General features: G+C 47.6%; 1 protein-coding gene across 1 annotated transcript; it reads left to right on the top strand.

The window, feature by feature from the left end:
* Positions 1-16,801: 16,801 nt before the first annotated feature.
* On the top strand, positions 16,802-49,824 carry IGLON5 (IgLON family member 5; the record flags this gene model as incomplete). The annotated part of the gene is made up of 8 exons (XM_054999376.1): positions 16,802-16,811; positions 16,944-17,022; positions 25,817-26,049; positions 31,433-31,552; positions 33,409-33,540; positions 37,513-37,633; positions 45,585-45,739; positions 48,285-49,824. Coding segments are annotated over 8 exons (951 nt in total), but the record flags the coding sequence as incomplete, so codon positions are not given.
* Positions 49,825-71,890: the final 22,066 nt, after the last annotated feature.

The following is a 71,890-nucleotide window of genomic DNA, read 5'->3' as shown; positions in this document are numbered from 1 at the left end:
CCCCCCACCCCATTCCGCCATCCAATTTTGAAATGCAGGAGCATTAATAATGACAAGATTCTTGCAGTGCTAAGGACAACTGAGATCACATGCCTGGAGTACTTAGAACTCTTCACTGAAATCTAAAGTCGTGTTCTCATTTAAATACCATTTTCCCACCATCGCAGCATCTTTTTTTAAAACTTCACCTGTTGAATGTCAGCCTACTGTGCCATTATGAAAGAAAATGGGGGAATGAGGGTATAGTAGTGCTCTCATGTAAGTGGATTATAGGTATAAGGTGGTGCATTCATGCTGGGTTGAGGAGGATAAGGGGTTTGCCCTCCTACTCCACAATGTCCTTAGTTCAACTGATACTGTTGTGCTTGTAACTGAACTGAGCACATGGAAATCAAGATAGGCTGTTTCCACATGGCTTACCTTATTCTGCAAAATAGTGAAATCTCGCACGAAATCTCGTGAGGAGGCGCTGTTATCACGCGAGAAGACGCGTTTTCGTGCGAGATTTCGCTATTTTGCAGAAGGTAAGCTGTGTGGAAACAGCCATAGTTAGGGCTGCCAATGTCCAGGTAGTGGCTGGAGTTCTCCCAGAATTACAACAAATCTCCAGGTGACAGAGATCAGTTTCCCTGGAAAAAATGGCTGCCTTGGAAGGTGGACTCTACGGTATTAAAGTTGTTTTTAATGTTTTTTGTATTTAATGTTATTTGTATAGTGTTTTAATGTTTTTGTATACTGTTTTATCTGTTTTTAACTGTATTTGTGTAAATTGAAATGTTGTACTCCGCCCTGAGCCCACCTGGCGGGGAGGGCAGACTAAAAATCTAATATAATAAATAATAAATATTATACCCAGCTGAGTTCCCTCCCCTCCCCAAAGCCCGCCTTTCTCAGCCTCCATCACCCTAATCTCCAGGAATTTCCCAACTCAGAGCTGGCAACCCTATCAAAGGATGGTGCACCACAGCTTCCGCTTTTACCACAGAGCTTCATTGAAGTCCTAGAATGGCCTGTTTCTCAGGGTGGTGCAGCTGCATTCCACTGCATGCGCTTGCAACTTTTACTGAAGAGTGGCAGAAGCCATAGCCCGGGATCTCTAAAAGGAATAGACAGGCTATGTGGGTTATCCTCTGGCAACCCTAGTTTCAAAAAACTGGGTTGCTGGCACTTCACATACTGGGGGGGGGGAATGGGGGGGGCAAAAGGTTTTGCACTTCTGGTGCAAAACCAGAAGGAACACCATTGTGTCAGGGTGATGCTCTAGGATTCTCCCAAACTTCTGGTTTTGTGCTTGCTGGCATCACACCGGTGTGGCTGTTCCTACCCTCTGCTTCCTCTGGGCAACCACAGCTGGCAACCCTATGGTCCATAATCCTATGCCCTTAACAGCTGGCAACCCTATGGTCCATACTCCCATGCCCTTAACAGCAGGTGTAATCTGCTGACATTCACAAATGATAATGCTTAGCTCCATACAGTGAAAACATTTCACATACTTTTTTTTTGCAGGTTAAAGGCTTAAGAGTAAAGTGGGGGTTTTGTTGGGCAGACCACAGAACAGGTGGCCACAGAATAGGTGTTATTTCTCCCCACCCATTTGAATAAAACTGGGCCTGACTCCAAGACTACCTACTTTCCATTCTATAGTTGCCTGATTTTTTTTTCCTGAGCAGTGGAAGAATGCACAAGTTTTCCAATTAAACAGAATTCTTCATCAAACAGTAAAGACAAGCTGCTTTTCTCCACTAGATAGAGGGCAACATCACCTATTAAATCTGAGCAGAAGGTTAAGATGGATAAAAAATCCTCAGGGTATGATATTCTCTTCCTTGCCCTCACCTTGGAGACCGGCATCTCAGTTAATTTTGCCTTCCTTCATCTTCCTGGTATGAACGTTCCCATTTTCAGATGGCAAGTTCCGGTATCTTTCGTAGTAATGTGATACAGACAGCTGTCGCCCTGTTGGTCCCAGAGATTAAAAGAGACAAAATGGGTTTAGGTGATAGCTTTATTACGACATTAGGGAGGGCAGAAATGTTCGAGTGACAATGCTGACTTCTTTTGTCTGTCAGGCAAAAATTCAAAGCGTCGGTTTCAACTGCAGCAGTATGGATCCAGTCCCCAGTTCGGGGCATGTGTGTGTCACAATTTTCCCCATTTTCTCAGGCCTCTTTTGTCGGCTGGATCAAAAGCTTATATTCCAAAACGAGAGCAGAAAGCCCTTGAAATTTCCTGTGGAGTTCAGAACTTTTCCGCACTTGATGGTGTCTATCTGGGTGCTTGTGAGGCCTTGAAGGATTCTTGCACTCTGAATCGGAACACACCTGCCACCCCTCGTATATGGGGGATGGAGCACCTTTTTTGTGAGGAAAGGCTGAAGAGACTGGGGGGAAAGACAGGAGGTGCATAATAGAGGGGGGGGGGACATGAGGACTGGGTTTGGGGAGGGGAAGCGTAGATACGAATGCAGGGTAGAATGCCATACAGCCCACACACCAAAGTAGCCATTTTCTCCAGTGGAGCTATAGCGATCAGTTTCTCCAGAGAAAATGGCTGCATTGGAAAGGTAGACTCTGTGGCATTATATCCCTGCTGAGGTCCCTCCCCTCTCCAAACCCTGCCTTTCCCAAGCTCCACCCCCAAAATCAGGAATTTTCAACCCAGAGCTGGCAACCCTAAGTCTTGTCTTTGTGAGACAAGATAGAAATGTTTACTTTCTATGTCCCACCTCTGTTATGGGCAAAGCAAGGCTTCTAGGAGTTTCTATACTACTTCTCTAGCACCTCCTTAAATACAAACCAGCCTCACTCCCCAAGAAGCATATCCATTAAAAATATTATAAAGGTGACTACATTTCTGGGCCAGTACAACATCCATTGCCTTCTCTTTCCTGCCAAGCCTGAATAGATTTTTTTTTTTAAAGCGAGTGTATGAGTGCGCAGGGTGTATATGCACAGTGTTGCATAATTTAGTGGCTAACAGTGAGAGCGCTGAGCTGAGAAATCCTGGCTTGAATTCTCGCCTTCGCAATGAACTCAGCAGGTGGCCTGAGGCAAGCGGCTATCTCTCAAGCTCAGCCGTCTGCCTGAAATATGAAGATATACTATCCTACCTTACAGGGCCGTTGTAAGCATAATGAGGTAATCTGTAGAGAGGATTCGAAAACATAGAACAGCTCCCGGTTAAGTTTTTTTTGTCTCTGCATAACATTTAAGACCCTTTTTACGCTCGATATTGTACCTCCCCACCACTTCTCTTTGCACAGGGAAAGAGCAACAGCACACTTAAAGTTCTTTGAAGGAGAAAAAACCCGGAGCTGCCATTTTCAGTAGTATCCCTGTGTCCAGTGCCATACCTAGTTCTGCCCCACACTTAGAACATTTATAAGCACTATATCTAGAGCCAGTTTTGTGTAGTGGTTAGAGCGCAAGACTCTAATCTGGAGAACCAGGTTTGAGTCCCTACTCCTCCACTTGAAGCCAGCTGGGTGACCTGGGGCCAGTCACAGCTTTTAGGACCTCTCTGTGGGCCAAGCTACACATGACGAATGACACTTGAACGGCAAGTGTATTTCTCCCTGTTCGCTTGCCCTCCACTCAATCCACTTGCCGTTCAAGTGTCATTCGTCATGTGTAGCTTGGCCCTCAGCCCCACCCACCTCTCACAGGTTTTTTTCTTGTGGGGATAATAATGACATACTTTGTAAACTGCTCTGAGAGGGCATTAAGTTGTCCTGAAGGGCGGTATATAAATCAAATGTTGTTGTTGCTATTTTAATTCTGACCTACCTCCAAGGAGTTCAGAGCGATGTACATGGTTCTCTGCTCCTTGATTTTATCTCCCTGTGTGGTAGGCTAAAACAGCATCATTGGCCCGGGGTCAAGCAATTAATGTCACGGCTGAGTCAAGATTTGAACCTTCGTCTCCCATGAGCTCTGTGGCGCAGAGTGGTAAGCTGCAGTACTGCAGTCCAAGCTCTGCTCATGACTTGAGTTCGATCCTGGCAGAAACTGGGTTCAGGTAGCTGGCTCAAGGTTGATTTAGCCTTCCATCCTTCCAACGTCAGTAAAATGAGTACCCAGTTTCCTGGGGGTAAAGTGTAGATGACTGGGGAAGACAATGGCAAACCACCCTGAAAAAAGTCGGTCAAGAAATGGGTCAGTAATGACTCGGTGCTTGCACAGGGGACTACCTTTACCTTTTACCTCCCAGGTTCCTTTAGCCCTATTCACATATTACAGTGAATGGAGAAACAACCTGCCCGTACCTGCATTCCTCTGTACCCTTCTTTGTAAGAAAGAGCCAACACATTATCACTTTGTGAATTAAACCTGGGACCAATACCTGGATAAATGTGAGGTTTTATTCACCTGTTCAGCTGCACGTGTGTTGATTGGAATGTTACATGAGAATTTCTCAACTAACGTATAAAGAACAATTAAGTGTACATTGTACAGAGACTGAAACAGAAACAGAACATTTATATTTTTGTCTGTGGTGAACATCTGTGACCTGCGCTGGGTCACATGTAAGAGAGGGCAGAACAAAGGGACCGAAAATAAAAGCAGCCGAGCTGTGTGTTGGAATGCAGAGATGCCAAAGAAAGCAGAAAGACTCCAACACGGAGCAGATTGGACAGAGGCTGAGGAGGGCTAAGTGGGGGAGAGAAGCGAGACTGGTGCTATGAGCCATGCATTCATCCCCGTCTCCCCAGGTTTGACCTTCCCAACTCCTTCAGGTAGAAAGAATGATATTGACGGGCAGCCATGTATGCCGGTGGGACGTGAAGGCAGCTAGCCAGCGAGACAAAGAGAAGAGGGAAGGGCCATGGATATCCATATGGATGGGCCTGAGCAATACAAGAGGAGCGTGCTGAGCCCAGAGCACTGAAGCAGGATAGGACTGGTTACATTTGACACTGAGATGCATTTGCATCATTTTTTTTTAGTCCAAAATCCATTGATAATGGGGAACCAAGACAAAATAGATTCACACCGGATAGGGGTATGATGGAGAGCCAGTTTGGTGTAGCGATTAAGAGTGCCGGGACTCTAATCTGGAGAACTGGGTTTGATTCCCCACTCCTCCGCTTGAAGCCAGCTGGGTGACCTTGGGTCAATCACAGCTTCCCGGAGTTCTCTCAGCCCCACCCACCTCACAGGGTGATTGTTGTGGGGAAATAATAACATATTTTGTAAACCCCTCTGAGGGGGATGTTAAGTTGCTCTGAAGGGCGGTATATAAAACAAATGTTGTTGTTGTTATTAATGTTTAATTTCATAAATATTAGTCCAGGACAGAGCTGCTGAGAAGGAGGGAATAGGGCTACTAGGTTCTGGGGCAGGCAAGCCTCATAAGCTGCTTTCATTAGGTTTTTTGGGTTTAGGTGGTAGGAAAGAGGGCCTAGAGGGGGTATTTTCTAGGGATGTATAATGCTACTTGATAGCCCTGGACCAACTGATGGGGGCAGAGGGGGGAAATGTGGGGTAGAATCGGGGCTTTTTTTTCAGCAGGAATGTGGTGGAACGGAGTTCCGGTACCGCTTGAAAATGGTCACATGGCTGGTGCCCCCCCCCCCCCCGATCTCCAGACAGAGGGGAGTTTAGATTGCCCTCCGTGCAGTGGCACAGAGGGCAATCTAAACTCTCCTCTGTATGGAGATCAGGGGGCGGGGCCACCGGCCATGTGACCATTTTCGCCAAGGGCGATTTAAACTTTTAAAAACTCCCCCCTTGCTCCAGCTGACCCAAAGTGACATCATTGTGTTCCACCACTGACAAGTTCCACCACTGAGTTCCACCACCTCTTTTCCCAGAACCACCCCCCCCCCCCCCGGGTAGAATATTCAATGAGGAAGCGAGACAAGAGCATTCAGCCTGCTCATTGACATGGAAATTTTGTACTAACCATTGTTGGAGGACTAATTTTGTAAGCTAGTGCAGACGGAGTCCTCCTAGTGAGACCATCTAGGCTTACTACTTCCATACCCACTGGTCGTTACTGAGGCTCATTCTCAGCCTGCAATGAACGAACACTGTGTTGTCCTCCTGCTCTGTCTCACAACCTCCCTCTTGTCTTTAAAGAAGGCAGAGTTTGGAAGCTCCGCAGAACCCCGTTGGTAGTTAAGAGTGACCACCATGTGTGAATTCACAATAAGGGTTCCGTGCCGTGTAAATCAGATAGGTGCCACGCAGACCAGCGCAAGAAATGTGCCCATTACGGAATGGGGGTATGAAGGTATTGCAGAGAACTGGATCGGAGGAGATGAGTGGATATTTTTGCAGGCACGGAGTCCGATAAGTGGTCCGCACGCCCCAAAGCCGCTCATTTTCTGCTCTGCATCGGGCCAAACTGGAGGGATGCCGGCAGAGCCTGGGGTCCCCTGGTGGAAAGATTAATGAGGCAGACAGGAAAAACCCAGATAGATGGTGTGCATTTTTTGAAGCCAGCCCAAAGGGAAATGCCTCCATCCAGGGATAGCTGGGGTTCTATGAAACAGACCAAGACCACGTGGAAACAATCGATGAGTGGGTAACACAATTGCTGTTTATTAGTGTCTTTGCAGACAAGGAAGATATGCTTAAGTATTGAATTCGGAGGAAACTTTAACAGAAATGCAAGGGGTAGAAAATGGGTAGAAGATGGATTGCTGACTCGGACTTGTGAAACATCCAGTGAGTGTATGAAAGCAGCTACCAGGCACCAGCGTATGCTCATTCTACAAGTAAATGGTGCTGTGAGCATGAAGGGGGTCTATCAGCATCTGTACCTCTATTGCCTGATGAGGATTTAGTGTCAGATACATATGGGCACTGGACCTCAAGACCTTTGCCCCAGTCCCTGATATTAGCATAGTGGTTAAGTGGTTGCAGGGCCGGATCGAGGAGGGGCAGGGGGGGTAGTCTGCCCCCGGCACCACCAGGGAGTGGGCGCCGGGAGCAGCTGCCAGCTGCCAGAGGGCGCAGGCAGCAGCGCGGGCAGCCTCGCAGCCCCCCACACTACCTTTCGCCTGCCCCGCAGGACAGGGGAGGCCGGCTTGCCACGCACCCCATCTTGCAGGGCAAAAGGCAGCGCGGGGGGCTGTGGGGCTGCCTGCGCCATTCGCCTGCCCTGCAGGACAGGGGGCAGCCAGCCGCCCCCTATCCTGCGGGGCAGGCGAATGGTGCGGGTGGCCGCACTGCCTTTTGCCTGCCCTGCAGGGCAGGGGGTGCGCAGCAAGCCGGCCACCCCCTGTCCTGTGGGGCAGGTGAAAGCAGCGCGGGTGGCTGTGCTACCTTTTGCCTGCCCTGCAAGGCAGGGGGTGCCCGGCAAGCCGTCCGCCCCCTGTCCTGCGGGGCAGGCGAAAGCAGCGCGGGGGGATGTGAGGCCACCCACGCCATTCACCTGCGGGTAGGCAAATAGCGCAGGCGGCTTCCCAGCCCCGCACGCTGCCTCTGTTCTGCCCCGTGTGATGCCGTCACCGAAGTGACGTCATCACGCAGCGCGGGGAGCGCACGCGCGCAATGTGGCCGGCAAGGGTTGCCCCGGGTGTGGGCAACCCTAGATCCAGCGCTGAGTGGTTGGGATGTGAATCAGCACTCTGCTGGCTCGATCTCACTGCCATGAGCCCAGCAGGTGGCCTTGGATAAGCCACGACTCTCGGCCTCCGCTGTATTGTCGGGATAATAACATGGACTTACGTTCACTGCTCTGAGTGGGGCACTAATCTGCCTAGAAGACCATATATAAGCACACTGTTGGGTCCGATTTATAGTTTATGGCTTGATTTGCTTAAGGGCCAACCACTGCTGCAGCATAGTGGTTAAGGGGTTGGGCTGTAAATGAGCACTCTGCTGGTTTGTATCCCACCCATCCACCCCGCTGTAAATGGTGACAGCTGGGGCTCATGATGCTCAGCAGGTGTCCTTGAGCAAGCCACTCCTCTCAGCCCTAGCTCCCCAGATGTATTGTAGGGATGATAATAATACTAACTTTATTCACCACTCTGTGGGGCACTAATCTGTCAAGAAGAGTGTTATATAAGCAGTTGTTGCTGTTATTGTTATTATTAGTAGTAGTATGCTAGGTTTCCACTGACCCTCAGGGTTTGGAGGCTTTTTACAACTTTTCCCTTCTCTTGTAATACCAGAGTGGGGACGGGGACGTTACCAAATGAAACTTATTTGCAGTAGAATTGGGACAGACCATCCAAAGGACCTTTTTAGACCGTTGTCTCCTAAAGAAATGAGATAGGTATAGGCAGGGCTCATTTTGAGGGGGAACGCGCAGGAATGCAGTTCTGGTAGTTCTCCAAAAAGGTCATATGTCAGGTGGCCCCACCCACCTGATTTTTGGCCATTTGGGGCCCATTTCAGCCTGGATTGGAGCCAAAATGGCCCACTTTGGGCCCAAAATGGCCAGGATCAGGCCTCTGATGGGTGGTGGATCACTCAACTACTCAGCAGTGGCCCAGTCCTGACCATTTTGGGCCCCTTTTCAGCCATTTTCAGCCCCTTTTTGCCATTTTGGACCCAATTTCGGCTCTGAACGGCCAGGATTGGGTCCAAAACAGTCACAATAGGTGATGTCAGGGGGTGGGGCATATGCAAATCAGTTATGCTAATGACACACTTCTGGTGATGTCAAGGGGTGTGGCATATGCAAATAAGTTGTGCTAATGAGTTATGCTACTGAGTTCCTGCAGCTCTTTTTCTATGAAATGACCCCTGGGTACAGGAGACTTTGAATTACCCCTTTAATGGCAAAAGATACACAGGAATCTTTCTCCAAATAGCCTGGAAGCACAAAGGAGGCCAAAATAAGAACATTGGCTAGAGTATGATGTCATCAAAGTATTCCCAGGCTCTGACTACCGTATTAGTGAGCTTTAGGGATCTACCTATCTAAGAGGAAGAAGAACTGATGGCTTTAGCTAGCAGCTGTCGAGCTGTCTGAGAGCCACAATGTCAGTTGTTGAATATTGACAGTCCCCGCTCGTTGTTGGAACAAGAACATGAAGTAAACATGGTGTCACATCCAAGCAGGAACTGCCAATCAGATACCTGTCCATTGCAAACTGTCCTAGAGCGAGACCATCTGTCTGGTATAGGGCCAGGAATGGACAATGTGTGGGACAGAGGAGGAACCAGGGAAAGACTACGGCTGCCCTTGGACACAATTGCACAGGCGCAGTGGCACAAGCTTGGGTGCAAACAGGAGAGGCGAGGAAGAATTAGAGGCTTGCACGGCATGGCAGGGCTTGTGTAGGCTGTGATTGATCTCTGTCCATGTCTGTCTCTTCCTTTGTCACCTTCGCCATGGTCCTGCATGCAAAGTAACCGTCTGCCTCCCCGGCTCATGTCCGGCTCCATCCGTCAGCCAGACAGAATCTTAATCAACCGCTTCGCCAGTAAGAACTATACGGGCTTCATCACACACTCACAAACACTCATATCTGTGAGCAGATTTAAGAATCCACAGTCATTGGATCTGTGTCCTCCCACCTTGCGCACAGAGGAAACACATCCTTTCATTCTAAATCTGGAGGAAAAAGAATTACTCCTTTCAGTTTTCTCAGTTATGAATATGCATTAGAGTTGCACTGAACATTGTCTGATTTTTATGGTCACAACTAGCAGTTATGATGGAGCGGAAATTTCTCTTGGAAAAAACTGCTTAAATGGAATGACTGTTTTGCCTTTCCTCATGTTTTTGGGTGGACTTTCCCATGTTGGTTGGTGTGTCTTCCTTTTTTAGGACTGATCATGGAAGCAGTTTCCAACCTATCAGGGATCATGTAATAAAAGACATGGTGTCATGATATTGTGGAGCCAATCAGATTTGGCTGGGGGGTGATGATGTCATGGAAGGAAAGCGAGGGCTATTTAAAAGAATAAATGAATATTTACATAAAGATGGAGCCAAAAGGGGAGGTGTTTTTCAGCCCTGCTGAAAATATTCATAAAAAAACAAAGTGGTTTGGGATCCATCCTAAAGAGGGCTGGAATCCCATTGCAAATATGACCACTATTGTGTGAAATGATAGGTGTCAGTGGGAGCAGAAAACAAAATACAGTATACATTCAAACACGAGCAATTTCAGAATTCAATTCCCCCGCCCCCCCAGAATTGGAAAATTGTTTACATTGCATTAAAGATGGTCCTTGAAGGGTATTTTTTACATGTAAAAAGTTTTAACTCAAACATGCGGCAATATACTTTTTATGCTTCAGATTGCTACGGGCACCCCCAGCTGCTATCTGGTCAGAAAAAGGGGAATACAGGTATGATAAAGGTGTCTGCGTCCCAGCCCTTCAGCAGTTACATTGGAAAAATGGCGTGACAGAAAAAAGTAAAACAAAGCCACTGTGCCTGTCCCCAATGAAATGAGCAGATCTTCGCAGTTGTGTTAATTTTTTAAAAAATTAAGAACAATCACAGATGGCTGGCATAACATCTTTTGGCTCTATCAATATAATGAGCAACTGCCAACCTTCAGTCGTTCTCTAACATTTAGCCTCATCCACTGACCCCTTCAGTTTCCCCCTCCCTTTCATTTCTGCTTAGGGTTGCCCATTTCCTGGTGTAGCCTGGAGATCTCCTGGAATTAACTGATCTCCAGAGTCCAGACTAAAGAGATCAGTTCCCCTGGAGAAAAATGGCAGCTTTGGGGGGACAGTGGCAGCCCCTGAGTTCCCTTCCCTGCTGAGTCCCCTTCTCTACCTAAGTCCTGCCCCTCTCCAGGCTCCACCCGACAAATACCCAGAAATTTTCCAACCCTGAAGTGGCAAAGTGCTTTCTGCTACAACATCTGCTCTGTACATTGGACAAACCAGCCAACCTCTGTGCAAAAGAATAAATGGACACAAATCTGACATTAAAAAGGGCAATATCCAGAAACACTTCAATCTATCAGGACATTCCATCAAGGACTTAAAGGTCACCATAGTTCAACAGAAACCTTTCAAAAACAAAATCCAACGGGAAGCTGCTGAATTGGAATTCATATGTAAATTTGACTCAGTCAGACTTGGATTGAATAGAGACTATGAATGGTTATCTCATTATCAGAAGTAACTGATTTCATTATCAGAAGCAAATTGATCCCATTATCAGAAGCTACTGATTGCATCTACTCCCCCCTCCCCTCCCCACCTATATATATCTTACCAGTTTCTTCATACCCTCCATGCATCTGATGAAGAGAGCTGTGGTTCTCGCAAGCTTATGCTACAGTAAAGTTGGTTAGTCTTAAAGGTGCTACTGGACTCTTTTCTATTTTGCTGCTACAGACTAAAATGGCGAACTCCTCTGGATCTACGCTACAGCTTCATCATTCATTCCTATGCTCAGGGGGAAGGGGGGAATGAATTCTAACACTCTCGGATGCTACTGCAAGGCCAAACCTGCCCTCTACCCTTAACTTGGCTGGGTAGACTGTCAGCACCAAATAGGGTTGTCAGCTTCGGGTCGTGAAATTCCTGACGATTTGGAGGCGGAGCCTGGGGTGTTCAGGGTCAGTGACCATGCCATGGAGTCCACCCTCCAAAGCAGGCATTTTTCTCCAAGGGAAGTAATCTCTGTCATCTGGAGTTCAGCTCCAGTTCCTGGGGAGTTCCAGGGCCCACCTGGAGGTTGGCAGCCCTAACCCTAAAGATCCCACAGCACCATGGCCGTTTCCACTGTCAGACTGTGGCTTGCTAAAAGTTGTAATCCAGACTACCTCTTGCAATGAGACATGAGTCCATTGGTTTCAAAAGATTTACTGAATATAAACAACCATTATAGTCCACAATCCAAGATACTAGGATCTTGGCTGATACAGAAGTATTGTCACGAATGACAGGCAAAAGCAAAGGTACAGAATAGCAATCCCCTGTAGGCCCCATACTCCCCCACAGTTCTCAAAACAAACGGCCCGAGGGTGAGAAAGTGAAAGCTTCCCAAGGCTGGAAAAGTTGTAGACATAACATTCTTCTTCTCTCTGTGATGTTCCAGTGAACTGCTTGCCACCTGCAACAGAAGCACTTAAAATACTGACAAGATTTAAATGGAGTCTCTTTGGTTTGAAGACATATAAAACATAGTCAGAACCTGACATCCACACGGCTCCCCACTGCTCGTAACAATGCGGAATATCGCAAAAAAACCACGGAAGATAGCGTTTTCTCGTGCAAGATTTGCACGATGTCACGTCGCACAAATCTCGCGCAAGAAAATGCGATCTTCCGCTTTTTTCCTGCGATATTCCGCGTTGTTACGAGCAGCGGGAAGCTGTGTGGAAACAGCCCACGTGTCGGTGCGCAGAAAGCATGCTGTGTATCTCTGCTACATTTTAACGTTTCCTCTCGAGTGTGCGGCTACCTGTCCATCCCAACAGTGGACATTTTACTAATTCCTAGTCCCCGATCTTTGAGTTGAAAAGTCAGCTGCCAACATATAAAACAAGTTACTTACCAGCCCATGATAACTGGCAAATTAGGAGAACACCCTTTTGAAGGTTGGCAAACACCCCTAGGCCAAGAGCCTTTGCTCGAGAATAAAACGCAAATTTGCTTTGTTTCCAGGGCAAATAGATTATTAACCGGGAACAGAAGTGCAGGATCTTGTGTGCACGCAACGGAGAAAGTGGGTTCCATCCGTCTCCGTCCGAGCCCCTCTGCCCTCTTCCCTGGCTCGATTCACATCAACAGCTAGGCCTGCAGCCAGCAACACGGCCCGATGAGGAAGGAGTTCGCTTGAAGCTTCACAATTCCATAAATAAATAAATCCATAATAAAGACGGTGCCCACTGGGTCCCTGCTTTATATTTGCTGACTAAACTCTGACCGGTAGGTCAGTTCCTGGAGCTGATTCCTGTCAGTCACATAACTAGTCCCTTAGCTAAGACGGAGCAGGGATGGTATATTTGCCCTGCAGTAGAAAATGTACAGGTAATTGAATGGAGCCTGTAAACTTTTTCTCATAGGGCTAATGGGCACTCCGAGGGTGATTTAGATCCATAAAATGACATATGAGGCGTTAACCCCATTGCTTCCTGCGCGGGGGGAGCAGAAGAGGTTGTTTCTACTGGTTCACAGGTTTATCAGCCTCCCTCTTTTTCATTATACTGCTCTGTGGTGGCCTGATGTGTCATTCACACATGCAATTCATCACTCGATGCAGCAACGAGCCAGCGGTAGGGTTGCGAACTCTGGATTGGGACATTCCTGGAGGTTTGGGTGTAGAGTGCTATTTGGGGAGAGAAGGAAACTTAATGGGGTATAATGTGGCCACAAAGTTCCCCCGCCAAAGCTGCCATTTTCTCCCGGAGAACTGATCTCTGTTGTCTGCAGGTCAGTCGTAATTCCAGGAGATCTCCACCTCGCATCTGCGGGACGGCTACCCTAGCAGGCGGGTGCAAAGCAGATGGTGCCAACGGCAAATCTTGTGACAAGTCTATGCGACTGTGTCGAAAAACAACCCCGAGTGCTTAAAATCTTGAGAATAGCTTCAAATCCAGAGTTTATTATCAAGAACGAGTTCTGTGTATGGACTAATGTGACTTTTATCTCCTCAAACAAATTTAGCTAGGCAGCTAACTAATAGGATCCCAGCAGGCAGCATTAACTTGGTAGCATCAGACGTAATCCAGTCAACAATCAGGCCTCCCCGCCTCTCTCCGTGTTCCTATGTTTGTTTCTGCTGAAAATACCCCTCTGAATCTTCCCCTGGTCTCTGGAGGCATAATGGCATTAATTCACTGTAGGGGTCAGCTAGTGGATTTTTGACAAGGAAACATCGCTGAGAAAGATCAAATGAGACAACCTCCCTTGATGATCCCTCAGGGGACTCTTGATTCTGTGCCTGCGAACACCAGTGCACATGCACGGAGGAGGAGCAACTTCTACCTTGAGTCATTTTCCCTTGGGAATTTTTCTGTAGCGGCCGTAAAATACTGTTGGTAGACGGGATATTCAGTTGGCAGCCCAGATGAGCAACCAAGACTCCTGGGTTCTGTTTCCATCTAGAATCTAAGTGGGTCAGAACAAAATGGAAGTGGCTGGGAGGTTGAGGGATGCCAAGAAGCCAGGACAGCCAAATGGAACCTCCATGTTCAGAGGCAGTCTACCTTGGAATGCCAGTTGCTGGCGGCAAAAGATAGGAGAAGGGCCGTTGCCTTCATGCCTTGCTTTGAACTTCTTTCCACGCAACAATAAAATTCCATTCATGGGGAGGGATGTGTGTGTCACCCTTTTCTGGGCTCGACTTTATACCCCTGCTGTGTCTCCTTTCAGGGATTTGTCCATTGCTTGCATTCCTCACCCTGGATCTTTACAAAAACGGAGGCGGGGAGGGGAGAAGATCCGCCTGGGACAGATGGACCTTGAAAGAAATGTTAAGGGGAGCATCAATTCATGCACTTTCCTTGGTTTGACCCATCAGAACTTTTTCTGAGTTCAAGTTCCTACATTCTGGTTTCTCTCTTCGCCCTTTCTCTCTCATGTAGGGCAGTTGTTTAGTGGATCCTGAGAGCCTAAACTGGCAGGTGAATTATGGAACAGTTTGGGGGCATTGCCTCCTCCCTGATTCTGTTCTACACTATTTGGGGGGGCAGCGGAGATCATCAAGGCTGCTGTTCCTTTAACAGAGCAGAGCTCGCTAACACAGCTCCTGGTTCTGCTGCCAAAGCAATCACATGGTGCACTTCAATGTACTTCAGTGCTGTTCACTGGGCTCTACCTTGAAGGAAGGTAGCAATGTTAAATGAGTCATTAATCACCCCAAAGGAGATGGAAATGAGTCAAAAGGAATGACTGTCGAAAGAAAGAAAGAAAGAAAGAAAGAAAGAAAGAAAGAAAGAAAGAAAGAAAGAAAGAAAGAAAGAAAGAAAGAAAGAAAGAAAATCAAATTTCTGGCATAAAACTATTCCTAGACTGTACCTCTTCAATCTATAGGGCATCCCATGATCAATGGCTCTCCGTAATAATAAAAAAAAAACCTCCTTGCACATATAAAGCTGGCCCGTTAAGTGGAGCCATGCTTATTTTTTATATATAGGAATATTTCCTCTTGGAGAAATATTGAAACATGCCACTCTTTTCCTGCAGTCAAAGGCGATATTTTCTTTCTTTCTTTAGACCGTTAAACCCAACATTTCTACCCAATGGGAATTGAAAGCAGCATACAACATGTTTTCGCCTTCTGCATTTGGGAAACAGTGAACATTTCGATATGGAATCCCTTGTAGATTGAAGTGGTACAGACTAGGAATAGTTTTGCTCTGTGATCTTTCTTTCTTTCTTTCTTTCTTTCTTTCTTTCTTTCTTTCTTTCTTTCTTTCTTTCTTTCTTTCTTTCTTTCTTTCTTTCTTTCTTTCTTTCTTTCTTTCTTTCTTTCTTTCTTTCTTGCACAGACTCATCCAGGGACAGTTTTATTGTATGACCCACTAACCACAAAGGTATTGCAAAATGAAAAGGAGGAAAAGTGGGCCAATCGGGGCACTTTTAATTAGCAGAAGCCCACTGTGGCCTGCATGTACTTGGTTGGAAGGTCCCACTGCGGCGAATCATTAAAGAAAGCTTTGTCCAAAGAATAAGTGCTGATTCCAAAAGCGATAGTATGGTGTGACTGTGTTTCCTTTAAACAAAAATGTTCTCGCTGTGTCTATATATTTTGAAATAGTTACGTATATAGACAATTGGACAATCTGTTTTTGTTGACCAGCATCTGTCAGTGTGACAGTGCGTAACTCACAGGTTACGCAGAATTTTGACTCAGAGCCAAGCTACAAGTGACGCCTTACACAGGTTGGACACTTGTCAGCTTCCCTCAAGTTTTGATGGGAAATGTAGGCATCCTGGTTTTACAGCTTGGCTCTCCATTACAGCTGCAAGACCAGGATGCCTACATTTCCCATCAAAACTTGAGGGAAGCTGACAAGTGTCCAACCTGTGTCAGGCGTCACTTGTAGCTTGGCTCACAGTTGGGTTGCCAGCATCCAGATGGGATCTAGAAATCTGCCAGAATTAAAACTCATCTTGAGATTATAGAGATCAGTTTATGATTGCCAAGATGTGCCTGGCAACCAGTAGAGAGCTTTGGCGATGGGGACGTGGTGGAGGCACTACGTCACTTCCTAGGAAAACCCAGAAGAGACATAAGGCAGCTCTAGGAATCACCACAAACTCTATGGTGTTACCACAGAGTTTGTGTTGATTCCTAGAGCTACCCTGCTGGGTTTTCCCCAGAAGTGATGAGGTGGCACACACAATGTTGATTTTTCAAAATAATTTTTCTGTGCCACTCAGAATGGTGGTGGGCAGTGACAGCTGCAGGAAGGAGGCCTCCCACTATGGCAGCCCTGAAGAAAATTGGTGCTTTGGAGGGTGGGCTCTATGAAATTATACCCTGCTGAGGTCCCTCCCCTTCCCTAACCCTGCACTTCCCAGTCTCCACCCCCCAAATCTCCAGTAATTGCCCTATATGGAATTGGCAACCCTAGAAAGCTTGCATGATTCTTCATCGGCTAAGGTTTATATGCTTTAATAAAAGTATTATTTCTAACTGGGAGCCAAGCTAGAAGTGACGAATTACACTTGAATGGCAAGTGAACAGACTCACATGTATTCCTCCCTGTTTACTTGCACTCCACGCAGTTGTGTGGAGCGCAAGTGAACAAGGAGGAATACATGTAAGTCTGTTCACTTGCCATTCAAGTGTAATTTGTCACTTCTAGCTTGGCCCTAAGTTAATGAAATAGTAAAGAGTCCAGTAGCACTTTGAAGACTTAAGGTCAGGAGAGCTGTGGTTCTCGAAAGCTTATGCTACAATAAAGTTGGTTAGTCTTAAAGGTGCTACTGGACTTACTGTTTTGCAACTACAGACTAATGCAGCTGCTTCCTCTGGATCTAAGTTAACAAACTAATTAAACTAACCATTCTACCATCATACCCTAACGACATCTTCTGTCTTTCACTGCACAGGGCTGCTGGTGCGGAGTGCGGATTTTAATCAACCAGCTGACAACTATACAGTTTGTCAGGGGGACAATGCAACGCTAAGGTGAGTTGTCGGCCTCTGACAGGGGGAAGAGAATGTGTTTGGGGGGGGGGGGGTGTTCTTCCTGCCAGACGCAGAATGAACCCTCCTTGTTAGCAAAGTGCAGCTGAGTTTCTTAGACTTTACGCAGTCGTGATTCTCTTTCTTTCTAAGGAACATCCACCCGTTAACAAGACAGCTGCTTGGCTATACCTTTTAGGAGCAGAGCCAGATCTGGCCCTTTCATAGTTGTGAATAAGAGGGAATTTCACCAATCGCCACTTTTCCCGGCACAAGAAGAGGAGCTGCACCTGTCATATCAGTTTGCACCCTCTCCTGCCCTAGCTAAGGCCCTTGATGAATTCTGCCAAACCCGCTGCCCCGTTTTGCTATGCCCCCTGGCATGCTTTGGTGCATTCTCTTGCTTTATCTTTTCAACACAAAAGCTCTATCCTCCTCGGTATTTGGTCACCCAAGATTATGATCCTCAACTTCGCCATTCTTCCTTCACCCAGCCTGGACTTCCTTACTACTAATCCACCCTGCATATCTCCTATTCACGCCTTCCCACTTGCACCATTTTTCCTGTGTCTGCTTTCCTCTCCCTTCCTCGTCCCACAGTGACAAGAAACTCTCAAACCCTCTTATCTGGGGGTGACCTCTGTGCAGCACATAAAGGAGAAACTTGGGAGCTTCCCTCTTCCCTTTTGAGGCCTAGGAAGAAGATGAAATTACGGGAGTGGGAAGCAGTTGTAAGCCCCACAGGGTGCTGTGCATGACAGGCAGGCTGCAGATAGCCCCAGGACCCATGAGATCCGATCAAGTGCTACCACAGAATGACCACCTTCTTGCCCAAGGTGCCCTCTAGCGGTCTGCCAAAGCACTCTGGCTGGGGCACCAACCGAGACCTTTCCCCGACCCCGTCCTCCTGTTGTCCGTTCCTCCCTTAACCCAGCACAATTTCATGCTGTTGGCATGTGGCTCAATAATTCAGCCCCCCCTCACATACACCTATTAAAGTTTCATCACGACATCTTGGCTGTATTTAAATAAAAGATGGGCCCCTGGCAAAATGCACTATTACCTTCTCATAACGTGTTAATAGCAACCAGAGAAGACTTACGGAATGGCTAATAACTCTGTCAGGCACAGCATAAATTCCCAGGCTTTGATTTTAATACTTTTTTTTTTTGCATTTGTTTCAAAATCAGACACTTTCCAGTATCGAAGGGAATATTGTTCGTAAAGGTCTCGGACCTTGCATGTCGCCTGTGCCCTCGCCATCTCATCCTCCATATGACTGGAATTCTAAATGGCCTTATGAATTAGTCGTCGGGGAGGGGGGAAAGAGAGGCTGAATGTGGACTGAGCCCATGGCACTTCAGAAAAGGGGTTTAAATCTACCCCCCCCCATGCCATTTGCTGCTTGAACGTGCCTCCCCAGACTATTTTAAATTCTGGCATGGAAGAAAAGCAAAGCAAGCACAATATAGCACCCGCCCAAAATTAGAGACGAGTGGATTTCTGCCGTTCTGCTCCTTGATTGTTCCTTTATTGTTCCTGTTTGTGCTGAGTCCCGTTCTTTCTGAATTTCAGTTTAAGAAGGAGAATTTCTAAAATTAACTCAAGAATAACGTTATGTACCATTTGCCATCATTTTTAACCCGTTCGGTTCATATGTATCTCCTCCCCTCCATGCACACACTTTTTGTTACTCATATGCATGAGTATGAGATGCGGAAAAAACCCATAATGTGATTATACATGCAGTTACATCGGGATTTTTTTGTGTGCGGTGCTTTACTGATGCATAGGTGGGCCCCTGCACATTGCTGAAACACTGCAGACAAACATCTTAATGTGATTATCCATACCATTACATCAAGATTCTTTTGTGTGCGGTGTTTTACTGATGCATATGTGGGCCCCTGCACATTTGCTAAAACACTGCAGACAAACATCTTAATGTGATTATCCATACCATTACATCAAGATTCTTTTGTGTGCGGTGCTTTACTGATGCATAGGTGGGCCCCTGCACATTGCTGAAACACTGCAGACAAACATCTTAATGTGATTATCCATACCATTACATCAAGATTCTTTTGTGTGCGGTGCTTTATTCATGTGTATTTATTATTGATTGATTGATTCGATTTATAGCCCGCCCTCCCCATGAGCGGGCTTAGGGCAGGTTATAGCAGCATAATATTACAAAAATAAACATTTAGATAACATTAAAACAGTGGTCATCAGTATGTATGTACAATCAAACATTAAAATAGTATCAAGATGGCAGCTCCTTCCACTCTTTCCCAGTCAGAATGTAAACAGGTGGGAGGAGAGAGGGTACAAGCTAATATCACCACTGTAACTGCATATGAAGGAGCAAATGGTTGTATATAGCCTCCCTTGATGGGAGAAGGAGGCGTTTCTAAGAAGCCATAGATTGGCCTCAGCCATACGCCTGGTGGAATAGCTCTGTCTTGCAGGCTCACCGAAAGGATATAAGATCTTGGCGGGCCGAAATATCCTCAGACAGAGAGTTCCACCAGGTTGGGGCCAGGACTGAAAAGGCCCTGGCCCTGGTCGAGGCCAGCTAAACCTCCCTGGGGCAAGGAACCACCAGTAGATGTTTTCCTGCTGATCTAAGCACTCTCCAGGGTATATATGGGAAGAGGCAGTCCCTCAGGTATGTTGGTCCCAGTCCGTTTAGGGCTTTGAAGGTCAAGACCAAAACCTTGAACCTGATCCAGAACTCCACGGGGAGCCAATGCAGCTGCTGCTGGATCGGAGTAATATGTGCCCTATATGCAGGGGTCATTTAGTAGAAAAAGAGCTGGAGGAACTCATTAGCATAACTCATTAGCATATGCCATGCCCCTTGCCATCACCGGAAGTGTGTCATTGGCATAACTGATTTGCGTATGCCACACTCCCTGACATCACCTATCCTGGCTGTTTTGGACCCAATCCTGGCCATTCAGGGATCAAATTGGGCCCAAAATGGCAAAAAGGGGCCCAAAATGGTCAGGATCAGGCTGCTGCTGAGTGGGAGAATGATCCACCACCTGTCAGAGGCCAGGTCCGGGCCGTTTTGGCCCCAATCTAGGCTGAAACGGGCGCAAAATGGCCAAGAGTCAGGTAGGCGGGGCCACCTGATGTGTGACCTCTTTGGGTCAACTGTCTGCCGGAACTGCGTTCCTGCGCGTTCCCCCTTGAAATGAGCCCTGCCTATATAGTCTATATTTAAATACTCAAACTTAGTACATCTGGTGTTTGCTCCTGAGTGAGGATTCAAAGCTGGATCCATCTGTTCCCTGTCCAGCCCTTTATCTGCTGCACCACTGTGGCATTCGAGCAAAAACAAGACATTACATGAGGACATGTGCCAGCTGCTCCCCACTTGACTGTCCAGCAGAGAGCCGTTTCCATCTATAAGATTCTGGCCTTCTGAGTGTTCCCTTAACATGCATTAAAAAGCAAGCAGGCATCTGGGGGGAGTGAAGCCAGCCAGGCAGCCCCAGGAGCCCTTCCGCCACCCTCCCCATGCCTGCCTCTGCATCCCTCCCCTCTCTGTGCACACACAGCTGGAGGTTGTGAGTCAGCATGACAAGACTGTGTGGCTGTCCTCTCCCCCCACCCCCAACACCCCACTCAATGCAGCCTGCAGTGCATCGCGTTCTCACCAGCTTGAATCAGCACAGACTCTGACCTCCTTTCTCAGACCTCTTCCTCCTACATTCTCTGCAGAATAGAAAATGGGGAAAGGGAGGGGGAAAGGCCCTCCCATGCTCTGTGGGAATGCTGTGAGAAACATACTTTGCCAGGGAGCAGAAAGGCTCTGTTCTCCCCTGGAATGGAACATCCGTCCATTCTGGACCCACTCCTTGGTTTATAGAAGAATGACCTTGCGGGATTAAACTGTGGAACACGGTCTGTTTCCAGCAATGGCCAGTCCAATGCTTATGGAAGGCTTGCACAAAGGTCAGGAAAGCAATACCTGTTCCCTAGCATTGGCATTTCGAGGTATATTGCCTCTGTACATGGAGGTTCTACATTTTAAAAAAAATATTGTCTACCTTTCTCACTGAAAGTCTCTCTCTACACAAGATGCCTTGGTGTGTGTTTGTCAAGTGTAGGAAGAAGCAATGTTGGCTAGGAAGTGTAGTTTAAAAAGATAGAGCTGGCAGAAATCGCTCCTTAGAGGGTTTGTCAATTTCAGCTTTGCCTCCCCAAAGGCTCTGTCACTTTCACCTCTCCAGTCTAAAACTGTGTGAGATCGCAACTAGAGGGCAGCGAGGAATGGAAATGGGCTGGAGCTGCTTTCCAGAGCCAGACTTGGACCTGGAGAGGATATAATGGGCTGAAGTTTCCCTTCTGGCACTTTGCAGCCCCTTCACAAAGCTCCAATGAATAGCAAAGCCTTGTCCCTGCCGCTGGCTCTGTCTTTTTAAACTACCCTTCCTGGCTACCATTGCATCTTCTGACACGTGTTCTTCATGTGTCAGATGTCCCCTGTAGAGAGACTCTGAGACCCAAGGTGGATTACACAGAGGAAGTGAGTACAATATAATGAGCAGCGAGAATATTCACTGAGCAAAATACAATATGATCAACAGTTAGGACGTTCAATGAAAAGATACAATAGGGGGTGGTAGCAGAAAATTGGGAAACAAGCATAAACACAGAGATGGGACTTTTATGAAACAGAGCACAACTAATTAACACGACATGTGGAAACGGCCCAGTAGGAGCATATCTCCCTCAGTAGATACAACTCGATGTCACAGCCTACAGTCTCTATCCCTTATTCGGCTATCACTTTGAGCTATTTCTTATGACACAATCCTATAATCTGAGGAGAAAATCCTCCTGAATAATTTTTCATAGTTTACAGAAAGCCAGGAGAGTGAGAGCTTTCCTGACCTCAGGCAGGCCATTTCTTAAGGTTGGGGCTACCTCGGAAGAAGCATGAGTTTGGGCAGCTGTTGATTTTGCCCAACTGCAGTGCAGTATCTGCAGAAGAACCTGTCCAAATGATCAAATCTGCCATGGTGGAACCTGGGGGAAAGTAGGATTTCCAGACTCCAGGTGGTGGCTGGCGATCTCCCAGAACTACAACTCATTTCCAGGCCACAGAGATCAGTTCACCTGGAGAAAATAGCTAATTTCGAGGGTGAAGACTATGGAATTATACCATGCTGAGGTCCTTTCCCTCTCCAAACCCTGCCTTCTCCAGGGCCGTTTCCAGACGGCCCCCCGCCTCGCGAAACGTCGCGCGTCGTCGCGCGTCGTTGCGCAGAAAACGCGAAATATCGCGTTTTCTCGCGCGAGTTTTGCGCGACGTCGCGCAAAACTCGCGCGAGAAAACGCGATATTTCGCGTTTTCTGCGCAACGACGCGCGACGACGCGCGACGTTTCGCGAGGCGGGGGGCCGTCTGGAAACGGCCCAGGTTTCACCCCCCATATCTCCAGGAATTTCCCAACTTGAAGCTGGCAACCCTAGGGAAAAGGCCGTCACACAGATATGAGGGGTTGTGGCCAGGAAGGGCTTTGAACGCGATAGTCATGATCTTGAATTGAGCCCGGTAACTGATGGGAAGCCAACGGAGTGACTGCAAAATTGGAGTGGAATGCATGCTCCGTCTAGCTCCTGAAAGTAAACGAGCTGCAGCGTTCTGCATCAGTACCAAGAAACCTATCCTCCGCCACTTTGTTTAATCTGCTTTTCAAAGTCACCCAAGCTAGTGACTTCTCACCACTTCTTGTGGCCATGAGTTCCACCAGTTGTGTGAAAATATGCTTCCTTTGGTCAGTCCTGCAGCTTCTGTCAGTGTCACCAAGTGATCCTGAGTTCTGGTATTGTTTGTAGTTGATTGTCGATTTTTTTAAAATCTTGCCCTTCTGCCAAGAAACCCAGAATGGCTGCCTATGACATTAAAAGCGCCTGGGAGCTTCTCCCTCCTAGATTCTCTCCAAACCCAATCCCCGGCCTTTTCCACATGGCTTACCTTCTTCCAGAAAACAGCGTCTTCGCACACAAAATCATGCTAGGAAGATGCTGTTATCATGCGAAATTGTGTGAGAAGATGCTGTCTTCTGTGATAACAGCATCTTCTCGCGCTATTTCGCGTGCGAAGACGCTGTTTTCCGGAAGAAGGTAAGCCATGTGGAAACAGCCCCCTTGTCAGCATCATCCACGACCCCAATTTTCTCTCCAAGAAGGAGGAAGAGGAGAGCAGAAGAAGCCCCAACTACCTTGAATCCTGCTTCCTTTCTCCACTTATAAAAATATAATCAACTTTATTGAGACATAAGCTTTCAAGAATCACAGCTCTCTTTGTCAGATGCATCCGATGAAAAGAGCTGTGGTTCTCGAAAGCTTATGCCTCAATAAAGTTGGTTAGTCTTAAAGGTGCTACTGGACTTTTTACTATTTTGCAACTACAGACTAACATGACTAACTCCTCTGGATCTAAAAATATAATCAGCATCTCCAGGTTGAAGCTTAGCTATTCTGTCAAGACTAAAAGATTGCTCTTGCATCTTGTGTACAAGAAAAGAATAGCTGGTGGGTTCAGCCTTCTTCATTATTTTGACACTGTCCCAAGTCAAGCCTTACCTTCTATGATGTATGCATTATATAGTTGCAGGAGTCTTTTGTAGAAAGCGGGAATTTTAAAGGAAGGGGAGGGTTGGATAGCTCAATCCTTTTCTATGCAGCTCTTTTCTCAAATTTACTCCCTCCTAGCTAGGGTTGCCAACCTCCAAATGGAGCCTGGAGATCTCCCAGAATTACAACTGATCTCCAGACAACAGAGATCAGTTCCCCTGGAGAAAATGGCTGCTTTGGAGGGTGGACTGTATGGCATTATACCCCGCTGAGGCATCTCCCTCCTCAAACCCTGCCCTCCACAGGCCACATTCCCCAAATCTCCAGGAATTTCCCAAGACAGAGCTGCCAGCCATATTCTTAGCTGGTTTCACAACTGTGGTGGTGGTGGGGAACATCTGGAATGGGGCAACTTTTTCCTAGCTGTGGGAAGCAAAGCCGATAGGGGAGGCCATTTTGTTCAAGAAAATGGCTGGCAGGGTCAGGGGCCAACCCCTTTCCCCCTCAGTGCTCCAAGTTCCATCCTTTTGCTTTTTGTTTTAAAAAAAACAGGAAAAATAATCACCTCACCACACATAAGAAATACTTTGGGTCTCAAAGAGATGGGAGTCCTTCTGGGGCCTCTAGTGACCCTATCTGTGGGGCACACTGCTGGCCGAGTTTGCTCCGCACCACAATGTCAAGAAGCAAGAATGCCGCCTTCCCAAAACACCAGGGTCAGTCCTGGTTTCAAAGAGAGAGAGAGAGAGCCCGGAGTCCTTTCGGCTGTTCTCCGGTTATCTTCGGAACACTTGTCCAATCTGTGCCTGACAGCTGTCAGGGACCAAGAAACGGGATTACTTAGCGCCCACTCGCCTTCCAGGCGAAAGAAAAGTCTGCACCGATAATTAAATCTCCCGGCTGGAAGCCAGAGGGGTGCGGAGAGGGAGCCCAAAGAAATGAGAGAAGGAAGAGCGACCCAGGGCTCAGGAATGCAGGCAGTCGGGATAGGGAGCAAGGCAGGCCCAGTTCGAGGCCCAAGGTTGTCTTCAAAGGCATCTGAGTAGCAATTAAATCGACAGCCGAGTTCAGGAGTCTGGTTCTTCTCCCCGCCCTCCTCGAAACTCTCGTTATTTTCACAAATCCGCAGTTTGGAAGGTGTTCAAGTTTTTAGGCTCGATAAAAAGAGCTGTAATAACATGGGCTTTTGGACTTCAAAGAGCTTGGGAAAGAGCGGCAGCCAAAGGCCTCGGAGAGGCTGTGAGGAGAACCCAGAGTTCTCTCTTTCATTTTCAACACACGCGCACACAACGATAATAAACAGTATTCCCTCCTCTTTACCCAGAGGTAGAAATGGGTCCAGATTTTTCGCTGGCTGAGGTAAATGTGCTCAGGTCTCATTACAGATAGCTACATTCTGGAGGCTTTAGACTCAGTAGGTCTTGAGAGTAGGGTTGCCAATCTCCAGGTGGGGTCTGGAGATCTCCATATCCAGGACCCTTTTCACACTGCTTACCTGGTCCCGGGACGTTGCGAAATATCACGCAAAAAACGCAGATGATAGCATCTTCTTGTGAGAGTTTTGTGCAATGTCGCGCAAAACTCTCGCGAGAAGACGCTACCTTCCGCGCTTTTTGCGTGATATTTCACAACGTCCTGGGACCAGGTAAGCAGTGTGAAAATGGCCCTGATGACAGAAATCAGTTCCTCTGGAGAGAATGGCTATTTTGGAGGATGAACTCTATGGTATTATACCCCGCTGAGGACTCTCCCTTCTCCAAACTCCACTCCTAAAATCTCCAGGAATTTCCCAACCCAGAGTTGGCAACCTTTAAGAGTGAGCATTGTCATTCGGGTTGGAAAATTCCTGGAGATTTGGGAATGGAGCCTGGAGAGGGCGGGGTTTGGGGAGAGAAGGGGCCTCAGTGAGGTATCGTGTCATGGAGTCTGCTCTCCAAAGGAGCTGTTTTCTCCAGGGGAGGCTCATACCCCAGACTGACTGGGTCTAAAGCCTCGAGAGAACGAGCCACAGTGAAAAACCTGGATCCATTTTTGTCTCTGGGTAAGGAGGAAGGGATATCGCTGATCGCTGTGTGCATGTGTTGAAAACGAAAGAGAGAAACAGAGAGAACTTCTGAGTTTTCCTGGACTTGGCAGCCCTTTTTCAGCTGGCACGTCAACAGCCGGCCCTTCACTCTGACTTACTCTTTCCTTCTCTGCAGTTGCTACATAGACCAACAAGTGACACGCGTGGCCTGGTTGAACCGTTCCAACATCCTTTACGCCGGCAACGACAAGTGGTCCATCGACTCGCGGGTGCAGCTGCTGACCAACAGCGCCTCCGAATTCAGCATCGTCATTACCAACGTGGACATGTACGACGAAGGCCTCTACACCTGCTCCTTCCAGACGCAGGACAAGCCCCACACCTCTCAGGTGTATCTCATCGTTCACGGTACGGGTGCGGGAAGGGTCACACGAGCACTCGAACCTGCCTGCAGCTGAGGCAGACCAAGGCCAGTACTGCCTACTGGCATCAGCTCTCCGTGGTCTCAGGTTAAGTTCTTTCTCTTCCTCTCTTACTGGATCCTTTTAACGGGAGGTGCTGGGGACCAAACCAGGAGAAGGTTTGCAGGGCCTTTTTAATGCTGGGAAAATGGCCTGGGGGAAGAGGTGTTGCCCTTCTTCCTGCTGTCCCAGTCCAATTTGGGGATACACGCTTAGTTGAGGATTTTAAAAAGTGCTTAGAATATCAGGATCACATGCAGTCTGGCCCACAGAGAACTTGAACTGCTGCCATATATTTTGCCGCCACACCAGTGCCCTTAACAGCAGCCTCTTCTAGTGAAATTTAAACAGGAAAAGTGTTTCCCTTCGCTTTAGGCCTGGAAAAACTTCACTTGCTCAGACTCTGCATGCCAGAGTGCTGTTTGACTCAAGAGCAGGGCCTATTTTTTTTAAAAAAATACTAACTAACTAACTAACTAACTAACTAACTAACTAACTAACTAACTAACTAACTAACTAACTAACATGGATCTGGGAGACCCAGGCTCTTCCATGGGCCTCTTTCTCTCAGGGTGGTTGTAAGGAAGATATGGAAGAGGGTAGAACAATGTTGAAAGTTCTTTTGGGTCCCCACTGGAGAGGAAAGTGGGGTATAAATTTCTAAATAATTGCCCAAACCTGTAAATCCTAAAGACTGGAGACAGCAATCCTGGGCCGATTCCAGACGGCCCTCTGCATTCCGAAACGTTGCGCGTCGTTGCGCGTCGTTGCGCGTCATTGCGTGGAAAATGCGAAATATTGTGTTTTCTCGCGCGAGTTTTGCGCGAACTTGCGCAAAACTCGTGCGAGAAAACGCGATATTTCGCGTTTTCCGCGCAACGACGGGTGACGACGCGCAACGTTTCGGAATGCAGAGGGCCGTCTGGAATCGCCCCAGGGTTGTTTGGATGTAAAGGAAGGGGTGATTGGTTTGTAAGAGGTGCTGGTTGGAATAGTTGAACAGAACCTCCATATTCAGAGGCAATATACCTCAATGAAAATGAACAACAGGTTGATAGTTTATTGAACTATAATATAATGGAATAGCTCAGCAGGTCACACATGAAGCTGCTATATACTGAATCAGACCACCGGTCTACCAAGGTCAGTATTGTCTACTCAGACTGGCAGCTGTTCTCCACGGTCTCGGGTAGAGGTCTTCCATGTCACCTCCTGCCTAGTCCTTTTAACAGGAGATGCCGGGGAATGAAAGTCTCTCTACACAGTACTTTTGACATGTGTTCTTCACGTGTCGGGAGACGCAATGTTCGTTGGGAAGCGTAGTTTTAAATGACAGAGCCGGCAGAGATCACTACGGAGGGGGCAGATTCTCTCATAGCCCTCATCTACCTCTGGCATCTCCCCTTCCAGGGTCTTTGCCCTGCCGAGGCTTGGATAATTCAAAGTTTTAAGCAGCGAGGGCGGCAAGGTAAAAGCTCCAGAAGGGGAGACAGTCCAGCATGCCAGAGGCGGCGGAGGGCTGTGAGAGAATCTGTTCCCTCCAGAGCGACCACTGCTGGCTCTGTCTTTCAAAACTACACTTCCCGGCTAACGTTGCATCTCCCAACACTTGACAGACACATGGCATCTGAGCTGAGGACCTTCCTCATACAATAAGCCAAACCCTTCCCCTGTGTTCTGTGCTTGTGAACTTCTTTGAGGCCTCTGGATAAATACTGTGGGGCAGGATGCTGGACTAGACGGTCCCCGTAGTTTGATCAAAACAGGCTTTCCTTCCGAGAAAACAGGTGAACCTTCCATTCCCACTGCAGAGGAGTACCTTTTGGCAGATCCCTCTTTCTTTGCTAAGGCATGACCAGTTGCACTTCCTCAAACGGTAACGGTGCAGGAACCCGGGTCTGTCTTTGCATGGGGTCGTTCTAAATGGCTGTATGTAAACATGCCCCCTGCAAGGGCTGCACTTTGGCCCCAGCCAAGGAATCTCTCACCAGCTGTCAAAGCAGACAGAGACTCCCCTCCTTCCTTCTGGCTCTTTCGCTGATTCTCAGCCGCCTCCAGGATTTCTGCAGCATTGGCAAAAGCCAGAACTGCAACGCTATCCACCCCATAATTACCCCTCCTCCCTTTTCCCAGGGTTGCTGGAGCTGAGAAAACTGGTACAATAGGAGCTGATTGGACCCGGTCCGGAACGAGCCGCCTGGGCGTCAGGAAACAGCTGTTCCCGGCTGCTCCATCATTCGCCGTCGCCTACGTCACCCCAACCTATCGGGGCAGACAATGAGGATCGTTAGGCCCAGTCAGGAAAAAAGCAATTTCTTTTTTGGGGCTCTTCCGCTGGGGCAGAGAAAACAGCCATTGGGAATTAACCCAGAAGGCACCCAGTGCAGTGATGTGCTGAGGTGGCACTCAGCACCTGCTTCTGGGGTGTGGCAGCTGTTTATAAAATGTTTATCAAAATGCCTATCATTATCTTTATATGTACTGTAGGGACCCTCCTCCAGGAGGGGGAGTGGTACATCTCTGTTGACCTTTCCTGATATTATTCACTGTGGAAACCCTGGGTGTTTCCAGACCACCCATTTTCTCCAGAACTCATTTGCTCACTCAAGTGTTCAAGAGAATCCAGACCCACTTGCTGCTAGAACTTTGCTTCTCTCTGTTTCACCTTCTGTTCTCCTGTCTTTTTTAAGACCTGCATTGTGGCGGTTGTTTTGCTCTGCAATCCGAGTGCAGTACCAGCCCGTTCAGTGTGGACTAGCAAAGGGCTTTTGACTCCCTTGCTAGAGACAAAGTGGTCTTTGATGCAGTTTGTGGCAGGGCTGGAGAATTTCTGTCTTTCTGCATTTCATGCTCTTATTTCCTCCATGCACTGCCAGTATTACCTGCCTGTACCCATAGAGTGCTTTGAAAAAAAGGTAAAATCACTCAGAGCAGCTGTTCAGAGGAGGAAGCAGCGGGACTGAGATTCCACTTGCAAAATCTGGACCCAAAGATTTCCCATCTGATTCTCAGCATAGACCCTCAATCCTACTTCAAATGTTTTCTTCCAAGATACAGGCAAAGGATTCTTCAAGCCCCTTCCCCACTAGTGCGAGCGGCAACTCACTGCACATAAAATCCAGGAGCCAAGTTTTTGAACTGAGCAAGAACTGAATGAACAAACATTGGCAAAGGGCTCGTTTACCCCAGCAAAAAAGTCTCAGAAGGAATTCTCCCTTTTTGCACCTCAGTCACTCACATTGGGGGGGGGGGGGGTCAAGGCGCAAAGGAATGAGCACTGAAGTACATAAAGGTGGAGTTCTCCCAAAACCTCTGTTGCTGCTCACATTGGGGCTCAGGAGCCCTTGGCTAGCAATTGCATGTGGGCTTGCATGGCTAGAACCATCCTCACTGGCCAACCAGCCATTGCACAGTTCAAAATGTGACTCCTCCGTTTGGATGAAATGAGTTGCCAGTTCTATTGCTCTCCCACTGAAACATGGAGTACCAACGAGAAAACGTTTTGTATCACTAACACTACAGTCTTAGGTACAGCAAGATTTGAGTCCAGTAGCACCCTGAAGACCAAAAAACTTTTTCTGGCTTTTGGGAATCAAATCTCCCTTCATCAGATACAAATAGGAATGGAGATCCTTGAACTCACTTTGATCTGACAAAGGGAGCTTTGACTCTCAAAAGCTTGTACTCTGAAAATCTTGTTGATCTTCAAGGTGCTACTGAATTTGAGACTAACTGTTCTACTGCAGACCAGAAAATACCCACCAGAAACTACCTTAGGTACAATTGGCTCCCTTGAAGTCAATTGACTTAAAAGGGTCTCGTTCTATATTGGAGTCCGGGGAAGATGGAGTTTAGGAAGGGTAGAGACTTCAGCAGGATATGACATCATAGAGTCATAGAGTCATCATAGGATTATACTGAAAATGTGATTCTTTTTTCCCAGAGGCACCATAAAGGGATAAGGTGGGGAAGTCATCTGTAAATTTATGATTATTGGCAGATTTTTTTAAAAAAAGTTTGTTCAGTATCCTAGCTGACAATATAGAGCACTTTTTTAAAAAAACCCTGTGTTTTTGGATTCCGTTTGTACTGGGGAAAATTTGGCTGGTGTTCACACACAGAGACATACACAGACACACACACACACCAACAGTGCCCTCGGCCTGAACCTATGCGAAGGAACATGAGGCAGGAATATATCACCCCAGCACAAAGCAAATGTAATGGCAATGAAGGGGAGAGACAAGCGTGGTTAAAGCAGTCAGGAAATGTGTGAATGAAATGAAAAGAAAGGCGTTGGCATGAGAGCCAGACATGGAGATAGAATCTGGGATAACGGCTGCGAGTGGGAACACAGCTTGGGACAAGAACACCCCTGAACTCGAGAGCTGCGGGATCCATCAGAGGCACGAAATAATTTAGGGAAGCTTAGTGTTAAGATGAGAAAGGCCAGAGCTTGAGGCTTGCATGGAATTCTCTGTTGTTCCACGTCACTACTCTAGAGTTGCCAGCTTCCAGGTGTTGGCTGGAAATCTCCCGAAATTACACCTGAGTTTAGGGAAGGGAGCTCCGTCCTTAGGGTTACCAGTACTGGGTTAGGAAATTCCTGGAGATATGCGGGGGTGGAGTCTGGGGAAGATGGAGTTTGGGAAGGGTAGAGACTTCAGCAGGATATATAATGGCATAGAGACTGCCCTCGAAAGCAGCCTTAGAGCGGGACCACAAGTGACGCCTGACACAGGTTGGACACTTGCCAGCTTCCCTCAAGTTTTGATGGGAAATGTAGGCAGCTTGGCGGAATGTTGGACAAGTGACAGTTGAAAAGTCCATTGGACAGCAGTCAGAGAGCGAAGCTGCGAGACCAGGATGCCTACATTTCCCATCAAAACTTGAGGGAAGCTGACTAGTGTCCAACCTGTGTCAGGCGTCACTTGTGGTCCCGCTCTTATTCTCCAGGGGAACGGGTCTCTGTTTTCTGGAGATCAGTTGCAATGCCGAGAGGTCTCCAGACCCCACCTAAGGTTGTCCTTTGTAGGGAAAGACATTTCTCTGCCTAGAACATGGAGAGCTGTGGCCAGTCAGATGAGGCAATACCATCTTAAGCAGAGTTATACCTTTCTAGGTCCCTTGAAGTCAATGGGCTCAGAAGGGAATAATTCTGCTTCAGATGACTCCATAAAAGGGCCAGTGGTCCTCCTAAACAGAAGGCAACCAAACATGTTCCTTGGAGGGGTTGGGATTAGTGCTGTCTCAAAGAGAACAGTGCCCCCTGGTGGTGGGAGGCCAGAACTGTCTTCATACTCACCGTCCGTTTCCTCCCGCCTCCACAGTCGCAGCTCGGATTGTGAACATTTCGTCTGCTGTGACCGTTAACGAGGGAAGCAACGTGAACCTGCTCTGCCTAGCTGTGGGGAAACCAGAGCCCACAGTAACTTGGCGGCAGCTGAAAGGTAAGGGAGGCTGAAGGGGGGAGGAGGGCTGGCGTTGGCCCCTTCTGACAGACCTAGCTCATTGATCCAAGCAACTGTTTCAGGTATATGAACGAAAAGGAGGAATAGTAAAACCAGAGCAATTTGATCACAAAGGTTTTCCCAAGAGGAGGTTTATCTGTTGCACTTTGGGTATGCTGACCCCTGCAATTTCTCCGAATGGACTGCATAATTTGTGCATAAAGCTTGGGTCCAAAGCAGGGTTCATCCCAAAGAAACACGTAATGTTTCAACACAAATTTGTTACGAGGAGTGAAGTTTATAGCTCTCAGCATTTTGATCTTCTCAGCTCTCTCTTCTTTTTTTGCAAAAAAAAAGTTTCTAGTTCTTAAGACTGACCTAGTAAAATGCTAGAAGCTGGTGGATTGGGGATGAGTGGAGTGGAGTTAGGGCAACCGGCAACCTGCTGGGAGGAATTGGGGGGGCAGAGACAGGAGTACTAGCATAGAGTTTAAGTAGAGAAGAATAATTGTCAGAACATCTGCCCCCACTCTGGAGCTGAGTAGGATTTGCAGTGGCAAATTGTGGGGCTTCTCTTTGTCCCTATCAGAATCGAGCTAGCGTAAGGCTTTAGTGCTGCCACCCAGCTAGTGCGATCCTTTACAGACCTATTCCAGTCCAAGTCCACTGATTTCAATGTAAATCTGTGTAAATTTGTATGTGAACAAAACGACAGGGGTGTGGACGGAGGGGGCGACACCTCATGTTGGTTTTATACGATGCCGACATCGTCACCATCTTAAGAAAGGCATCTGTGTCCGCTTGAAGGTGGAATGCTGTTTGTAAGATGGTGCCTGCCATCTGCAGTTTTTGTGAACTGCATACATAGAAAATGCTTAATTCGGATCTTGGCAGCTGCCTCTGTCCTAGCCCCTACTGATCCTCATCTCTGACCCAAACTGTGCAAGAAGTTTTTTAACAAGTCAGATCTGTGTACCTGGACCAGACTTACTTTCCCTACAGCCACACAGAAGCTGTGGGGGACATCCATTAAAACTCAATTGAGGTCCAATTCGGCTCAGGATCAGGGCATGAGGAAAGCATGTTTCTGTATGGCTGTGGGGGAAGCATGTCAAGTCTGGGGATCCTGGACCCAACTTGTTTAAAAAGCCTCCAGTTTGCACCTTTGATATGCATTGTGTTTTGTAGTCTTCAACTGATTTAACCCAGCGTGACTTATTCAGCCTGCAAAGCTGATCCTCAGTGTGCCCATTGTACAGATGGAAGACTGAGGCCCACAGACTGCAACCAGCCCTATACTACTGCCTTCTGAGGTTGCAGCTGAGCAGAGCTTGGAACTTCCCTCCCAGGTCCAATGTTCGCTTGAGTTTCTAAATTGTGTTCCACAACCACAGCTTCCTTCTACTCCCCCTTATCATGTTGGCAATCCCATTTCCTTCGTTTAAAACAGATTTGTAATTTAGCAAACTGAACACAGGCTACCAGATGTCTGTAGGGTTGCCTGAGATATTACTCCTTGGTCTGCATTTTGCAAAAGCGGGTTTCTTGTGTCCATCTTAGGCTAGTGTATAGGAATTGTGTTGGGTTTGCTGGTAGACGTTGTGCAAACTAAACAACTGCTGAACTGGCAGGTAATCAGACATCCCGGCCTAGGACCTCTCTCACTCCTGAAACATACTGCCTGTGTTGTACTTCAGCCCCCACCCCATGCAAGGCAGCCGTGAGTGCAGGAGGGGTTGATAACTGCTGTGTTGTCGTATGTGTTTTCGTGTGTGTAAGTCTGTGTTTGTGTCTGTCTTCCTACTGCTGGCCCTGTCCCCCCTCCCCAACCCCAACCACCGCTCCCTCCCCCACAGATGGATTCACCAGCGAAGGAGAATATCTGGAGATTACGGAGATCAACAGACAGCAGGCCGGGGAATATGAGTGCATCACGGCGAATGGCGTCTCATTACCAGACAGAAAACGTGTTCTTATTACTGTCAATTGTAAGTGCTCCTCAAATCATCTCTGTGATCTACCCTCTCACCTCCTTTAAACTGTACAGGTAACTCTGGTGCCCATAGAGAGCTTCCAGTTCTGGACTGGAAGTTACAGTTACGGGGGCAAAGCTATTCTTTATATGGGAGATCCCTGATTGGCTATCCCAAAGTTTTTCTCATATTTGTTTAGCTTTGAGTCTCTCTATACGAGATGCCTTGGCACGTGTTTGTCAAGTGTAGGGAGACACAATGTTAACCGGGAAGCATAGTTTAAAAAGACAGAGCTGGCGGAGATCACTCCTCAGAGGGTTTGTTAATGTCATCTTCTCCTCCCTGAAGGCTCTGTCAGTTTCACCTCTCCAGTCTAAAACTGTGTGGGATCACAACCAGAGGGCAGCGAGGAATGGAAATAGGCTGGAGCTGCCTTCCAGAGCTGAGCTTGCACCTGGAGAGGTTATAATGGGCTGAAGTTTCCCTTCTGGCATTTCACAGCCCCTTCATACAGCTCCAGTATATAGTAAAGCCTTTGCCTTGCTGCTGGCTCTGTCTTTTTAAACTACCTTTCCCAGCTACCATTGCATCTCCCGACACGTGTTCTTCACATGTCAGATGTCTCGTCTACAGACTCTATGTGAAGCTCCCTTTTGGATTGGAGCAAACGCACTATGAGAAGGAGGGCGCTATGTCTTTACCTCCATTCCATTTTTCGTAAGTCTGCTCAGCACACCAAACTGCTGTTAACACTGGGAGAAAAGAGTGCAGATATTGTCCCTTTCAGGGGTCTGCAGCCAATTCATGCAACTGGTTTGCAACACGTGGGCTCAGTCACTGAGAAATGGGGACAATTGGGTGGGGAAGTCACAGCAGTTGAAAATGGACTTCCAAAAATGAACAAGTCTTTTCCTCCTGAGCTGCCTCTTTTCTTTTTCTACCCCTTGAGCGAGATCAAAAAGCAAAGCCAAGAAAACCAGGGTGGGTCATTTTAATATATCGGTAAATTAAGATGCATCTGATGAAGAGAACTGTGATTCTCGAAAGCTTATGCTACAATAAAGTTGGTTAGTCTTAAAGGTGCTACTGGACTCTTTTTGATTTTGCTACTGCAGACTAAAGACTGACATGCTAATTCCTTTGATGAAACTGGTATAGAAGCATGAGCGTTACCGTTTAGATACACATACAAACTTCTTCCAAGAATGACGCCTCATGAGGGGTGGAGGAACTTCTTGTTTAAAGCAGAAAAATGGATTTACACAGCACCGATTGGCCAGCTCTTGAGTCACTCATGGAGCAATTCTCTCCCCTTTCTGAGAACCTGGTCGTGCAAAGAACTGATTGGCTAGCTTTTATGCCAGTCAGGAAGCCACCTCCCTTCCCTTATTTGAGCTGATTTCAGAAATAGTGAATGAAAGGTTAGGACAAGAAAAAAAACGGTACCAAACAAATGTCAGAGTGGGTAAACATATGGCAGGTGGTGGAGGTGGTGGTAAAATAAAACAAGCAGAAAGCTTTTAATATGTCAGCGGCATGTATGCTGGTTGAGGAAAGAAAGCTAGAGTAGGACAAGGAACTTCACATCCTGCTGCTGAGAATCCCACACCCACTCCTTTTTGAAGATAACGTCTGTCTTCACCCAGAACCTTGCCAAGAAAATTAGTGCCAACACTGTCTCATTAAAATCCTATGTTCAGGACCGTTGTCGGTTTTTTTTCTTTACGAAAGCCCTTGTGACACTGTTCACAGCCATGTGCGTCAGCTGTCTCTATTTACTATTTTCTGGCATCTATTCCTATATTATTTATTTGTTTAAAACATTTTTAATGCCTCTGCCTTTCACCCAAATAGGGTCCCCGAGATGGTGAACATTAAAACATTTGAATATAGCAACATTATATATATAGGGGCTGATTCCGCACATGTTGGATAATGCACTTTCAATGCACTTTATTGATCATTTGAGGTGGATTTTTTGTTCTGTACACAAAAAAATCCGTCCCAAATGATCTCTAGAGGGGATTGGAAGTGCATTATCCAACGTGTGCAGAATCACTCGTACACACACACACTCTCAATACCAAAACCAGGGGGAAGGGCCAATAACGGTTATTGGGGGCATGCCAAACAAAACAGAAATAGCTTCACCCACTGACGGAAGACACCAATAAAGAGAGACATGGATCTCTCTGGGGATGGAGTTTCAAAGTTTTGGAAGGCCCATCTTTGGATTGCCAAAGGGCACCCAAAGTAGGGCTTCCAAAGAGAACCGAAGTGGAGGGGTAGGTTCATATACTGTTCCTGTTGTTACCTTTTATTAAGATAGCCAGTGTCTAGAGCAGTTGTTCTTTGCCGTTCTGCTTCCTCTCAAGAATCGTTAGCAGTTAAATTTGAGCCGGCATCTCTAAAAGCCAAAAACGGAGACAGTGGTTTGACAGGGACCAAAGAGGTCTACAGGCGTTACTGCCTATGCCACTGTATGTGCATGGTCATTAAGACACCACATGCAGAACACACCCTGTTAGTTCAGGAACTGGAAGTGCAGAAGTAGATTTTGATAAGTATGGACTGGCAATTCGCCGTGTGACTTAAGGTAAACTGTGTATAGTCAAGAAAATATTTTTTTAAAACAGTATGTTCTTTTGAAAATCAAGATTCAGGTCCACTTGCCTCTAAAAGACCAACTAGATTTCCGGTATATTTGAAAAAGCACCCTGTTAAGCCAAGCTTCTGCCTGGAATGTTGAAGAGTTACTACTATAGTTATGCAGGACTTCACTCCCGGACATTTTGTGTTTGGCCCCGCCTCCCATGGCAGCCATTCTGTGGATGGCTCCGCCTCCTGTGGCAGCCATTTTGTGTTTGTGCCTACCACTCTGTGTCAGAATCCCTGCTGTAACATTTCACCAACGAAAATGGATAAGTGCTTGGAATACTCTGTCATATCAAAGCTCACGGCTCAAGCCCCGCCCCCCATTGTCATGACACTTTCCAGAAGTCCTGACTCCATCAATTGCATTCTGTATTCAGTTCCTCTGCAGTCCCACCCATTTCAAAGCCAGGAAGGCGTTTGTTAATTTTGTTACAGGAACACTACAAATCACAATGTCCTGTACTAGGTTACTGACGCTTCAAAATACATCTCAATGAAATGGTACGTTCTGTATCATAGTTTGCATACATGCATGCTATCACTAGAAATGGCATATTCATGCTGTGAATTAATTAATAAATACTGACTTAATAAAGATGTCGATTCCTGAGGAATAACTATCCTTCCAATACATGGTATGATTTTTCGAGGGACAAAGCTCCCTTCGTCAGATACCTGATATCTGAAGAAGAGCTTTGATTCTAGAAAACTCATACCTTGGAAATCTAGTCGGTCTTTAAGGTGCTGTTGGACTCAGATCTTGCTCTTCGACTGCAGACCAACATGGCTAGCCACCTAAAACTATTCTAGCAACGGTAAAGAAATGTAACAAGGATTTCTCCCCAAGGCAAAGGCAGGGACAAACTAGAAATAGTGATTTTTCAGATAATGTCACCAGAAGACAGGGAGGGGTGGTGCTGTGGCTCAGTGGCAGAGCATTTGCTCAGATTGCAGAAGGTCTCCGATTCAATCCCTTGGCCCAATCCTCCTGCTAAAAGGATCAAGTAGCAGCTGATGTGAAAGAGCTCTATCTAAAACCCTCACTGCTGTTAATCTGAATAGACAATACTGTGAATGAGCATTCTGCGGTCCGATTCAGTATTAGACAGCTTCATGTGTTCATTTGTTAGGAAAGGTCCGTGGCTCAGTGGCAGAGAATCTGCTTGGCATGCCAAAGGTCTCAGGTTCCATCCTCAGCATCTCTAGCTAAAAGGACCAGGTAGTTGGACACTTGATTGGCTGGAGGTGTGTGGGCCATGTGTTGAGGAAGCAGACCCTAAGATGCCTTATCCCTCCCACTAACACGCCTCTCTGCTCCCTCCCTCTTCACAGACCCTCCAACCATCACAGATGTAAAAGATTCTCCATCCTTGCTGGGGAAGCCAGCGCTGCTACGATGCGAGGCCATGGCTGTGCCGCCTGCTGAGTTTCAGTGGTTCAAGGATGATAAGCAGTAAGTCACTCTCTTTTCTTCTCCCCCACTTTTGATGCCTGGTGTGTAGTGTTGCCAGCCTCCAGTTACAGCCTGGTGTTCTCCTAGAATTACAGCTGATCTCCAGACAACAGAGATCAGTTCCCCTGGAGAAAAATGGCTGATTTGTACGGTGGAGTCTATGCCATTATACCCTGTTAAGGTCCCTCCCCTCCCCAAAACCACTCCCTTCCAGGCTCCACCCTCAATCCAGAGCTGGAAACTCTTTTGGTACTGGTCCATGAAAAGGTGTATTAACACCACCATGATTCTTCCCCCCCCCCCTCACAGAACCCTGGGAACTGTAGTACTGCAGTAAGTGGAGTGCTGGAACCACCTTTGCCAGACTACATTTCCCAGAATTCTTTGTGGGATCTGCGAGTATTAAAGTGGTGTCAAGTCCATATAGGTTTGCAGCGTGGACAGGCCCTAAATCTGTATCTTTGCCGCTGAAAAACCTTGTCTGGCTTCCCATTTTGAAATCGGCCTCTTCTGATTGCACTTTCTTGTGCCTTTGCTTTCTCCCCTGAGAATGATAGAGTTTATAGCAATTCCTAGAGCTGCTCTTTATCACTTCCTGGGGATACCCAGAAGTGATGTAGTAATGTCACTTGGGGAGGGGGGCTTGCCAACAGGAGACTTCTCAGGATAGCGGAAGGCCAGGCAAGCTCACCAGGGACTGTTCATCCTGTGAGCTTATTCTATGTGATCACATGGAAATGGTTTCAGAAGGGGAACTCGTAACATTTACCACCACCCTCAAACCAATGGACCCCTTCGAAACCAGAAATGCTTTTATACTACAAAGCATTAACTTCTCTAGTCCACCAAAACTTGTGCTAGAATAAAAGCCGGCTCATCTTTTAAAGTAGCAGAAAACCCCAGTTTTATTTTTTTTCCTGAAGGAATTCATAGAGGCTGGATGGAATGGCGAGATTGCTCCCACATTTCTAGCTTTCTCTATTAGCTAAACGCCCTTCCTCAGGACCATGTTCCAATTTTGCAGGGACTGACACCTGCCAAGAGGATTGCAGATATCTCCGAAAGAGCCTCCGGACTGTTTTTCCACAGCATTTCCATGTCAGTTTGGTGATAAAAGTTCACAGTTCAAACCTCTTGCATCTCAGAGGGGCTGTTTGTGGTCTGGCCTCTTTGCTGACAAGAAACCGCAGGCCGTTATCTTATGTTATTAGGAACCGGCATTATAGGTGCACTGAGCATCAAGTGTGAAAAGGGGCGGGGGGAGAGCCAAACCAAGGAATGCAAAGGATCACACAACAGGCATGGGAAAAGCAGAGATCCAATCACAGTCAGTTATGGCAATGCAGAATGGAATGCATAGGATCAAAGCTCTCGAAGTCAGGAAACCCAGGCAACGGCTAACATGGGAAAGAGGTTTAGCTACATCAGACACACAAGACCTGTGGACAGTTCTCTTAATGTGTTATTTGTACCTAAAACGTGCGGGGCCTGCTTTTTGCATTGGGGTGCACTGGCGTGATTTTCCCATGGTTGCCACATCTGCTGATACAGTACAACGGAATCTGGGCTTCCCCATGGCAAGTTTTCCTGTATTTTCCCCACTCCTACCTCCTGCAGAAGTCATCCCCCCTTCCACTATTGGGGGGGGGGCATGTTCCAGTTATTTTTGAATCAGCATTCGACATGTCACTATCCTATAACATAACTCAGTAAGCGGGTTTCCGATGACTTACTGGTTATCCCAGAGCACAGGCGCGATAGTGCGCCCCTAGCGGGGATAAGTGGAGAGTCGCTCCTGCCTGCTGCCATGGATCGGGACCCAAGGAGGCCAGAACGGCTGCTGCTGGGCTCATGAGCTCACTGGGGCGCCTGCCTCCTCCCCTCCCTGCGTTCCTGTCCTTTCCACCGGCCCAATGGGCACAGAAGCGCCCTGGCCATCCGCCTCCTCTCCCTCTCCCCACGTTTCCACCGGCCCAATGGGCACTAAAGCGCCTTGGCTGGCCACCTCCTCTCTCCCTTCTCACCTTTCCACCAGCCTGATAGACACCAAAGCGCCCCAGCTGGCTACCTCTTCTCCCCCTCCCCCGCCTTTCCACTGGCCCAATGGGTGCTGAAGCACCCCAGCCAGCTGCCTCTTCTTCCTCCCCCCTCCTGGCTTTTTTTCTCAGAGACCAGATCTACCTTCCCCTTCCTTGGCAGGGCTGGTAGACCTGGCCTCTGGACCCACAGAGGCCAAGTATACCTTCCATGGCTCTGCTGCCTGGGTATGCCTGGCCTTTGTACTCCTAGAGGCCAGGTCTACCGCCCATAGCATTGCCAGGCAGCTGCGGGGCCTAGGAGCGCACCAGGGCCATTGCCGCGCCCCCCTCCAGTAGCACTCTCTGCCCCTGCAGCCAGCTGCAAGGTGCAAGAGCACACCAGGTCTCTTGATCCCCCCCCCGCAGTGCTCCCCACTCTGCAGCCAGCTGTGGGGACGAATCCGGCAGCTGTGGGTCGCAGGAGCACTCCAGGGCCCTTGTTGCCCCTAGCAGCACTTCCACCTTCTTGAGCTGCCTGACACGGGCCACGAAGGCAGCAGAGAGGCCCAGCATGGCAGCACTGTCCTCCCAAGGCCCCGCAGCAGGGCCCTGCTAAATCAGTTTTCTAGAGCCCGTTGCATTTTTTCTCACAACAGGCTCTGTTTCTAGTAAAGTCATAATATTAGAATAATCTGCCTTTCTGGTTCTCTGGTTCTCTCTGATTTTTTAAAAGTTAGTCTCTAATCAGCATAGCAGGCGAGCAGGTGGGGGTGCATGCTCTTCCATTTTTTCCATCTTCGGTGCAGGGGGCAGGATATCTAGATAAGGAAAATAACACCAAGAAGGGAGCAGAATTCGAGTCCAGTAGCACCTTAAAGACCAACAAGATTTCCAGGGGAAAAGCTTTCAAGAGTCAAAGCTTTTAACAGTCAAAGAAACCTAATAAATTAAATTACAACTCCAGTTGTCCGATACAAGTAGGAATGGAGATACTTTGTTTCAGGTGGATAGCCCTGATGGTCTGTAGTAGAAAAGCAAGATTTGAGTCCAGTAGCTTCATAAAAAACAAGATTTTCCAGGGGTTAAACTTTGAAAGTCAAAGTTCCCTTTGTCAGAGAAGATCCCTGAGCCTACTTGTATCTGAGGAAGGAAGTTTTGACTCTCAAAAGCTTCTATCCTGGAAACCATGTTGGTTTCTAAGGTGCTACCAGGCTCGAATCTTGCTTTTCTACTGCAGACCAACACAGCCACCCATCTGAAACTGGGAATTCAGTTGAAGATCTTCCAGGTTTGCTTTCTGGGAAATCAATCGGTGAGGTTTAACAAGGAACTGCTGTGAGACAGCCACTAATGGACCGTGGGCGGTGGGGAGTGCATAATATTGCTCTGCAGGTAAGAAATTGGATATCCCTTGTTGTTTGAACTGCAGCCTGAAACGTAATATGAAAAAAACCAGCAAGTACCGGAAGATATTTAGATCCACTCCCGACTCATCTCTTGAAGTATACGGTTATGACTTTGTAGCAGGGGGTGACTCTATGCCTGTAAAAGACCACAACAGGTGGAAATGAAAAACACAACACCCTGATGCTTGGGCAAGCTCCACCTGTTGAATTTCTGTCTGTTACACAGGTCCCACGTGGGCGAGGGGAGTGGCAAGTGTCTGCAGTTCATGAGATTTCAGGATGGCGTTGTAATCCGAGGACGATTGCTTTGTATAAAAAATCTTGTTAGCTATATTTGGGGCGGAAGATGACAGTCTAAGAAGAATAAACTGCAGTACTGAAACTCTTACTAGCAAAGGAAAATGGCCAGTGTTGTGTAGTGGTTAAAGTGCAGGTTTAGGATCTGAGAGACACAGGTTTGGATCCCCACTATTATGGAAGCTGTCTGAGTGATCTAGCCTACCTCACAGGAGCGTTGTCATGCGGATAAAATGGAGGAGAGGAAAAAGATGTTGTAAACCTCTTCAGGTTCCCGCTGGAGAGAAAAGCAGAATATATCTAAATAAATGATAAAGGAAGGAAGGAAGAGGGCTGTTCCATCCAGCCCTCTCCTGGAAAGATTCTTGTTTGCCCTCCTTCTCCCACCGAGCCCCATCGAGCCAGCTTGCTGGGGAAAGAACCAGGCTGATTCCTCACGGCTTACCTGAATCCGGAACGTTGCGGAACATGCCGGGAAAAACACGGAAGATCGCATTTTCTTGCGCGAGTTTTGCGCGACATCGCGCAAAACTCGCGCATGAAAACGCGATCTTCTGCGTTTTTTCTGGCATGTTCCACAACGTTCCGGCTTCAGGTAAGCTGTGCGGAATCGGCCCAGGATTGGCCCTGATCACCCTCAATCGCCTCTACAGTTGCATCCTCCACGTCTGGATTGAACTGGTTCCATGGGGGCTTCCAAGGTGGACTTGTTTTTGTGTTCAACACCATTGCAAGGGCCTTGCTAGCCAGAACTACCAAGGTTAGGGGAGAAGGGCAAATCCATCAAGATTTTACAACCGTTTTTACAACTATCAGACCCTGTTATTGGGAGCATCTACTGAAATGAAACATACAAATATAATTTGATAAGCGTTTATCAAATTATGCAGGAGGCATCAGTGGTTCACTCCAGAATTGTGTAATGCACAATCTGTTCAATATTTATTATTCTTATAGTTAGGGTTTAGTCATCTCACTATGGTGGGAAGTTCCCACCCATCACTGCTGTTGCCTACTGCTGCTCCAAACGGCAGTGAGAAAAATAAAAAAACTGCCGGCCTCTGTTTTGCCATAGAGTTTCCAAAGATGCCTAGAGCTACACATTGTCGCTTCTTGCTTATATTCAGAAGTAGGGGGCAAAAAAGAACCAGGTGCAAACTAAACGGATTTATTGAAGTTTTTAAAATTCCCTACATGTTTCGCTTTAGGCTTTGTCAGGGATCAAGTTGTAATGAAATTTCATTGCTCATGGTGAAACTTGAAATATTCCTTAGAAAATCCCCTGATGAAGCCTAAAGTGAAACCAGGGCCAGATCCAGGGTTGCTGGCACCCAGGACAACCCAAGTCTGGCTCCTCGCGCATGCGTGCACTCCTGGCGCTGCGTGATGACATCACTTCCATGACGTCATCATGCAGGGTGGAGCGAGCTGCCTGCATGGCAAACCGGGTGCCCTGGCGCACTGTGGAGTTGGCAGAGGCAGTGGGGGGGGCAGCTTGCCACGCGCCCCCTGTCCTGCGGAGTAGGCGAATGGCGCAGGGCCCCCCAGCCCCCTGTGCTGCTTTTTGCCTTCCCTGCAGGACAGGGGGCATGTGGCAAGCCGGCCGCCCCTGTCCTGCAGGGTAGGTGAAAGGCAGCGCGGGGGGCTGGGAGGCTGCCCGCGCTGCCTCCCACGCACTCCCAGCAGTTGGCACCTACGCCCGGTGCCCCCTCCTTGGCAGCGCCGGGGGCAGACTACCCCCCTGCTCCCCCTCGATCTGGCCCTGAGTGAAACGTGTAGGGATCTAAAAAATTTCAATAAACCCTTTCATCTTGTACCTGCTTATTTTTTTCCTGCCTACTGGTGCAGCCATTGTTTCTCCAGTATTATATCCATTATGACATTGCCAACATCACACGCCCCCCCCATCTCCCAGCCCCCAAACCCACCCGCCAGTTGCCAGGCTCTGTCTGGCAGCCCTACTTGTAGTCTGCTTTTCTCATGGAAACTCAAAGCAGATTACATAGCATAAGTCAATGTAGTCAAGGAGACATCCGGCACAATGTGCCAGGACCAGGATTACAGAAATCTGAAACAAGCATAGAGTATTGGGCATGGCACAGAATGCAGATACAATGCAGGGAAAATGGTATTACATCAGTAGCAAATCATGCAGCGACAGCAGGATAATACATACAGCAAAGATAATATTCCTATATACAATGCCATAGTCTGCAGTCCCTTTCCAGAACCGTTCCCTATTTAGCCCTATTACCTTTATAGAGCCCTGACCTGGATAGCCCAGGTGAGCCTGATCTTGTCAGATCTTGGAAGCTAGGCAGGGTTGGCCTTGGTTGGTAATTGGATGGGAGACCTCTAAGAAAGATGAGGGTTGCAGAGGCAGGCAATGGCAAACCATCTCTGTTAGCCAGGGATTGCCGTAAGTCAGCTATGACTTGAAGGCGCTCTCTACCTCCACCTTTATAGAAATACTTTCCCGAATATTTCAGTTTTGCATAGCTTTGGAAGAACAGAAGTGTGGGAGCCTTCCTCACCTCCTGAGATGGGCATTCCACAAGATGGAGGCCATCACAGAGAACGCATGTGTAGGGGTAGCCGTTGATCATGCCTGAATGTGGCACACCCATCATGTGCCTGTGGGGGGGGGGCATAATAAATGTCCTGTTTTAACTGCCTCTCTAGGAGTGCAAAACCAGAGATTGCCATGTTGCTGCAATGCCATGCGCAGCTGATTGTCCAGGTCACAAGTCAGTGGACCTAGTTTAACCAAACCCAAAGGAAACTAGACGAGTCCATAAAAGGTGTATATATGGGGAGAAAGGATAGGTTGCAGTGCCTCCACTGGCCCACTAAGAGAAGGGGGTGTGCTTGGAGAATTCTGTTGCAGCTGCCTCATTTAATAAAGGTGAAGTGACCCCTCTCTCTGTAGTTGCAGACACGCACACGCACTTTGTAAGAGGGATGGAGGCAGGTAAGACGGGATTCTGGATCTACTGCTGCTGTGGGTATTGTGGTCCAATGGAAGATGGATTGCATGTCTGACAAGCTTGAGCAGAGATAAACAACCACTGGGGCTGGGGAGAGGTGGCACCAGGGAGGCGCGGAAATGCCAAGAACCCCTTCAACTGCATCAGCAGATTCAGCCTTCCCTATCCGTTGCCGAGATCGGCTGATTTCTAAAGATGTGTTTTGAAATTCGCCCCTTTTGAATTCCGCCCGCCCGCAAATCTTCTGTTCCTCAAAGCCCTGACCTTATTTGCAGCACGTTAACGCTGCTCCATCCTTCCAGTTTTGATTTCTCTGCTTTGTTCAGATAGGTGCTGTTTTATTCCAGTGTGAATCTTTTCTTCCTTCTTCACACACTACTGATTTACACACGAGTGCGGTTGCGTCAATATCCCCTTTATTGTGTCGTCATGTTTATCAAGACACGCAACGGTCCAGTTGGCTCAAGGAAGAGAATGGTGGTGGTTTATTAAGTCGCAGAGGTGCCCAGCAAGGCCACAGGAACTCTCACTCATGCCCAATAAGGCCTCTTGAAGTTGCCAAAGTACGAGAGTTTCCTTTTAGCAAACAAGCGAAATGCTGTAGGCAATTCCCCGTCTCTTTTACGGTAAAGACCATGGAGACATGCGGAAATTCTGACAGTATCACAACGGAGGCTGGGTTCCAGATATGTTTTCCTCCCACTCCTCAGTTTCTTGAGGGCAGGAGATTGAGGCCAAGAGTGAGGGTTTGCCTGGCACATAAGATTGCCAGCCTCCAGGTGATGGCTGGAGATCTCCCCAAATTGCAACTGATCTCCAGGCCACAGAGATCAGTTCCCCTGGAGAAAATGGCTGCTTTGGAGGTCCCTTCCCTCTGCAAACTCTGCCCTCTCCAGGCTCCACCCTCCAAATCCACAGGAATTTCCCCACCTACAGCTAGCAACCTTACTACCATGGGTGGGTAAATGGAAAACCACTTGGGCCCATGTCACAGCTGGCTGTGTCAAAGCAAAGCCCTAGGAGCAAGACAAGAGAGGCTTGGTTGGGCTTGGCTAGCTGGCACAGCCCAGGAGAGGAGAGGTGTACCTTATGGGGAGAAGGGCGGGGGGAAAGGATACCATGAGCCACCTCTGCCCCGAATGCCAACTGGAGGCAGGAAGTGAGATCAGACCAGCACCATCTTTGGGGCTCAATGCTTTAACAACATACCCTTCTGCGTTCTCTCTCCCCTCCCTCTTCCTAGCAGAGTCACCGGCGGCTTGGACGGACTGCAGATCCAGAACGAGCGAACTCGCTCCATGCTGCTCTTCACCAACGTCACCACTCGGCACTACGGCAACTACACGTGCCTGGCTTCCAACAGTTTGGGCTCGTTCAATGTCAGCTTACGGCTCATCCGTGAGTCCCCCGTGCTCCTCGGCAGCTCTCGTAATCTTCCCTGGATTTCCCCACCAAATTAGGCTCGGGAGGCTGGAGCCTGTTAGGGTTTGGAAAGGCCTAGGGCAAAACCTGGTAGGGCAATCCCAAAGTGGGGTGTGTAGGGGTATCAGCAGGGGTCGTGGGTGAGCCAGATTTCAAACCAAGAAAAATTCCAGGCTCAATAATCACAATAACCCCTGGGATTGCGGAAAGGGAACTAGTAATTAAACAGAGGGATTCACTACCTGTGGATATAGTGATGGCCACAAGCATCGATGGCCATCAATTAGACAGATTTACGGAGGAGAAGCTGCTCAAAGGGAACCTCCACATTCAGGAACAGGGCAAGCCTCTGTACACCACCAGTGCTAGAAGGCAACATCAGGGGGAAGGCTTCGGGTTTTATTTGTTTATGTATTTTGTAGTCCGCCTTTCTCACTGAGACACAAGGCGGATTACATAGTGTGAGATTAGTACAATCAGTATCAAGGACATTTCCGTAAACGATGCCATAGGGTAAATAAGTACAAGTTTACAAAAACATAGCATTAGGAAGAACCATGTGTACAGTAAAGAGAAATGGCATATCTTTAAACATTTCACTGATGGAGACCTCAAACAATGGCATGTATCCCATCACTATGGTGGTCGGCATATGGTGGCAAGGAAATGCTTAATATTTTCACCTGGAAAATAACAGCCCTGTAAGCCCCTATTAAAGGAATAGGACTTCTTTGGCAACCCTACCTATTGCTCCATTAAGAAAAGTGGAGCCTTATATAATTATGCCCTGTTTGTACCCATTGAGAGGAAAAGGATACTGGACTAGGTAGACCACTGATCCCGCAAAGCTCTTCTTATGTTTTTATGAAGAGCAACCCATATTTGGAAACGCAGTGGTGTTGTAGGAGGACATTTGTAGGACAGAGGAGAGGAGGGGGAATGGTGCGGGAAAGGGGCCATGATCAAAGCAACATGGGGGGGACATGTGTAGGAGTCACATTGGATATTATAGGAGCTTTGAGGGCCTGTTTCCCTCAATCTGGATTGGCATTAGGGTTCCCAGGTGGTAGCAGGCAAACTCCTGAGGTTTTGCCACCTTGCCCACCACCCTACCAGTGGTCGGAGGGAGGTGGCAAGCTCCCGGAGGTTGCCCACCACCATCAGGCACCCTGGGAACGTGCACCACATGCATGCATCCAACAGGCATGGCGACGTCACTTCCGCGTGCACTGCTGGCACGAGGTAAGTGCCAGGTTCCCCACTGTCGTGGCGGGAGGGTGGAGGGACCTGGCAACCCTAATTGGCATAGAGATGCAGAATGTCTATTGATCAGGAAAGGGGTATGAATCAATTCTGGACTTGTGATCTAGGTACAGTGTCCCAGCTCCTATCTCCCTGCTCAGCAAACTTTGAAGGCTCTTTGAGAGTTTCTCTACACGAGCTGCCTGGGTGCGTGTTCGTCAAGTGTGGGGAGGTGCAATGTTAGCCGGGAAGAGCAGTTTTGAAAGACAGAGCCAGTGGAGATTGCTTGGGCGGGGACGGATTCTCTCACAGCCCTCCTCCTCCTCTGGTGTCTCCCCTTCCAGAGCCTTTGCCCTATCGAGGCTCGGTTAATTCAAAGTTTTAAGCAATGAGGGCAGCAAGGTAAAAACTCCGGAAGGGGAGACAGTCTGGCATGCCAGAGGCGGCAGAGGGCTGTGAGAGAATCTGTCCTCTCCAGAGCGATCTCTGCTGGCTCGGTCTTTTAGAACTATGCTCCCCAGCTAACATGGTGTCTCCCAACACTTAACAACAACAACAACAACAACAACATTCGATTTATATACAGCCCTTCAGGACAACTTAATGCCCACTCAGAGTGGTTTACAAAGTATGTTACTATTATTCCCATAACAAACACCCTGTGAGGTGGGTGGGGCTGAGAGAGCTCTGTAAGAGCTGTGACTAGCTTAAGGTCACCCAGCTGGCTTCAAGTGGAGGAGTGGGGAATCAAACCCGGCTCTCCAGATTAGAGTTCCGTGCTCTTAACTACTACACCAAACTGGCTCTCAAACATGCACCCAGGCGTCTCGTGTAAAGAGACTCTGAGAAGCAAGCTACAAGAGACGAATTACCCAAGGAGGAGCACGTGAAGGGAGTCTCAATGTTAGCTGAGAAGCTGAATTTTAAAAGAGATCGGAAGACTTTGTCAATTTCCCCTCTCTACAGTGCCGGCAAAGAAGATCGCTCCTCAGCGGGTTTGTTAATTTCCTCTTTGCCTCCGGAAGGCTCTGTCAGTTTCACCTCCCCTTCTAGGAGGCAAAGAGGAAATTAACAAACCCTCTGAGGAGTGATCTTCCCAGGCTCTATAGAGATGGGGAATTGACACAGCCTTCCAATCTCTTTTAAAACTCAGCTTCCCAGCTAACATTGCGGCTCCCTTCATGTGCATGTCCTCCTGGTAATTCGTCTCCTGTAGCTTTGCTTTCAGCCTCCAACTTCAGTGTCTTTTCTTAACGACCATTCCCCTCTCTTTCCACAGGGCCAGGGGCTCTGGAAAATATGGCGGTTGCTGGTCAGGCATCTCCCCTCTTCTTGGGTCTGCTGTCTTCTGCGTTTGTGACTCTGTTGTTTAAAATTTAGGGCCGTTGGGGCACTGAAGAGGAACAAAGAAAGGAAACAAGTGAAAGGGAAAAAATCGAAAGGAGAGCGAGATGCATCTCTCCTTTCTGGGAAAGATGAAGTGAGAGAAATGAAATTTATCAAGTACCCCATCACTGTGAGGGATAGAAGAAAACAAAACACACACACACACAACAAATATGCATTTGTTTCTACAGCCATCGATCTTCACCCTCCATTTCAGACACTTCCAGTCGAACTTGTTATTTGACACAACTGAAAAGACAGAGGGCTTTAAAAGGTTAACTGCAAACAACATCCCCCTCCCCCCCACCTCTGCGACTTATTATACCACCACCATTTTATTTCTTGAGCCAACTGGACTTTTCGAGATCCCAGTGGCACCGCCCTGGAATGCTTGTTCCATACAGGTGGTTTTTGGGGGGAGTTCTGGGATTGTCGTGTTTGTTTTTTCTCCCATTTTTCTTCTGCTGTTGTTTGGGGCGAGAATTTCAGCAGTCCGTCTGCATTCCTGGGCTTCCTTTTTTGCTTAGTTCAGGCTGGGCTGAGAATCTCCTGTGCAAACGGAATTATTTCCTGACTTCCTTCAAATGGATTTGTGTTGTCAGCTTAGACGCACCCTGGGCCGGTCAGCTCGGAAGTCAGGAACTCGGCCAGCCCAGCCATACAGCCTAGGAACCAAACACGTCTCCTTATTTTGGCAGCGTGAAGAAGCCTGCCTTGATTTCTGCTCACCCTGTGAAAGGCCAGCACTGGGACTCAAACTCGCAGCCCTTCAACATGACGCTGCTTCGGGGTCCTTAGAAGAACTTGCATGTCAGTGAATTGAGTTTGCTCAGTTTTTGAGGCATGGCATATATCCACCCCTTCAAAAATAGGGGTAAGAACGGAAGGCCCTTGCTGATGAGGTTGGTCACCAGGTAATTTTTTGTTGTCTATAGGATGAAGCAAGGAAGAGGGTGTGGCCGGTCTGGGAGACTCTACTGCTGTGTGTCACAGCAGGCAATGCTGAATGTAGAAGTACCCGGGGGGAGTCTCTGGGTTGCAAACTGGCAACCCTGAAGATGCAGTCTCCTTTTGGGCTGGGGAATTGTCCTTGCTTTTTACGTCGATGGTTTCTTCATTGGTTGGGATTACATTTTTCCTCTTGAAAAATCGTTACGTGGGATATCTGCCAGCTTCTTAAATCAATGACATTTGTTTGCACTTTCACAAAATATTTTCCCGGTGATTTCCCTAGCGGTGACGATTCCCACCCACCCCCACCCCCCATTTATACCTTCTCTCTATATATTTGTTGAACAAAAAGATTGTGCACTTGAAACCTTCCATATTTATGTGTCTCTCTTCTTGGATTTTTCTTTGTACGCCTCGTACTATTCTAAAGTTATTGTTATTCATTGCACCTTAGAAACTCCTGACTTCAAAATCCAAATGCAACAAGGAGGGTAATACCTTGGATTAGGACCAACTGTGTCATAAAGTACTGAGTTAAAGCTTTCGAGTCCTCCAGAACTCTTTTTTGGGCTGAACTTTTACTGAAAACATTTTTTTTCAGTAGAGGAAAAAAGGGATGAAAAAGACCTTTCAAGGCATAGTAGAGGAGGTCCAGTCTGTGATTTCTTTAAGATGGAGTGCAGGAGGTGGTATGCAATCATAATTTAGCTTAGACCTTGCTAGGTGCTGGACAGGTTTCAGGTTGTCCCTTTTCCAAAGGGTTCCTTGGATCGGATGAGCAACATCTGGCCATCCAAGCCTTTGAACAGATACATGCTGGTCATCATAACCTGGCTCTTCTTTTGAATGGAATTATAACCAGGGTTTAGTGCGTTCCGCAATTCTGCAACTGTACCTCCCCTTTAAAAACCCAGAATTTAAAAGTGGGTATAAGATTGAGCATCCTGAGCTTCCATTAAAAACATTTCCAGCCCCTACCATTGTCAAAAGAGTTTAAAAATAAGTAGACAATATGTAATGCTATCTCTGGTCCAAGGCAACTTTCTGTGGTCGCAGCAGGACCTTCTTTCCCCTGCCGAGCTTCTTGTGCTTCTCCACAGCTAGGAAAATAAAGCTTGGGGAAGGTGGTGGTTTGGTTTTATTTTCAGTGTTTGGAGGCAGGTTGGATCACTGCTCCTGGTGTGTGTGTATGCTCACTGCGGTTCTGCTTCTGGGAAACAGGTGGGGCAGGTTTTGGTACTGTTTGGGGGTGGAACTGCATATTACACACCTGCTACCTACCAGTGGAAAAGTTGCAAGAGTCAGGACTGACAGTGTACAATTTTGATGAAATAAAAATGCAACCATATGCAGGGTTGAGTGCCCTGTGCCTTTGGGCTGTTTTCATCATCAGGGGCGTATATTTAGCAATTCTGCAGACACAAAACAGCATTTCTTCCTGAAATGTGGAAGAGCTGCATCTCCAAAAGGATTGCCAACCTCCAGATGGGGCCTGGAGTTTCTCCAGAATTACAATTGATCTGCAGTCTACAGAGATCAGTTGCCCTAGAGGAAATGGCAGCTTTGGAAAGCAGACTTTTATGGTATACTCTAAGACTTCCATTTTTCCTAGACTCTATGGTAGAGATGGACACGAACCAAAATTCATGACGAACGAGGCCGGTTCGTGGTTTGCAAACCAGCGGTTCATCAGATCCCATTTCTGACGAACCGCCATGAACCTTAGGCTGGTTGGTTTGGTTCGTTTTTTGGTTCCTCACTGCAGACAGCCTGGTGCTGATCAATCAGTTTCCTAGGCAACAGGGGATGGACTTCCTGCAGACCTTCTGCTGACCCGGAAGTTACCTTCTGCTGACCCGGAAGTGACGATTTTCTGACCTGGATGTGACGTTTTCACGAACCAAATGAACCGGTTCGTGAACCAGGGGCAGGTTCATGAAAGTTCGTGGTTCGTGAAATTTGATGAACCACGAACCACATGGTTCATTTTTTTCTGGTCCGTGCCCATCTCTACTCTATGGTATACCATAGAGTCTAGGAAAAAATAGAAGACTTAAAGTGGAATCAAATCCCCACCAAGTTCCTTTTGCTCTCCAAACTCTGCCCTTTCCAGGCATGGCTCCCAAATCTCCAGGAATCTTCCCAGCAGATGTTGGCAACCATAATTTTTTTCCAAATGTCATTTTTGACTGCAGAGAGCAGAGAAAGTTTGCCCAGGTAACACTGTGGCATGAAAATGTTGAAGTGTTTTGCCACTATATCATGCACGGAAATGCTCCTGAAATTGTCCTGATCCAAATTGCTCTGGTTTCTGTAGTAGAACTGCACATTGGTATTTCTCCATTGATCCTTTTTAAAATTATTGTTTCCAAATTTTGCACAGCACACTGCATGTGCAGAATGCTGCTGTTTGTGTTGTTTCCCTCCTCTGGATTATCCACACACACACACACACACACCGCAAATGATAAAAACCCTTCAAAAGAGCAATTTTGATATGTTTATCTTTAAGGTTATATCAAAATTCTTTACCTCTGTTATTTGGAGTGGGCACAGCCTCCCATCAGTAAAACACTGCACAAAAAGAATCTTGCTATGTTATGATCACAGGCTGCTTTTTTGTGCAGGGCTTCCTCAAGGCACAAATGAACTGAAGGCATTGAAAGCGATGGCAAACTGCTCGTTCCTCAGTTCCAGAATTAATTTTAGAAATTCTCCGAGCTAAGCAGAATTAAAGAGCTGTTTAATGCAGCAGAGACAGACATTTAGAAATAACTGGTGAATTAACAGAACGGGGGAAATCTTTTTACTGCAAATTTTTGCATTCTCTTTGACTACGCATTATTGAGTTTCTCTACATGAGACGCCTGGGCACGTGTTCATCAAGTGCTGGGAGATGCAATGTTAGCCAGAAAGTGTAGTTTTAAAAGACAGAGCCAGCGGAGATTGCTCCGGAGAGGATGCAGCCCTCTGCCGCCTCTGGTGTGCCCGACTCCCCTTCCGAAGCTTTTGCCTTGCTGCCCTCATTGCTTAAAACTTTGAATTAACTGAGTCTTGGCAGGGCAAAGGCTCCGGAAGGGGAGACAGTCCAGCACGCCAGAGGCAGTGAAGGGCTGTGAAAGAATCCGTCCCCTCTGGAGTGATCTCCGCCAACTCTGTCTTTTAAAACTACACTTCCTAGCTAACAATGTGTCTCCCGACATGTGAAGAGCATGTGTCAGAAGTCTGGTGTAGAGAGACACTGACAGTGCCAGATGAAGCAGATGTACACCCTTCTAAGCCCTTTCTGTCAATGGACTTAGAAGAGTGTAGCAGTGCTTTGGACTGCACTGTGAGACAACAAGGAGAATATTGTGCAGGGCTATTATTTCTGCTAATGAATACAGGTCTGTAATATACAGTTGCACCCTTCCAGGCTTGCAAAGCACTCAGTCATGGGACAAAACACGTGTGCACCACAGGAAGTGAAGTCCAACTTGATTCATTTTTTACTGTCCTGAAAGCAATTTCTGCCTCCAGTCTGTTATGCAAAAATATGCAAATACACTGCAATTTGCTCAATTTCCACATGCATTCAGGTTACAATTTTTCCTGGCACAGGATTTACATGAGCTTGTTTTGAATTTTAACTACGGAGTATCCACAACCCTATGCAGGTGTGTGTATGTAGCGATTCTGCTGAATTCAGCTTTCTGAAAATCTCAGCTTGGATTGATTTATTTTTTTAAGAGCAAGCTTCTAGTCCTTACAATTAGGGCAATATGTTTGAAATTTTGTGTGCAATGCTGCTGGAATCTCCAAAGCCAAAGATTTCCATGGGCAAGTTTTCCTCAGCCTGAGTAGCTTCTTCCCCTTCCCCTTGAATAGAGGAAGAATAGTCAATAATAAAACAAATAAGTTGGTTGGTTTGCATAATTTATCCAGGTTGCGGAAAGGGGCTTTTTGGTGCAGAATTTCCCTTGTTGAATGGAGCCACGATCATGAATGCCAGATACATGAATGATCAATAGATGCAAACCCAGTCATGGAAAGAGCTACACACGGCTCTTCTTTAGTACCTAGCAAAAAACGACAGAGCAGTACCGCAGAGTATACCACATAGAGAAAATTCAAGACCTACCGCAGTAAAACACTTGAACCATTACTTTTAAAGTACACCGTGCAAACCCTATAATTTAGCATATATTAATTTATGTATTTATAACTTACAAATGTGCAAAGTACTCACAATAAATAACAATAAGTAATAATAATAATTACAATTAGTTCACATCCTATAGACAACAATATTTGGTATCTGGGGTCCTATCATGGCGTTAGAGAAGTGAGGAATTTTAATCATTAAATGGCTTTGAAGACTATCGCTGCTCGGGGACACTCTTGAAAAAGTCCATCCAAAACGAGACTAGCTGACACCTGTTGAGCAATTCTTTACAGCTTGGGAACTCTTCCTTAGCGAGACTTGGGGGTCCTTTCATGTTTGCTCCCGCCTGGGAGTTGGGCACCACGTGGGAATCCTCCTACTGCCTGGATTAATCCTCGGAAAAGGATAAGAAAAAAAGACTCTCTAATTATTTATTGCATAGAACTTATAAGAGACTCTTCGGATTCCCAGCCTTTTGGCGGTTTTTATGGAAGTGGCAATTTGTATATTGTTGATTATGGAATATTGTTGTCTATAGGACGTGAACTAATTGTAATTATTATTATTACTTATTGTTATTTATTGTGAGCACTTTGCACTTTTGTAAGTTATAATACATAAATTAATATATGCTAATTTATAGAGTTTGCACGGTGCACTTTAAAAGTAATGGTTCAAGTGTTTTGCCGCGGTAGGTCTTGTATTTTCTCTTCTTTAGTACCAGTAAGAAGCCATTCCAGTTCCCACTTCCATCTGCCGCTAGATTCTGTTCCAGCTTTCTGGGTTATTTGCAGGGCTTTTTTCTGGGGAAAGAGGTGGTGGAACTCAGTGGGTTGCCCTCGGAGAAAATGGTCACATGGCTGGTGGCCCCGCCCCCTGATCTCCAGACAGAGGGGAGCTTGGCGCGGAGGGCAATCTAAACTCCCCTCTGTCTAGAGATCAGGGGGCGGGGCCACCAGCCATGTGACCACTTTCAAGAGGTTCCGAAACTCCCTTCCCCAGCGTTCCTGCTGAGAAAAAGCCCTGGTTATTTGTATCAGTGGAGGTGGTGGTCCTGAGATCAGTAGGCCGTGGGAGAGTTGGGTCTAGGGAAAGCCAAGAAATGCTGGTATTCAAATGGCACACTCAGCAATAGGAAGTGGTTGCAAAGACCTCTTCTTCTTCTGGCCAAGTTTTCCTTCCAGAAGAGTCTGAGCTGGAAGTTGCAGATGAGAAAGTGTGGAGAGGAGGCATTTGTGCTGCAAATGGGTATTCTGGCTAATGTCCGGCTTTTGTTCACATTGCAAACTCAGTGGAAGCAGAAGCCACTCTGAGCCCCTTGTGGCTTCAGGTGGGCTGTGTACAGAACTCACAGTTGGATAAAGGTTATTTCACAGGTCAGGAGGTGAGGTTGTTCAGCTGTTATTGCCTTCAGACCCATACTTGGTTTTGTGTGTGTGTGTGTCCTGCCATGGTTTCCTATTTTTGTAGATTCCTGTAATGTTTTGAGCAATACCCAGCAAAAGCCAAAAAGAGCTCCCTTCAACATAGACAAAACTGCTGCAATATCCATCTGTCTAGTTTCCTGCAGTTGTCTCAAGTACCCACTTGGTCAGTGCAGATGTTCAGTGGTTCTTTCCCCCCTACCCCTCCCAATCATGCCTGGAATGGTTTTTAGGCAATTTTACATTTGCCCACCCCAGACGTAATGAAGAGGCAGACACAAGTGTTGGGAACTAAGGGCTATTTATTTGACAACAACATAACATTAAACATAATACAGCAAGGGCCTAACAAGTGGTACAGGTCAAGCCCTGGGGTCACCCTGGATCTCTGCCTTGACCTGTCTGGGCGAGCCCTTCTCCTCCAGGTGCGAGCCATCCAAGGCATGGCTGGAACCCAGCCAGCCAGGTGTATGGAACCTCCACCAAGCCTATTAACCCCGCCCTCCACTGTCAAACAGGAGGGGCCGTATTTGTACGGGAGGTCCCATGCAGCAGTATGCCCTCTCAACTGGCAGCCGTCCAACAATACCAACGGTCCTGACAGACCCCGAATCCGCCTCAAATGGGGATGTGCCAAGGGTGCTCACCAGCCTGCTCGTTTCTCCCAGACCCTATCCTACCAGGGAGAACAGCTCCACCACAAAGCCAATTACCACAACCGTTGCAAGAAGTGCAAAGTAGGTGAAAAACTCCATACTCCATCAGCCAGTTGAAGTAAGGAAAAATTCCTACCTGGCCCTGGTAACCAGCAACTGGCCAAACCCTGCACTACTGTAGGGCTGGTGGGTGGGCCAAGCTTGAGGCGACTGCTGAAGAGAGCTGGGCGGAGCCACCTATATGCATTTGGCTCCACCCCTCCCCAGATCCCCGGATGTCTGGGAAGAGTGGTCTGTATCTCTTCCTCCACCAGGGCAGCAAAGGACGGTTCTTGGCTCAAAATAGCTTCACTGCTACCCAGGAGTACCGCATCTCCTCCTAAGCATTCATTTTCAAACACATGAAAGGGTAGGTGCATCGACACATAAGTACACATACTACTCTTTAAGGGTTTTCTAGTGGTTTTCCCTTAGGAGTGAAATTGACTAGACTAGAGCTGTTCTGATTTAGTCAGTTTCATCAATGTGATTTATCGGTTTTGGGGTGAAATTGACTAAACCAGGCCTGTTCCTATCCGGTCAATTTCACCACTGTGATTTATTAGGGAGGAGGGATCACTAGAGAACATCAAATAAAAATGTCTTCAACCACTGGTAGATAGTAGCAAAATAAGGGAGCAGAAAACTCCCCAGAGAATTCCGGAGTTTTGTTGCCACAACTGAGAGTTCCTGCTCCTGGGTTGCCACCCGCCCAATCTCCAAAGGCAGAGGCATGCAAAGCAGAGCCTCAGAAGATTACTGTTGTGGTCAGGTAGATTCATAAGGAAGTAGGCAGGTATGCTGATCCCATACAGGTCTTTAAAGATCAATATCAGCACTTTGAATTGTGCCTAGAAACAGTTTGGGTGCCAGTATAGATGAGCCAAGACTGGAATGATATGTTCCGCATGATGTACTCCAGTCAACATCCTGACTGCAGCATTCTGCAGCAACTGAAGTTTCCAAACCCTTTTCAGTGGTGGCCCCATGTACAGGGCATTGCAGTAATCTAATAAAGATGTAATCCAGGCATGCACTACAACGGCCATAGGTTTGGTGTGGGATATTTATGTTGGGCAATTTGCAGCACCCGTTCATTTTCACATGGCTGTGCAGGACTGTGCAGATTGGACCCTATGAGACTGTGTGCTGACTGTTTCACGTTCTAGAAAGTCCTTAATGGTACTCCACCTGAGATGATCTACCCCTCTCCCCCATCTTCACTGCAATATGTCCCAACTTGTCCATCAGTTCAGCTGCTCCATTCACCAGTTTCTATCCTTCTCTATCGACAAGTATTGCTATTTGACATTAGATATAGAATCAGTATACATTGCACAGAAGCAGGGCCAGCGCGCCCATTGAGGCCAGGTAAGCGGTTGCCTTAGGGCGCGGGGCGCTGGAGGAGGCATTGGGGGTGGGAGCACACGCCACAGAGCTGCAGCCTCCCAGCCCTCCTGCCCTGCACTGCCGCCACTGCCAACACATGCCCCAGGCCGGGCGCAGCAGCTGCGGGCAGGCGTCTGGGGTGGCACAGGGCAACCAAGCGGGAGAGCTGGGAGGCCACCCGTGTGCCGTCCCAGCCGCCCACCACAGCAATCAGGCCGGCTCGTGCGCATGCCCGTGATGACATCATATGTGACATCATCACGCAGGCTGGTTTGTGTGTGCGTGCACGCATGTGCGAGCACGCCCGGCTGGCCGGCCATCGACACCGGAAACCCTGGCGCTGCTCCTGCACAGAAGTGGTGCATTCCTTCCTCTATTTATTATTTGTTTGTTTGTTTATTTCGATTTCTATTCCACCCTCCCCGCACCGGCAGGCTCAGGGCGGAATACATTCCATAAAAGCAGTTCAATAAAACTTACATATTAACAATTTAAAACAACAATGATGCAATATAAATACTTAAAAATACAGAAGAGCAGCACAGAAATAATCAGTTCAATTCTGTTACCCAGCCATTCACTTAACAATTGCTTTAAAAAAAAAATTGACAGTGGATGCTTTCTTGTAGGGAGGGCCCATTCTCCTCTATTCGGCCGGAGGGGGCCCAGCTCAGCCCCAACCATATGCCTGGCAGAACAGCTCTGTCTTACAGGCCCACAGGAAAGGCAACAAACCCTGCTGGGCCCTGGTCTCATTGGACAGAGCATTCCACCGGGTTGGAGCCAGGACCGAAAAGGCCCTGGCTCTGGTTGAGGCTAGGCGGGCCTCCCTGGGGCTAGGGACCACTCGTAGTTGTTTATCACCTCTACCTCCCAATCCCCAACTTTTCATTATATGGGCAGGACTAGGATGGAGGCAAGGGCAAGTAGTAGCGGGGATTGGCAATGGAATGAGGCCATTCGTAGGGCAAGGCACTGAACACAGGCTCCAACAAATAACCATGTTTCCCTCCTGATACCATAGTGTGCAGCGGACAGCAAATATGCCAGACAATAGGATGTTATTATCTGAGCGGCAGAGTGTACAAATTACTTCAGCTGGATTTAAGCCCATAATTGCGATGCAAGATTTCCATTTTAATATGTTTCCTGAATTGCGGCTATCAATTGAGGAGGATTTTGATGAGATCTCTTATAGGAAAAACATGTTTTGTACTGATTTGCTGTGGCACAGGAAGTAATTTGCTTGGTAGTGGCACAGGAAGTAATTTGCTTGTAGTGGTACGGGAAGTAGTTTGCCTGGTATTGGGACAGGAAGTAACCCCGGAATTCAGAATCCTCTTGCACAATCTTATTATGGAACCTCTGGTATGCTTGAGATGAGTTTACATGGTCGTATTTTAACTGAGAAATCTCACCACAGGGCTAGCCATTCCTGTCATTTCCCCATTCTTGCTTGCTCTGATGAACGCATCCCAATATAGCAAAAAAGGAAACAGAAGGAAAGTTTTCCTGTGCCAAAAATACAGGTGGCCTTTTGAAAACACAGCAGTGGCACGAGCTGCCTTGCACATATTACAAAACGGCAGGGATTTCTCACCTCGTGGTGAGATTTCTTTGTTCAGCACGATCCTGTAAGACTATCCACTCTGGCACTTTCATACATGATATTAACAATGCCTTTGGGCTTCTCTGGGGTTGCTTTTATGCATTTACGAATTATTTTGACGCCAAAGCCAAAGAACGAGGAAGCCACTCTTAAATGGATTTCGTAGACAGGCTGATGCACTAGTGCCAAAAGTAGTATACACCCAATGGACGTTCCTGGACAACAGGAACGTGGTTGGTGGGCTCAGTGACAGTGTAAATCAAGGCCTATATTTTGCTGCATTGCATCGTCTCTCCCCTGCCCCCAGGAGATTAGAAGCTAAAGGGCACGTTCTGAAGCTTGCATTACGGAGGATCGCTCAGTCTGTAATCTATTTGCCAAAAAAGCCTTACTATGCAGGCTTTGCATTTGAATGACAGATTGCGGAGATCTAAATTGAATCACCCTCACCTGAACTTCTACCTAGATTTTAGAGTTCTGAATGACTTGGGCCGTTTCCAGATGGCTTACCTGAAGGCGCTCCATGCCGCAATGTTGTGGATCGCGAAATATCGCGTTTTCCCCGGCACGATCCACAACATTGCGGCATGGAGCGGCTTCAGGTAAGCCATCTGGAAACGGCCTTGGACTCGTTTCCAAGATGAAACGGATATGTTAGGTATCTTCTGTTGCTTGTGTGTTTTTCAAATGTGCATGCAGCGTTTGCTGCCACACTCAGATCCTATGTATCTGTCTCTGCCCCGTGGCGCAGGGCCGGATCTAGGGTTGCCGGTGTGCCAGCCTTGTTTGGCTTTTCCTGCAGGCTCTCCCGCGCTCCCGTGCTTTCGTGACATCATCATGCAGGGCGGGCGTGCCACCCGTGAGGCAAGCAGGCCGCCCCAGCGCACAGTACACCGTGGAGCTGGCGACGGCAGCGCGGGTGTGCACTGGGGGCCCCAGCTCTGAGCGCAGAGCTGGGAGGCCCTCCCCGTGGTTTGCCTGCCCTGTTGATGGGGGTGGCCAGCTTGATGCGCTCTCTCTGTCCTGCGCGCGCGGCAAGCCAGCTGCCCCATCGGCGGGGCAGGCAGAGGGCCACCCAACCCTGCGCTCAGCCACCCACGCTGCCACCGTCAGCTCTGGCGTGCTCCCAGTAGCTGGCAGCCACGCCCGGCAGCCCCTCTCTGGCCACGCCGGGGGCAGGCTACCCCCCTGCCCCCCCTCGATCCTCCCCTGCTGTGGCGTAGAGTGGTAAGCTGCAGTACTGCAGCCCAAGCTCTGCTCATGACCTGAGTTCGATCCTGGCGGAAGCCGGGTTCAGGTAGCCAGCTCAAGGTTGACCCAGCCTTCCATCCTTCTGAGGTCGGTAAAATGAGTACCCAGTTTCCTGGAGGTAAAGTGTAGATGACTGGGGAAGGCAATGGCAAACCACCCCGTAACAAAAGTCTGCCAAGAAAACGTCTTGATGCAATGTCCCCCCATGGGTCAGTAATGACTCGATGCTTGCACAGGGGACTACCTTTACCTACCTTACCGTACAATATTAAAAGGCAGCATGGGATGGTAATAACAACAGCAACAACATTCGATTTATATACCGCCCTTCTGGACAATTTAATGCCCACTCAGAGCAGTTTACAAAGTATGTCATTATTATCCCCACAAGCAAACACCCTGTGAGTTGGTTGGGGCTGAGAGAGCTCCAGAGAACTGTGACTAGCCCAAGAGACCCGGCTCTCCAGATTAGAGTCCCATGTTCTTAACCACTACACCAAACTCGTAGATATGGTTGTAAAGATTCTTTGTGTGTGTTGTTTTACCAATGCGGTAAAGCACATGTGCGCATCAGGAAATCACCGCAGAATCTTGACACAATTGTATTATGATTGATTCAGGGTTGTTTTTCTTGCAGCCGGTATGGTGTGGCAATTTGAATTCTAAATTCAACTGGGGGGTGGGGGATGAGTTCAAAACTCCATTCTGCCAGGAAATTCACTGGCTAGCTATATCCCAGTCATGCTGTTAGCCTCATGGTGCAATCTTATGCAAAGCTACTCCAATCTATTAAAATCAGTGGGTTTAGACATAAGTTTGCACTGTATCCTACTTTTCCAGGGTAGTGGTGAAGAGTGACCTCAAGTAATAGCAGGGTTTGCATGGTAAGAGACTAACGGGGTGGTTTGCCATTGCCTGCCTCTGCAACCCTGGTCTTTGTTGGAGGTCTCCCATCCAATTACTAACCAAGGCCGACCAATCTTAGTTTCTGAGATCTGACGAGATCAGGCTCACTTGGGCTATCCAGGTCAGGGCACCTTTTTGGGGTATAAGGCTAAAATGGGGAAAGGGACTGTGTATGTGCCTTCTTGGCAGGATAAAAATGCAATAAATTACCTCCAAACAGGGCTCATTTTGAGGGGGAATGCACAGGAACGCAGTTCCGGTAGTTCCCCAAAGAGGTTACATGTCAGCTGCCCCCGCCCATCTGACTCTCGGCCATTTTGGGCCTGTTTTGGCCTAGATTGGGGCCAAAATGGCCCGGATTGGGCCTCTGACAGATGTTGGATCACTCTCCTGCTCGGCAGCAGCCTGATCCTGACCATTTTGGGCCCCTTTGGACATTTTTAGCCCCTCATTGCCATTTTGGGCCCAATTTCAGCCCTGAATGGCCAGGATTGGGTCCAAAGAAGTGAGGATAGGTGATGTCAGGGGGTGTGGCATATGCAAATCAGCTATGCTAATGAGTTATGCTAATGAGTTCCTCCAGCTCTTTTTCTACGAAATGACTCCTGCCTCCAAATATGCAGTAGTGCCATACATGGCGAGAAAGGAGCTGAAAACTGCCGTGATCAAATTCTAAACTCCAGGTGGGTAGCTGCATTATAGCATCAAAATCAAGCAGGAGTCCGACGGCTTCTTAAAGACTAACAAGATTTATTCCAGCAGACACTTTTGTGAGCCAGAGCTCACTTCATCAGCTGCATGGCGTGTGCATTCATTAGGCAGATGGATTGAAGATAAAAGCTTCAAACAACAGAAGGGCATGGAAGTGGTAGGGGAAACGTTACCAAAGTGATTTCCTCACGGGGACAAGCTTGTCTGGTTCCCCCACTGCTGCTGTGATTGCTAGTACAGCACAGCAGCAGCGGGGGTTCCTCATAGCAGATTTCCTCACAGTTTCCCTTCTGCAGCGCTTGGCAGCAGCCATAGTCTCTCCCCCAAGCCTAGGGTTGCCAATTCTGGGTTAGGAAGTATCTGGAGGTTTGGGGGTGTCGCCTGGGGAGATTAAGGTTTGTAGAGGGGCAGGACCTCAGCAGAGTCAATACAGCAGAGTTCACCCTCCAAAGCAGCCATTTTCTTCAGGGGAACTGATCTCTGGAGATCAGCTGGAATTCTGGGAGATCTGCAGTCCCCACGTGGAGGTTGGCAAGCCAACCAAGGCCCCCAGGACTTTTTCATTTTTTAAAATGCATCAGGTTCTCTAAATTTCTTTTTTTTTTCAACTTAAGTCTTCCCCTGTCATTGTGAAGATATGCCTTTCCCCTTATATCTCCACAGCAAAAAGGACCAGAGACTTACTTTTTAAAAATCAAAGCTGAAATTCAGAGAATCTGCTACAGTGATTTTCAATTTTTAAAAAAGCCACCCAGTGGCAGGCAGAGGAAATGGCTGTTGTGGGGGTGGGGGGTGGGAGGAGAGAACCAAAGTTTCCCAGCTAGACAGCAGCCATCCAGGATTTATTGTGCTCTTTCTGAAAACTTTGTCGCAGGTTTGAGAAAGATTGGAGACAAGCCGGGGGAAACCATGAGAGATGCATGAATGAACTACAAGGCTATATAGTATAGGGAAATGGAATGGCATGGAACTCGAATCATACTACCAGTGTGGGATTGGCCAAACAGAGGCGATTCAAAACAAGATCCAATTGAAAACGGAATCAGTGCCAGAACAATAGCAGAATCTGTCCATCACTTAATGTCATGTGTGAAAATGGCCTTATTAATTAGGTGGTGGAAAGGAGGTCAGGACGGAGGTAGAGATAGGAGCACGTAGCTCACCTTCCTCTAGTCCTAGCATCATGTTCGCTGTTCCACCTTAACCCATCTGGCTAAGCTGCGACCTTTGAAGCCAACCTATTACTTTGGAAGGGATGAGGAAGGGAAGCCTCGGAGACACCATTAGGCTTAGAAAGTCAGGATAAGTCATCTGTAGCCGAGTCTACAAACGAAAGTCAGAATCCTGGGATCTCAGGGCTTTCTTCACGTTTTGAGAAAATCTTTGGGTTTTTGCTTGGCAATCATCTTTTGCTGGGGAGAGATTTAAGTGGCTCTCAGTTTATTTCGACTAAAGTTGCAGCCGCTGTATTATATACAGTGGAATCTACGAAGCAAAAAAAAAAAGTCTGTGTCTCATGGAGCTTTACAACTCTAAACATTGATGATGCAAAGAAGGAGAAGGAAGGGAATCTCAGGGGCAGGTGTCTAAGGCCCAGGGTTTCTGTACAGAAAATAAAATGTGGAAAATCTATTCATCATCAGACGGATGAATAAGCCATCCTCTGGTTGCCTAGCAACCGTGATGTCCTCCATTAAACCCAAAATGGCCACCAAGGCCGAATCTGAAGCCTAACTCGAGTAGCACAACCAGAGTGGGAGGTAGGGTTACCAGGCCCCCACACCTTCCCGGCAGGAGGGCAGGGGGGACCTGGCACTTACCTTGTGTCTTGAGAGTGCTTGTGTGATAGCACCACTTCTGGATTGAGCTGCCAACCTCCAGGTGGTGGCTGGAGATCTCCCAGAATTACAACTGATCTCCAGGTGACATAGATTCGTTCCCCTGGAGGAAATAGCTGCTTTATGTGGACTCTATGGGATTATAAACTGCTGAGCTCCAGCCCCTCCCCCAACCCCATCCCCCCAAGCTCCACCCCTAAAATCTCCAGGTATATCCCTACCTGGTGCTGGCAACCCTACTTCTGGGAAGTGACGTCATCATCACGCCAGCTACAGGCGTGCTCCTGTGCTTTGCACAGGGGTAATTCTAGCCCATTTGGAGCCAAAATTGGCCCCAGAGAAACACAGGCGAACTCCCGCCTCCTCTGCAACTACTGCAGGAAGTGATGTCATCAAACCACACCAGGAGCATATCCGGTGTATATTTTCTTGGGTTGCCTGCTGGTGGCGGGCGATCTCCAGCACCTCCCATCTATTGCCAATGATCAGCAGGCAACAGGACATACCCCTGGGAGATTGCCTGCCACTGGTGGGCAAGTGGGAAGCCTAGTGGGAGGGTTGATTGCTGACTGGTTTATTCTTCTTCTAGCCCAGTACAACTCCAGTAACTGAGGCAAACAAATAAAACATCAGTGATGATAAAACATCAGTGATCGTAGGCTGAAATTGTACTGCAAGTATGAAAAGTTATCACATTAGAAACTCTTGTATACAAGCCAACACAGCAGAACAGCTCTGTCTTCTCTGTGGGTAAATGCATAGAAAGAGAACCAGAAGGAGACCAGGGCAGAAAGGGAGAAAGGCAAAGAGGTTTGAGAATTAACAGCATCCAGGGTAGTAAAGCATTAACACCCCTTCTGTACAGAAACTCAGAACCTACCCTTTGCGGGAGTATCATGGTGGAAGTACTGGGTCAGAGAGGAGGGTAGCTAAGTGGAATTGGGTAGACTGGGAGAATTCGGTTGACTGTAATTGAGAGTAGTCTGTGAGTGCCCATTCATTATCTCAGGTTTCCCCCAGAAAAACCTGCTTAGCCAGCAAATAGCACGGGACTCAAATCTGGAGAACCAGGTTTTATTCCCCACTCCTCCACTTGAAGCCAGCTGGGTGACTTTGGGTCAGTCACAGCTCTCTGGAGCTCTCTCACCCCCATCCACCTCACAGGGTGTTTTGTTGTGGGGATAATAACATACTTTGTAAACCACTCTGAGTGGGCATTACTTTGGTTTACTGTTATTTCCCCGGGGATGTATTTGAGAGCAAAATCTTCATGTTTGGGTCTTCCTACAGAAACCAGGTAGAAATGCAACTGGTTTCGCTTTGCCAGAAAGGAGCTGCAGTGGTGGAAAGAAAGCAAAGGCAGATGAGTCAGAATGAGCAAAGCCATCAATTATGTTGGAGAAACCCAAGCTCATAGAGGGACAGCTGCCCCATCTCTACAGCATCCCCTTCTCTTGTAGATTTGTGCCCTTTTCACACATGCAGCATTAAGCCGTGCCGTGTGTGTGTGTGTGAGCAAGTGAGTCACCAGTTATGAAATGCCTGAGAAAGAACATTCCTCTAGCCTGGGTCATCCATTTGGTTGTGAGTCATCTAAGTACGAGCAAAACCGAGAGATGCACACAGAGCTGTGAATCCACCCCTTAGAGACTCACCAAAGCTCAAGTATCTTTCTGCAGTGCTGTCTGGGGGGGGAGGGAGGGAGTTGGGGGAGAGTAGGGAATGAGCTTTAACACAGTAGAGGATCAGGCGCTTTAATATATGCAATGTTCACAGCTGTTTGCCTGGATTTGGAGTCTGCATTTTTAACAGGATTTTATATTGGTTTTTAAGCCGTCGCTACCCATTCTGAGCCCTCGGGAGAAGGCTGGCTGTACAGTCGAATACATACATGCATCAGCAAATGTGCCCCCCTCCCTTTTTCTGAAGAGCGGTGCCACAAATAAATAAATAAAACCTCAAACCGTGCTCAGGCTGGCTCCCAGTGCCACCGGCTTCAGTTCCTAAATGTCTTTCATGCAGAGGCGGCAGATAAGCTACTGGTTAAGTAACGTCATGACACGTGAGGATGGGTTATGATGATAAAGACAGCGGCCCCGTGGGAAGGCAAGGCCATGGAACAAGTAGGCACCATGCTGACTGTTAAATCTGCTGGCCTTGTTTTACAACCGGTGTTATGATTAGATGTAAAGTTGACAATGTTTACGTGAGTTTACAGTCCTGCTTAACACAGGCTTAAGAATTGCATATTATTTGGGAGGAGGGGAGCTCCCAATTAACATGACACAGCATTGTCCCATGTACATGAGGTGAGTGAGGGCTCATAGTAGGCCTTGGTATGCATGCCCTTGAGAGTGATGGGCAGTCAGAGAATGGACGTGCATGTTCCTTTTTTTTGTGTGGAGCCACATGTGGATTAACAATTTGCAAGCTGTTAGTTAGCCATGTGTCAAAGCGTGAGTAGGCCACGTTCCAGTCACAAGGAAGCCGCGTTCAGTTCACCAGTGAACCATAAGGAAATAGTACAAAGCATGAGGAAGCTGTGGGTAAACCAGGAGTAAAGCATGTGTTAGCTATCTGTGGTGTATAACTTCCAGAACAATTTCATGTAAGCCATGTGCCAACCTCAATCAGTCTCTTCCAGAAAATAATTTTTTAAAGTATCATATGTATATCACGTGCTAAGCATGTGAATCCTAGGTGCAAACCACATCTAGTCCCCTGGTGTAAACATATGTGTAAACCATGTGTCAACCCATGTGTACACCATGTGTAAGTCACATGAAAATTCACATGTAATACATGTCAGTACTAATGAAAACATGCATACCCTCATGAGCTAGTACACGCTCATGCGCCATTTGGGAGTAAACTTATTACGATTTTCCATATTTATGCCTTGATGTACTGGACAGCATAGCTTGGCTAGTATCCGAAACTGATAATATTTTAGTTTACCAGTGTTAATAAATAAAACAATGAGACGTTCTCAGTCTGTGTGTGAAGCGCCAGAACACATTATCAAGGTGTGGAGTATGCGAACAACATGTAAACTTTTGATGCCCATGTAAACAAAAGAATTGTTTAAAACAGTTGCAAACCGTGTATAAACTATGTGTAAACAAGGCATAACTTTGTGTAAAGCACTCGTAAACGCTGTGTAAAGTGCATGCCGATAAAAGTGCAGACTCATTATAAAGCATATGCAATTCATTGTAAAGCACAGACAGAACAAGGTGTGAACTCCATGTAAATCTTGTGAAAAAAGCAATGTGCGCACTCTGCGTAAAGCATGTGTAAGCAGAGTGCAGGTCCTTCCCAAAACGTCACACCGTGTAAAGTATGTGCAAAAAACGTACAAAAAAAAAGGATGTAAATGATTTGTGGAGCACATGTAAGCCAGATGTAACATAGTTGTAAATTGTGTGTGTGTGCGCGCGCACTGCAAAGAATTTGAGCTCTTTGCAAACCAGGTGTAAACAATTCATCAAGCATGTGGAAACAGAGTGTAAGCTCTTTGGAAAGCATGTGGAAAGCCATTGTTAGCTAGGTGGAATGAGTGAGAAGATTTTTCAGTGATGTGAACAAAGGACGATTTTGAACAGAGTTTGCAAGCTCTGTGCCATGTGCATATAAATAGAATGTAATCTATGTAGTGGGGATGTTGCGAACCAGGAGCAAATAGTTTACAAACTAAAACGAGAAAGTGGGGGGGGCATAAACCTTCCACAGGCTTTACACAGACTTTACACCTTGTCTGCACGTGCAATTACTTGTGCAAGCCACTAATTAATATGCACCATGTCAGTATTGTAAAATTTGAGGGTAAGAATAGGAAATTTATTTCTCCCCCCCCCTCCAAGGAAGAGTGTGAGTGATTCTGATGGAGTGGGCGGCTCTTACACTGACACCCCACTGTTCTTATGCATGACTTGGTGATAAATTTAGAGCAGAGGTGAGACACTTCATTGCTGCTGGCATCAGAAAAGAGAACCGATTTAGGGGGCCTGGCTGCCTGCTGTTCTCTGGAAAAGATCAATGTCTCTGATCATGCTGCAAGGCAGCCGTGCAATGTGACCAGGCCCTTTCCTTCCCTCTAATTTAACAGCTGCAGGATCAGGCAGAAACCCAACTGGTGTAGCTTTCTATGGAGCATGTAAACAAAGAAAACCTTACCTGTTCATTTCCCACCTGTCACATGTCTGTTAAATGAGTAGAACTTACAGCAAGGGGAAAGCAAGGGCAACTCTTAAGGGCCAAATGAGATCACCGATTAGGATCCCCCATGTTTCTTGTTTGAAGTCTAAAAGCAATGGAGTTCGGAGGGATTCAGTGAGGGCAAGGATACCAAGGGAAGAGTTAATGGTAACTCTTCTCTCTTTGTGCTGTTTACCCTTCTTTCTCCCGCAAGTTGTGAGTTGCTCCACAAGTATGAATTTTCCAGAGGAGATGTACTATAGCTAGAGTTGAAGAAAAAACAACCGGGAGCCAGGTGGAAAAATTGATTAATTTTTTTAAATCCCTATGCATTTCGTCTTGAGCTTCTTCAGAGGATTGTTCAAGGTGAAATATATAGGCGATCCTCTGAAGAAGCTCAAGTGAAAACATGTAGGGATAAAAAAAACCTTAATAAACACTTCCACCTTGCAACTGGTTGTTTCTTCTTCTGCCTGCTAGTGTGGCCGTTGCTTTTCCTATAGTTAGAGTTGCCAAACTGAAGGCAACACACACTGTTCAGAATACAGAGGCCACCGAAAAAGTCCACCTCGGGGTGCATATTTCAAGGGGAAAGACCCCCCACATAGTCTTAGTTTCTGGTGGGTAGCCATGTTGGTTTGCAGTTGAAGAGCAAAGTTCAGGTCCAGTAGCACCTTAAAGACCAACTAGATTCCCAGGGTATGAGCTTTTGAGAGTCAAAACTCCCTTTGACATTTACATTTAAAAGTGGAACTATGTTGGGTTCTAAATGTATCAGACTGAACAGAGCTTTGACTTTCGAAATCTAGCTGGTCTTTAACGTGCTACTGGGCCCACATGTTGTGTGAACTGCATTTTCTGCTTAGGGCTTTACATTGCTTAAGCCAGGGCTTTTTTTTCTGGGAAAAGAGGTGGTGGAACTCAGTAGGTTGCCAGCACAGGGGGCAACGTTTGGCGGGAGGTGGTGCCCCTGGTACCACATGTGTGCGCGCAAAGTGCACGCATGCTCCCAGGGCCAATCACGTCACTTTGGGTCAGCTGGAACAAGGGGGGGGATTTTTAAAAGTTTAAATTGCCCTCGGCGAAAATGGTCACATGGTTGGTGGCCCCGCCCCCTGATGTCCAGACAGAGGGGAGTTTAGATTGCCCTCCGCACCAAACTCCCCTGTCTGGACATCAGGGGGCGGGGCCACCAACCATGTGACCATTTTCAAGAGGTTCCGGAACTCCGTTCCACAGCGTTCCAGCTGAAAAAAAGCCCTGGCTTTAGCCCTAGAATGCCAGTTTGAGGACTTTCCAGTGCAGAGTGGCCATAGCTTTGCTGAGATTTTCCTGCCAGGCCTGCTGCCCTCTTAATTGCTTTCAAAACTGGAGAACAGTGAGGCAGGGCGGCGGCGGGGGGGGGAATGCTTCCCCCCCCCCCACGCCTGCACGTTGAGAAAAGCTGCAACCTGGCTAGGTTTCTGCTTTCTGTTAAAGGCACTGCAGCTCTCCCTATGGGGAAAAGAAATCTGGCAACTCTAGTGAGGATTTCAAAGAATGGGAGAGGAGGGAATATAAAGAAGCAAGAGACGATCTCTGAGAAGCCGAGAAAGGAGAAAAAGAAATGGGAGAAAGAGAAAGAGATGAGCCAGGCGGAAATAGCAGCGTCCCTTTTTAACAAGCCAAGGATGTGGGCCTTCAGCGTCTCCAGAGGAGAGAGAAGAGGGGAAGGCGTGCTAGAAATGCAATAAATTAAATTAAAAGTAAGATCCACGGGTCACCATTATGCCTCAGCAGTGGTGGAGAAAAGTTTTGTCCAGTGATTTCTCTGCCTCTGCATCAGTTACTAGTCACAGATTTTCCCTACCAAGAGGGGGAATCTCCCTCCCCCCCCCCGCACCAATGAAGCAGAGACTAGAACAAATATAATCAAAAGGTATCATGCAGTGCTGGCTAGGAAAAAACTCACCTCCTGTGCCTTTAACAGGAATTTGATCTCCACCAAACAGCCGGGTGATGCTTTCCTGACCCAGAGCTAAATGTTAATCCCACCTGCTCAGTGCTGCAGATCAAACCTATGTTAAAAGGAGTGCTGCAGGGGGGCAGTTCAGATTTGGTAGTCTTAGCAGTAGGGTTGTCAACCACCAGGTGATACTAGGAGATCTCCCAGAATTGCAACTGATCTCCAGGTTGCAGAGATCAGTCCTCTGGAAAAAATGGCTGCTTTGGAGAATGAAGTCTATGGCATTATACTCTGCTAAGTTCCTTCTCCTCCCCAAACTCTACCCTTCTCCAGCCCCCCCCCCCCAATCTTCAGGAATTTCCCAACCCATAGCTGGCAACCGTACTTAGCGGAAAGGAACCAGGGTGAAAAGGGGGGCAACAATTGGCAGGAAAGGGGGTAGAGAAAGATTATGGAGAACAACAGAAATTGAGGAAGGCAGTTCGGGGAGACCAGGCGATGGGAGCATGGGGTGTAGGTTTTTGTACAGAACTTCTTGGCCCCAGATCTTGCAACAACCAGTTGCTTGGGTAGCTTAAAGTTTGATAAACTCTTTGAGGACATGCTTGCCAGTGGCTATGAAGCAAAGCAATAAAGAGTGGAGCCTCCGTGTTCAGAAGCAGTGTATCTCTGTTGACCAGATGCAGAGGACAAGCAGCAAGTCTCGTTGGCACCCCTGTCTGTGAGCTTCCCCCAAAACTCCGATTGGCGTTGGGTGAGAATTTGGTCTCATCCCAAATGCAGTGGAAGGGTGGGGTGAACAAAGGAGCTTGCAGTGGGGAACGAACAGAATAGAATCTAAGAACTAGCAATCCTAGCCAGGGCTGAATCCACACGTCCTGGCACAGCGCTAAACTGTCGGAATGACGTTTAGCTTTGACATCAGAATGATGACATCAGAATGTTCAGCTTTGACATCAGAATGATGACATCAGAAATGGCGCCAGGAAGACGCCATCATTCCGACAGTTTAGCGCTATCCCAGGACATGTGGATTCAAATCAGGTCTACTCAGAAGCGTGTCCCATGGTGGTCAGTGGGGCTTCCTCCCTGGTAAGTGTTCTTGGGGTTGCGGCTTAGGCCAGGCAGGCTCTCGGCTCTCCACTCCATCAGTGATCCCACACTCAATCACAGTCGCAGAGGTTAGGGGGTGGGATAAGAGGGCAGCCGGGTTGGGGGGGGGGCATGTTGGTGGATGCTGTACCTCAGTGTTTTAAAAAAATGACAAAAAAGTATTGTAAAAAAAGAGAGAAAAACTTTATTGCAAGCAAAGCAAACAAACCACCTTGTCTTCCATCTCATAAGGCCCCTTGGGGGGGCCACACCCATCGTAGGGAAGCCGTACCCCATCCCGAAGAGGCGGGATTCGAACACACGCCTCACCGCACAGGGACTCGAACCCATCTCTGGAGGGAGGGGGGAACGCTACGGCCGGATTCCTGATCCTTTGGGTTATTTTTTTAATTTATTTATTATTTTTTGCCAAATCCATGAAGAAAAAAATTACAAATTAAAGTACTAAAAAAAAAGTTCTTTTTCCAATAAAATCAAAATAAAACCATGAAAGGGAGTCCTGTGTTTTTGTCTAAACGTGTACTGCGAAGAGAGGTGGACAGAAGAGAGAGGGGCAGGGATTGTACCAAGAGCAATGTGGTTGTACCAAAAGGTTTTCAGCCTTCGACTTTCTTGGGTCTCTCCTCCAAGGACTAACCAGCACTCCCGGCTCAGCCCCAGATGTCCTGGAATGTGCTTTTGCAGCCGTGACTGGTTGGTGGAAGCAGAGTCAGCTGAAACTGAACCCGATGAAGACAGAGGTCCTGTACTTGAGCGACGGGGGATTAGGTCTGGGACTCCGGCTCCCAGCCCTTGATGGGGCACCGTTAGTGCCAGTTCCAAGGGTTAAGAGCCTGGGGGTGATCTTGGATACCTCCCTGAAAATGGAGGCACAGGTCACAGCAGTTGTCGGGTCCTCTTTTTTCCATCGGCGGCAGACCAGGCAACTTGTCCCTTACCTGTCAACCCGTGACTTAACCACAGCGATCCAAGCAACGGTCATCTCTAGGCTAGATTACTGTAACTCGCTCTACGCAGGGCTGCCCTTGAGCCTGACCCGGAGATTACAGCTGGTACAAAATGCAGCAGCGCGTGTTATTACAAGAGTGCCAAATAAGGTGCATATAACACTGATCTTACGCAAGCTGCATTGGCTGACAGTGGAGTACCGGATCAGATTCAAGGTTCTGGTATTGACCTATAAGGCCCCGGGCGGACTGGGACCAGCGTATCTACGGGACCGTCTCTCCCCATATATTCCCCGGAGGACACTCCGATCAGGGGACAAACAACTGTTGGTGGTCCCTGGCCCCAAGGAGGCCTGCCAAGCCTTGACTAGAGCCAGGG

This window comes from Eublepharis macularius, chromosome 15 (genome assembly GCF_028583425.1).
Source record: "Eublepharis macularius isolate TG4126 chromosome 15, MPM_Emac_v1.0, whole genome shotgun sequence".
In the NCBI taxonomy this organism is placed as follows: Eukaryota; Metazoa; Chordata; class Lepidosauria; order Squamata; family Eublepharidae; genus Eublepharis; species Eublepharis macularius.
The sequence above is the reverse complement of the archived record's forward strand: the minus strand, read 5'-3'. Positions and strand labels throughout refer to the sequence as shown.